Source organism: Loxodonta africana, chromosome 4 (assembly GCF_030014295.1).
Source record: "Loxodonta africana isolate mLoxAfr1 chromosome 4, mLoxAfr1.hap2, whole genome shotgun sequence".
NCBI lineage: Eukaryota > Metazoa > Chordata > Mammalia > Proboscidea > Elephantidae > Loxodonta > Loxodonta africana.
Window position 1 is genome coordinate 90033099 of NC_087345.1, and position 72089 is coordinate 90105187.

General features: G+C 44.0%; 1 protein-coding gene and 1 long non-coding RNA gene across 5 annotated transcripts; both read right to left on the reverse strand.

Annotated features, from left to right (window-relative positions):
- Positions 1–3767: 3767 nt before the first annotated feature.
- Positions 3768–48377, reverse strand: ACVR1B (activin A receptor type 1B). 4 transcript variants are annotated; one of them, XM_023556567.2, is made up of 10 exons: positions 48258–48377; positions 26116–26355; positions 25048–25296; positions 21637–21867; positions 20299–20400; positions 18030–18209; positions 14479–14635; positions 9911–10035; positions 6833–6963; positions 3768–5061 (listed from the first exon to the last, which is right to left on the reverse strand). In XM_023556567.2, exons 1-10 carry the CDS (start codon positions 48346–48348, stop codon positions 4936–4938), a joined length of 1632 nt encoding a protein of 543 aa, XP_023412335.1. In that variant the 5' UTR covers positions 48349–48377; the 3' UTR covers positions 3768–4935. The 4 variants fall into 4 exon arrangements, with proteins under 4 accessions (XP_023412335.1, XP_064140272.1, XP_010595039.1 ...); XM_064284202.1 differs by lacking the exon at positions 20299–20400 and adding an exon at positions 47313–47388 and having other exon boundaries at positions 18030–18197; positions 48258–48335; XM_010596737.3 differs by lacking the exon at positions 20299–20400 and having other exon boundaries at positions 18030–18197.
- On the reverse strand, positions 34835–48251 carry LOC135231207 (uncharacterized). Its single transcript, XR_010321847.1, has 2 exons — positions 41834–48251; positions 34835–38286 (listed from the first exon to the last, which is right to left on the reverse strand). It is a non-coding gene; the product is annotated as an uncharacterized LOC135231207 (long non-coding RNA).
- Positions 48378–72089: the final 23712 nt, after the last annotated feature.

Below are 72089 nucleotides of genomic sequence, written 5' to 3' on the forward strand. Positions count from 1 at the left end.
CAGCTGCCCATATACAGGACGAAGAAGGTAGAATCACGTAACTTACCTCTAGATGTTTGCTTAAAAGGAGCCCTGGTGGCACAGCGGTTAAGTGCTTGGCTGCTAACCAAAAGGTGGGTGGTTTGAACCCACCAGCTGCTCCGTGGGAGAAAGATGTGACAGTCAACTTCCGTGACGATTACAGCCTTGGAAGCTCTATGGGCCAGTTCCTTCCTACAGTCGCTGTGAATCAGAATTAACTCAAGTAGGTGTTTGCTTTAGAAGTTTGGCACGTATCCCAGTAACCCGGTTTTACTCAGCCCAAGGGATGAGATGCAACCCTGGAATGTGCCCTGCAGGTACCACAAGCACCGTCTGTGGATTCTTGTTCTAGTTTGTGCTGTCAGTATCTGGGTGGAATGTTATGTTCCCCTTTTGGCCTTAGGCTCCAGCTTGGGTTTGAAGACAGCAGCTGGCATGGGTGAAGAACATGGACCGTGGAAGTAGGATGATGTAGTGACTAAGTGCTGTCTGTGGTCAGACGTCCTGGTCGCAAGGACTTTCCTACCCATTGTAAACTACGTAATCTTGAGCGATTAACTTGACTTCTCTAATCCTGTTTCCTAATCCATAAAGAGAGGTCAATAATGCCTACCTCATACAGTTGCTGTGAGGATTAACTCAGTTAATATATGTAAAGCAAATTTTGGCACGTTGCTTAGCACATAGTTAGTATTTGCTATTATTAACTGAAAAACTCCAAGCTTTGCCGGAAGATTCATGATGAACATGATGTCTACCTCCAAATATTTTAAGAGATCTTATATGGAAGGAGAATAGCTGCTATGAATAACCTGTGGATAGAAGTCACATGGAGATTGCTCAGTTACACACAATGAAGAGCTTTCTACTGAGCAGAACAGCCTGTGGATCAAAGTTGTGGTCCTGAGTGTTACAACATGAGGTCATACAACTGCTGGGCAAAGATGCTGCAGGGGGGTAGAGTGCCTCATGGATGGTGTAGATGGCCTTTTGGGTCCCATCTAAACTTGAGATTGTATGATTTTAGGTCTTGCTATTTTGGGTCCCCTCAGCCTAGAGATAGAAGACATTCACACCCACCCACACGATGAAACACACCAGAGTAACGAATGAAGATTCCCATCTCAAAGTCACCTGTTGTTGGTAGGTACCCTTGAGTTGATTTCCATTCACGGTGACCCCAGGTGACAGAACAAAACCACCCCATAGGATTTTCTAGGCGGTAATCTTTAAGGGAGCAGATCGCCAAGTCTTTCTCCAGTGGAGCTGCTGGGTGGATTCGAACTGCCAACCTTTCAGTTAGCAGCCGAGTGCTTAACCCTATCTACTGTTGTTTAGGTGTGGTCAAGTTGGTTCTGACTCATACGCAACAGAAAGAACACTGCCTGGTCCTGTGCCATCCTCACAACTGTTGCTCCGTTTGAGCCCATTGTTGTAGCCACTGTATCAATCCATCTCACTGAGGGCCTTCCTCCTACCTAAAAAACCTAGGCATCCCAAAATCCACATTCATACTCCAACTTAGGAAGAGGTAGCAAAAACTAGGGAGAGCTCTTAGATTGCCTTCGAGACTAGCTGGTACATGACTAACTGGGATCAAGACCCTCTTTTGTACAGAGAAAATTGCTAGAAGACAAAGACAAATACAAAGCCCAAATGTGTTGTGTCTTTGCTCCCTTTTACATGCCAGGCCCTACATCTCCATGAAACACACACACGAGTCTCAGGAAGCCCCACAAAAGTTCAGGTCAGCACCACTTCCGAATGTGACCTGCTGCAACGGGAGTTACCATCAGACCCTGACAAGCTGGAGGGCAGATACACTGCCTTAGAACATCTGCACCATTCCCAACTTGCCCGACAAAACCTAGGTAGTCATTCGACATATGTTAAGACACATGGCACCAGAAAAACTGTGAATAAAACTTTTAATAATGTACAGCAGAAATTGGACAGGCTCATTCTTATATTAAAACAAAAGATTTCCTATATTACAATTTATTTACATTTGCATACTGAAGAGGTAAAGTGTCTAAGTGGCTATTTTACAGTCTTTTCTAATAAAATGTACAAAAACAAACAGAAGTACCGAGAATGCCGTTCGGGGGCCTTGATGGCGACAGAAGAACGGGCTTGGACTTGGTCTGTGAATCCAGAATCCACAGGTGCAGGTAAGCCCTATGGATCAGGATTAGCCTCGGGGCCAAAAACACGGCTTTAGTTTCTCCCCAACTCTTGCTTGGTGTTAAGAGTACATGGGGTGATGGGCGTCCCAAAAAACTGCTCAGTCTTCCCCAGAGGTGGAGGAGCTGGACGCAGGTGTGGTGAGCACAGAGGGCTACCTGGGGAGCAGGCTAGTGGCTTGGGAGTCGCTGGGTCGACAAGTTGGCAGATCCCAGAGGCTAGTCGTGACCGGGGGCAGAAGGGCAGAAATTCCACCATCACCTATAATCCACCAAGGTTCTGCTGCAGGGCGGACAGGTGGGGCCCAGCAGGGGTGGGGAAAGAACCCCTGGTGACAATTAGTATTCAAGGAAAATTAGTGGCCAGTAAATTGGCCTAAAGGGTTTGGGGAGGATCTCCTTTAATGCAAGGAAAGCAGCAACACATCAGGAAAATAAATAGAAAGGACAGGAGCACTGGGGAGACCGAGGTCCACAGGGAGAGGGCTCTTGCCTCCTCCACAGGCTTTGGCAGAGACTCGCTGGGCTGGAGAGGCAGGATGCTCTGAGGCTGCATACATAATGAGCCTCCCCAGGGGGCAGGGAGGGGGCTCAGAATGAATGCAATGATTTGGTGTCTCAATGGGGCTCAGAACCCCAGGACCCACTGCCCCACCAGCAGTCCCTTTGGGGGAGGGGGGCAGCCTTTCTCCTGTATTCATAATTACAGGCTCAAAAGGCTCTCAGAACCAGCTATGAAACCCTCTGGTCTCAAAACAGGCACCCAGTTCCTTGAATCAGCTCCCTCTTCAGTGCTCCAAGAGTAGGACCAAGCCTGTCTTGATCACAGACGTATTCCCAGTGCCTAGTACAGTGCCTGGCACCCAACAGACACTCAAACATTTATTGAGAAAATGCCTGGAGAAAAAGGCACAACCAACTGGACGATACACAGAAGACTAGGGCCCTAGATCAAAAAACCACTCATGGGACTGGGTAAGGGATGGGTGGAGCAGAGTGCAAGAGACTAACCCCCGAGGGCAAAGAGGAAATCTCACTGCTGAGTGGGGACAGGCTCAGGTACAAGGACAAACATTTCCAGTGTGTGATTGAGCTGTGTGCGTTTGATTGGAGATTTTTTTTTTTTTTTGTGGTTGTTTTTGTAGGGATTTCTTTAAAAACAGACAGACTGAGAGGTAATCATCGCATAGAGATGGTTTTCCTTTTACAAAACTTAACAATATTAAAAAAAGCTAAAATCCAGACCCTCCCAATTAAAAAAAAAAAAAAGCAAACCACTCCAGTTAAAAGTTATGGCTTCCAAATTATTATATACCTAAGATACGCTGACCAGATCACCACCCACAACCGTGCTTCCAGACTTCATTAAATACTATACTCAGGTTAAATACATCAGCTCACGCTGCTCCCTCCTTGATAGGGCCCCTGAAGTGGATGCAAATCTCACATTTTCCCTCCACCCTGATGAGATAATCCAGTAAAGTAAGACCCATGCAGATGCCTCCCACCCCCCCAGAACCCCTCCCGCTACTCTTCGCCCCCCTTCCCCCTCCCCACCCCAAACCCACCACCACCAAAAATATACACTGCTGTTTCCAGAATCTGGGATATGAAAGACAGATGTGACATTCCAATTTGAGTCCCGAGATCTGGGCTTCAAATTCCTCGGCCCTTCCTTGATGCTGATGGGTATGATGCCCTTGGGCTGCCTCCTTTCCCATGGATGTCGCTAACCATAACACCCAAGATTCTCCTGCCAAGATTCTTTCCCTGCCCATCCCACCCCCTCCCCTCACATTCTGACCCAAAAGCCCTCTGCCACGGGCAACTGGGCCAGCTTTGGTTCCAGTCTGAAATGGAGAAGAGCTGTGTTGATACAGGGGTGGGCAGAGCAGCCTATGGGAAAGCAGTCCCACCGCGGCACAGGGGCTCTGGAGGAGGGGGAACGGGGGACCTCCAGGAAGGGCACCAGAGAACTAGATGCTGCTCACTACTGAACACAGGCACCAGCACGCAGAGACGGCAGGACAACCACACCTCAGACCTGCACATGCACAGAAAGCTTAAGCAGGTAAGTGCGCACCTACAGACACACACACACACCCACACACACACACAAACGTAAGGGTGTGGCACAGACCAGGCACAACAGGGGACGCACCTCGGCACATGCACACACAGCTGGACAGACAGGCGGCAGATTCGGTCTCCACTGGCAATCCCTCCAGATGTCCTTGCGAGGGAGGAGGGGAGCACTTGGCTCAGAGCTGCCTGCGAGAGGGGCTGCACTTCTGGCCCCCTGGGGCCGCTTCAGTGTGCTGTGGGTTGGTCCCTGAAGGAAAACCCTCAGTGCTGCTTAGCACTGGCAACAATTTAGCTCCTTCCGCCTCCCAGGCCACCCCTTTCATCGGCTCCCGACCATATGCCAGGTGCACCAGGGTTTGTGGGACTTCCCACTACAACCAGTTCGAGTCGTGGCATTGAGTTCTCCACACAATTCGCTCTTAGAGTCTCCATGCCATTAGGAGGTAAATAAAAAGGTTGTCTGTGTCTCAAACCCAACATGGGAGTGAGCAAGTCTCCCGGGCTCTGTCCCTCTTGTGGGCCAGGGGTCTTGGCCACGGAGGGCTGGGCAGAAACGAGAGGTAGGCCTCCATCGTACGCTCAACATGGCAGCTCTCTGTGTAGTTCTCGCTGCCTGGGGTTGCGTGTAGGGGGAAGGGGAGCAGGGTTAGATCTTCACATCTTCCTGCACGCTGAGCTGTGAGAGGGTCTTCTTAATGCGCAGAGCAGTCAGGCGGGCTGCGCCGTTGGCATACCAACACTCCCGCATCATCTTCCCCATCACCCGTAGTGCCTGCAAGACACCAAAGGACATCAACTGACCTGCCCTGGAAACAGCCTTTCTGACTGCTAAGCTCTTGCTCATTTCCCTGCCACTGTTTCCTCAGTCCAAAGTCTGTCAGAATTTCCCCTCACTCCCTCTCTGATCTTAGGGAAATGCTTTGTAAGCTTTCTTCTCCCCTTGACGCTTCCTTCCTTAAGGGATAGGTTGTACAGGTGAGAGGAAAAAGCTGCAGCCTGGAAAGTGGAGATCCTTCTCTGACCAAAGACAGTCAGCCATTCTCCATCATCCAGAAAATCTTGAAAAAAACACCCCCAGCAACATGTGATCTGAAAATCATCCCTTCAGGTTTGAGAATCCACTTTGTGATTGTTCAGGATTTATGTTAAAAAAAAAAAAAAAAAAAAGACATGGTTCCCATATAGAAATGGGGGTGGTGAAGGAAGAGGAAAGGACCTCCTTAAAAGCAATTCTGTCAGAGGCAGAGAACTATGCTGCCATTTCCCAGCAACACAGAAGACCACTATGGTTGGGCCGAGAGGTGAATCAGGAAGTCACCTATGGACTACTATTTGTTACTGAGGGCTATGAATTCCCCTGATTGCTAAGGGCCAAAATTAGTTTTCAGCAGTGGAATCCATCTTCCTAAGCAGAACCCCAACATATAAAACAGAAAATTGCAGACAGCACTGACTGGGGCGTTGAGGGGGGAAAGAGGCAGCTAAAGACCAGCTTTCTTCAGCCTCACCCTCATCCTCTGAAGAAAACCCTCACCCATGGGTTCCCAGAAACATTTTGAAAAATGCTGCCCTATTTTGCAATGGAAGGAGCCCTGGTGGCACAGTGGTCATGTGCAAACCAAAAGGTCAGTGGTTTGAAGCCAAAAGCTGCTCCACGGGAGAAAGAAGTAGCAGTCTGCTTCCAAAGACATTACAGCCTTGGAAACTCTGTGGGGCGGTTCTACTCTATCCTATAGGGTTGCTATGAGTTGGAAGCGGCTTGACAGTAATGGGTTTATTACGCAATGGGAAGTCATCACTGTCAATGGAGTAGCTTTGTCCTTAAATCACAAACGCCCTCTAGTGGTATACTCTTTAGAAACAGTCATTGTGTAAAAGGAGGCACACGTGCAGATAGCTAGGCAAACTCTGCCCCCCACCCCAGAAGCCTCTTAAGACCCCAGAATTCCATGTTTATTAGGAATCTGTCATAACTTGGTCTTCATTTCAATTATTTCCACTAAATATTGTCCCCTCCCCACTTCATCTGCCATCTTTCCCCAATTCAAATTCTCCATCCTAATCCCAACCCCTTCACATGTCATCCTCCTCCCTTCATCTGAAATATTAGAAAGGCCACTTCCCTCACAGACATGTCCCCTGGCTAAGTCCTGTCCCTTCATTCTTCTAAACCCTAAGAGCTTCCTTTATGGATATTTCTTTTCAACTATTCTATAGAGCTCAGCTCACACCTGCAGCTCCCAGGTTATTTTTGTAGTTAGACAAGGTCTACCAGCTCCCGGTTCAGTTTTTGTTTCTGTCTCTTGGTGTCCGCCTCCCTTAACTATGTCCTGGGGATGAAGCCTTTTTCTTCTACTAGGCTGTCAACTCCAAAGGGCATGCTACAGTACCCAGGACAAGGGACTGTGGTCCCAAAGGGCTCAGTACAGAATAGCACAAGTCTACTGACCCACTCAGGGGGTATCCATGGGGACTGGCTACCTTTTCGAAGGTAGAAAAATCAGGCAGATGGAAAAGCTGCAGGAGGCAGGGAAGCTTCCTACCTCATAACTTTGCCACCAGTTAGGGATGTTGGGACGTAGCTTCTGGTCACATACAACCTTTCGCATTTCCTCAATGGAAGGGTCAGAGGGCACTAGGTCATAATATGGCAGCTGATATTCTTCATGGACTCCTGGGAGGAAAGAAATTATCAATCTGAGTTATCTACGGAAGGAAAAGGTTACTCAAAAGCCAATGACAACACCCACATTGTGGTCTGTAAACACCATTTCCCACTAACACAATCTAGGGCTCCAGGGAGAAGTTGGTCAATTCCTGGTATGAGACAAGAAATACACATTAGCGAGGAACGTCTTTTTTTAATACTAAAAGCAAGGAAATTATCAAAGACTACTGGGGTCACATCAAAATCAACGTGAAAAGCTCCCAACTGGCCAGAGATGAGAACATTTAAGCAAATATTTTTAAATCTGTCAGTTCATAATGATACTCGAAAAGAAAAACCTGTTGTTACCTTGGGAAGATGCTAGGGAACAAACTCATTTGGAAAAATGGTAAACAAATATAAAGAATCAAGTATTTATCCTGCCTTTCCTATTCAAATTATACAGCTTGGTAAACCAAATACATAATTAGGGGAAGTTTCTCCTTAAAGAAGAAATTCAGCTAATACATGATTGATAGAATCGGGATATCGGCATCTTTCAACTTCTAATGACTGTGGATTTGGACAACGATCACTAATGGCTGCTAACAACAGAGACAGCCAGACATCCCTTGTGATAGAAGTATAGAATAACATCTATGAAGAATTTTTGCCAAAAACATCAATTATGGTTCTAGCTGCTAGATCTAATTAATAGGAACATGTTAAGTCTACGAGGAGGCAATCAGCAAATTCTAAACCGGAAAACTTTGTAGCAAATTCTAAACCGGAAAACTTTGCAGGACAAATGACCTGGATTCTCCATAAATAAACTGCAGAAGAGAAAAAAAAAAAAAAAAGGGACGGGGAACCTGAAGATTATAAGAGACTTGAGAGACGTCATCAACTAACTGCAATAGATGGATCTCATTTGGGCCCTGATTTGAACTGTTTTAAAAAAATTAGGAGATGACTGGGAAAATCTCAGCACTGCCTGAATATCAAATAGTGTTAAGAAATTAATGGTAATCTTTTAAAGTGTGATAACAATGTGGCATCTTAAGTTCTTATCTTTTAGAGTTACAAATGAAAATATTTTCCATGGTAAAAAAAATTAATTAAAAAAAAAAAATCAATGAAACTTTGTTTTTTCCAGGAAAAACTCCCCCTGCCCTGAGATAATGGGACAGAATTTTAAACAAAGACTTTGACTTGGTAATTATTTAAAGGGTAGTTAAGAGCTTAAGCTCAGCTTGCCGAGTTTGAATCTTTACTAGCTGTGTGACCTTGGACAAAGTACTTAAGCCTCTCTGTGACTCATTTTCTTCAACTGCAAATGGTGATAATGGTACCTACGTCATAGGCTTATAGTAAAGATCACATAAGTTGAAGTACTGAATAATAATAATTATTATCCACCACTCATCTACCAGTCTGTAGTAGGGTGGTGACTTGCACGCTGCTGTGATACCTGCGTGGGCCGAGATAAATGGCTGAGGGTAGGGTTACACTAGAAAAGTAGTTTCCTGAACTGGCTCAAGTGGCAGGGTACTGGGAAGTCAGGGAGCTCTTTTTTTTTTAAATTTTTACTGAGCTTCAAGTGAACGTTTACAAATCAAGTCGGTCTGTCACATATAAGTTTATATACACCTTACTCCATACTCCCACTTGCTCTCCCCCTAATGATTCAGCCCTTCCAGTCCCTCCTTTAGTGACAATTTTGCCAGCTTCCAACCCTCTCTACCCTCCCATCCCCCCTCCACACAGGAGATGCCAACACAGTCTCCAGTGTCCACCTGATACAAGTAGCTCACTCTTTATCAGCATCTCTCTCCTACCCACTGTCCAGTCCCTTCCATGTCTGATGAATTGTCTTCGGGGATGGTTCCCGTCCTGTGCCAACAGAAGGTTTGGGGACCATGACCGCCGGGATTCCTCTAATCTCAGTCAGACCATTAAGTCTGGTCTTTTTGTGAGAATTTGGGGTCTGCATCCCACCGTTCTCCTGCTCCCTCAGGGGTTCCCTGTTGTGCTCCCTGTCAGGGCAGTCATCGGTTGTGGCCGGGCACCATCTAGTTCTTCTGGTCTCAGGATGATGTAAGTCTCTGGTTCCTGTGGCCCTTTCTGTCTCTTGGGCTCATAGTTATGGTGTGACCTTGGTGTTCTTCATTCTCCTTTGATCCAGGTGGGTTGAGACCAATTGATGCATCTTAGATGGCCGCTTGTTAGCATTTAAGACCCCAGACGCCGCATTTCAAAGTGGGATGCAGAATGTTTTCATAATAGAATTATTTTGCTAATTGACTTAGAAGTCCCCTTAAGCCATAGTCCCCAAACCCCCACCCTTGCTCCACTGGGAAGTCAGGGAGCTCTTTGTGGAGCATACCATAAGATGTTGATATGCTAAGCTGATGGTAAAAAATGTTTTCTGCTAAATCTGATATTACCTGTTACTGGCTTCTGACAGGGATAAGTACCAAAGGTTTAGGAAAAAATTATGGGAGGAGAAACTCATTTTGAGAAAATTCTATGCATTAGTAAGCTTTCTACTGCAACTTGAGAAACCGCCACTACTATTTTAGCAGTGAAACGCCAGGGTTCTGCAGAACACGGCTTACAAGCCAGTGTGTTAGAATATACTGCCTCCGATGTAAAGGAGATCCTACACTGATCCTCTGCTATGTGCACCAAGGGCACCCCTCACCTCTTTGGGCCAACAAAGACAATGTGTTTAAGAAAAAAAGCCAAAATGAGCCTCCAGAGTGGTTACCATGAGGTAAAGCACTGCTTGATGGCAACCACTCAACAAGCTGGTTCAAAGAGTAAACATATCCTAAGGCACAGCTGCCTCCAAGGTTTCGTATCTTTGATGAGAACCGTGTATGATTCGGGCTCTGGCACCAGGCATCCTGACCAGCTGTATAAAGAAAAGGACAGGGAGGTAGGGGAAAGAGAAGGCAAAACTGAAAGCTACCTCCAGAATTGCATCTTCGAGCAATTTCCCAATATACAAGCCCGAGAGCATAGATATCAGCACATTTAAAGGAGTCAAAGTGTTTCATGTTTATGGTTTCATCAAGTACTTCAGGGGCCATGTATCTGCAACAACAGAGGAAACATCATCAGGCATAAAAACATGTATATGTGACAATATCTCTTTTAAATCCAAGTATTGATTGAGGAGCCTTCTAGAACATGAGAATAAATATTACCAGCCTCAACTACAGAACGTCACTCTAAGAAAGTCCCTTGGGGAGGAGGAAGTGATTATTTCTCTTTATTGCGTACTTCCATATGTTTTGGATTCAAATCTAAATACTTCAGCATAGATTTGGCAACACTAGGCTACTCTTCTTTGTATCTCTATTTTTTTTTAACCATCAGGATTTACTGATTTCAAACATGTTTTGATTTCTTGGCAGAGGTACTTACACTGTGGCTCACACAGCAAACCAAAAAAACAAACCAGTTGCCATCAAGTTGATTCCGACTCATAGAGACCCTATGGGACAGGGTAGAACTGCCCCAGAGGGTTTCCAAGAAGCACGTGGTGGATTCAAACTGCCGGCCTTTTGGTTAGCAGCTGAACTCTTAACCACTATGCCACCTGGGTTTCTAGGTCATATGGCAGTAACGTACATATTATCTGGTTACTACTGGGGTCTTTTTGTGGCGCACTGGTGGTGCGGTAGTTAAGAGCTCGGCTGCTAACCAGAAGGACGACAATTCAAATCCACAAGCTGCTCCTTGGCAACGCTATGGGGCAGTTCTACTCTGTCCTATAGGGTCGCTGTGAGTCAGAATTGACCTAATGGCAATGGGTATACTGGGGTCTTACTCCATTCACTGTAGCCACAGGGGTATGTTGAGCTTAAATTTCATCCTCAGCTTCTTTTGTTATCTTATCTGATTGCAGCAATTGTAAAAATTAAGTAGTCATCAAAGTCACTCTTATTTAATCACTACCACCTGAACCACACTACAGCAAATCAAGAGATCACCTCAGGCCCCACACTTTGGGGACTGGGTAGCTGCAATGATTGTCAAAAGGAAGGAAAAAAGCAGTAATACAATTTAGTGAAATTCACTGAGATTGAACAGGTAAACAGATCCCCTCTTCCATCCTATTAAAAGGCAGTCTCTACTTCACAAACGTATGAAAATTAACTAAAAATGGATCAGTGACCTAAAAATAAGAACCAAAAGAGTAAAACTCTTACAAGAAAACAGGGGTAAAGCTTCAGGACCTTGTTTTTCACAATAGATTCTTTGATACGATATCAAAAGCATGAGGAATAAAACAAAAAATAGATAAACTGGACTTCACCACCAATATTAAAAACTTGTCTTGTTTGCTTTTGCTTTTAAAAAATTTTTTTATTCTGGTGAAACATATAGAGCAAAACATTTGCCATTTCATCCATTTTTACCTGGGTAACTCAGTGACATTCACATTCATCATGCTGTGAAAACATGACCCCTGCCCATCTGCAATTTCTTCACCGTCCTTAACAAAGAGACTCAGTGCCCCTCAGGCAGTATTTCCCAGCTTCCCCCTCCCACCCACCCTGGTGGCCATCAATAACCTCTGGCCTCTGTGCATTGACCTATTCTAGGTATTTCACGTAAGTGAGATCATACAGTATTTGTCCTGGTTTGCCTGACTTATTTCACTCAGCATAATGTTTTCAAGGTTCATCCATGTCATAGCACGATCAGAACTTCATTTCTCTTTATGGCTGAGTAATATTCCATTATATGTATATGTCACGTTTTTATTTATCCACTCATCTGCTGACGAACACACAGGCTGTTTCTACCTTTTGGCTATAGTGAATAATGCTGCAAAGAACACTGGTGTACAAGTACCTGTTTGCGTACCTGTTTTCACTTCTTACGGATGTATACCTAGGAGTGAAATTAAAAAATTTTGTACATCAAAGGACTTTATCAAGAAAGCGAAGAGACGACTTACAGAATGAAAGAAAATATTTGGTAATCACATATCTGATAAGGGTTTAATATCCAGAATATATGAAGAACGCCTACAACTCAACAACAAAAACACAATCCAATTAAAACATGGGCAAAAAACCTGAACAGACATTTCTCCACGGAAGATTTAGAAATGGCCAATAGTCGCATAAAAACGCATTCAGGTCATTAGTCACTGGGGACATGGAAATAAAAACCACAATAAGATACGATCCACACCCGCTAGGATGGCTATTATCAGAAAAACGGAAAATAACAAGTGTTGATGAAGGTATGGAGGAACTGGGAACCTCGTGCACCGCTGGTGGACGTGTAGAACCGTGCAGACACTCTGGAAAACAGTTTCGCGGTGTATCCAAAAGTTAAACACAGAAATTACCTTATGGCCCAGCAATTCCACTCCTAGGTATACACACAAAAGAAGTGAAAACAGGGACTCAAACAGATTCTTGAACACCAATGCTCACTGCACTATTATTCACAGTAGCCAAAAGGTGGAAACAACCCAAGTGACCATCAACAGATGAATGGATAAATAAAATGTGGTATATACATACAATGGAATATTACTCAGCCTTAAACAGAAATGAAATTCTAATACATGCTGCGACACAGATGAACCTTGAAACATTGTTAGTTGCTCTCAAGTCTGCTCTGACTCATAGCAACCTTACATATAACAAAACATTATGCTGAGTGAAATAAGTCAAATACAGAAACACGAATATTGTATGATTGCACTTATATATCTAGAATAGGCAAATGCAGAGACCAAAGGTTATTAGTGGCTACCAGTGGTGGTAGGGAAGGACAAATAGGAGTTATTGCTTAAGGGGTACTAAGTTTCTGTCTGTGGTGATGAAAAACTTTTGGAACTGGTAACTTTGGTGAAGGGTAAGGCAGAGTCGGCACAACTTGTCCAAGGCAAGGTCATGGAAGCTCCATAGACACATCCAAACTCCCTGAGGAACTGATTACCGGACTGAGGGCTGTGGGGACCATGATCTCGGGGAACACCTAGCTCAACTGGCATAACACAGTTTATAAAGAAAATTTCTACATTCTACTTTGGTGAGTAGCATCTGGGGTCTTAAAAGGTTGTGAACAGCAATCTAAGATACTCCACTGGTCTCACCCCATCAGTAGCAAGGGGGAATGAAGAAAACCAAAGACACAAGGGAAAGATTAGTCCAAAGGACTAATGGACCACATCTCCCACAGTCTCCACCAGGCTGAGTCCAGTATAACTAGATGGTGCCCAGCTACCACCACAGACTCCTCTGACAAGGAATCACGATAAAGGGTCCCGGACAGAAATGGAGAAAAATGTAGAAAAAATTCTAACTCACAAAAAAAGACCACACTTACTGGCCTGACAGAGACTGGAGAAACCCTAGGAGTATGGCCCTGAGGTTCACCCTTTAGCCAAAGATTATCAAAAAACCAAACCCAGTGCCGTCGAGTCGATTCCGACTCATAGCCACCCTATAGGACAGAGTAGAACTGCCCCCCAGTTTCCAAGGAGTGCCTGGCAGACTCAAACTGCCGACCCTTTGGTTAGCAGCCGTAGCACTTAACCACTACGCCAAAGATTAGACAGGCCCATAAAACAAAACGAGACTGAAGAGGCAGATCAGCCCATGGGCAAGGACTAGAAGGCAGGAGGGGACAGGAAAGCTGGTAATAGGGAACTCAAGGTCAAGAATGGAGAATATTGACATGTTGTGGAGTTGGTAACCAATGTCACAAAACAATACGTACATGAATTATTTTAATGAAAAGCTAGTTTGTTCTGTATCCCTTCACCTAAAGTACAACAATAAAAAATCTTTTTTGGAACTACATAGTGGTGATGTTAAATGTAATTCATGTCACTGAATTGCACACTTAAAAATTGTTAAAAAGGTAAATTTTTTATCATATATATTTTACCACAAAAAAAAAGAAGGCAGTCCTATTTCCAACTCAGGAAGTCAATCCTGCATCACAACTCTTCCTTCTTACTTCACTTCTGTAGGAAGTGGGCAGCAGGCCCATAATGCTTAAAGAAGCCCCAATCTCCTCCTAAGGTTACTTCTGCTCTAGTTCAGCACACCTGCTCTCCAAGCCTCAAGTAGAGCTCACTTCCCGTTTCCTCAGGGGTCTCTGCACAACCCACCCCTTCAGGCTGCAGTATTTCCCCTCTTCCCCCAGCCAAGCCGCGTGCCTACCCCCCTTCCAAATCCTGCCTCGGATTCTCTGTCTGCACCAAGTATTACCACCCTAGCCCTGGCTCTAGTTCCTCCATTCTCTCTGCTGCCCTCGCCACCACCGCCAACTATGTGTACAGCTCTACGGAGCTGTGCTTGTACCACTTGTGTCAATTACATGTAACCTGTGCAGTGTTCCAGCCTGGAAGGCAGGTGTTCAACTTGACTTTAACTGTCTGAGAGCAAGGACCACATCTCCTCTTTCTGAGCTTCCTTCTCCTGTCCACATGGCAAAGGGCATACATGGGAGACTCAGTACAAGCTACTGAAAAAGGGCAGAGGCCTGGGGCCTTCCTACCGTTTGGTTCCCACCCTCTGATTTGGAGCAATGTCAATGGTGTCCGTGACTGCATCATGACGAACAGCCAGGCCCAGGTCTGCGATGGCACACATGCCATTCTTCTTTACCAGGATGTTCTTTGACTTCAAGTCTCGATGAGCAATTCCAGGCTTCCCTGGCAGTGGGGAGAAAAGAATCTTTAAAAAAAGCTAGTATAATGGTTAAAAGCCCAGACTGTGTAGGTTCAAGCCTAGGCTTTGCCATCCACCAACCCAGCAACCCTGGACAAGCAACCTAACCCATCTGTATCTCTGTATTCCCATCCACAAAATGAGAATAACAATAATACTTACTTCATGGAATGCTATGAGGGTTAACGCATTGATATAAGTGAATAAAGAACCTAGAAGGGCAGGTATGTTAGCTGATATTACTACTACCACTACTAGCCTTCCCTGAACTAATATGCCCAGGTATAGAACTACCGAAGAATTCATAGAAAAGCCTGCGGTGTTGGCTAGGTTCTCAGAATCCAACAGGCCCAAAGAGGAGGACTGATAATATCACTGCATGGGCTATGAACAGAATCAAACTTTAACACCTGTTGTTGTTGTTAGCTGCCTTCAAGTCCGCTCCGACCCGTAGCGACCCTATGCACAACAGAACGATAACACTGCCCGGTCCTGCGCCATCCTTACAATCGTTGTTATGCTTGAGCTCGTTGTTGCAGCCACTGTGTCAATCCACCTCGTCGAGGGTCTTCCTCTTTTCTGCTGACCCTGTACTCTGTCAAGCATGATGTCCTTCTCCAGGGACTCATCCCTCCTGACAAAATGTCCAAAGTATGTAAGACGCAGTCTCACCATCCTTACCTCTAAGGAGCATTCCGGACGCACTTCTTCCAAGACAGATTTGTTCGTTATTTTGGCAGTCTGTGGTATATTCAATATTCCTCGCCAACACCACAATTCAAGGGCGTCAACTCTTCTTCGGTCTTCCTTATTCATTGTCCAGCTTTCACGTACATATGATGTGATTGAAAATACCATGGCTTGGGTCAGGCATACCTTAGTCTTCAGGGTGACATCTTTGCTTTTCAACACTTTGAAGAGGTCCTTTGCAGCAGATTTGCCCAATGCAATGTGTTTTTTGATTTCTTGACTGCTGCTTCCATGGCTGTTGATTGTGGATCCAAGTAAAATGAAATCTTTGACAACTTCAGTCTTCTCTCCGTTTATCATGATGTTGCTCATTGGTCCAGTTGTGAGGATTTTTGTTTTCTTTATGTTGAGGTGTAATCCATACTAAAGGCTGTGGTCTTTGATCTTCTTTAGTAAGTGCTTCAAGTCCTCTTTACTTGCAGCAAGCGAGGTTGTGTCATCTGCATAACGCAGGTTGTTAATGAGTCTTCCTCCAATCCTGATGCCCCGTTCTTCTTCACGTAGTCCAGCTTCTCGGATTATTTGTTCAGCATACAGATTAAATAGGTATGGTGAAAGAATACAACCCTGACGCACACCTTTCCTGACTTTAAACCAATCAGTACCCCCTTGTTCTGTCCGAACAACTGCCTCTTGATCTATGTAAAGGTTCCTCATGAGCACAATTAAGTGTTCCGGAATTCCCATTCTTCGCAGTGTTCTCCATAGTTTATGATCCACACAGTTGAGTGCCTTTGCATAGTCAATAAAACACAGGTAAACATCCTTCTGGTATTCTCTGCTTTCAGCCAGGATCCATCTGACATCAGTGATGATATCCCTGGTTCCACATCCTCTTCTGAATCCAGCCTGAATTTCTGGCAGTTCCCTGTCGATATACTGCTGCAGCCGTTTTTGAATGGTCTTCAGCAAAATTTTGCCTGTGTGTGATATTAATATTGTTCTATAATTTCCACATTCAGTTGGATCATCTTTCTTGGGAATAGGCATAAATATGGATCTCTTCCAGTCAGTTGGCCAGGAAGCTCTCTTCCATATTTCTTGGCATAGACGAGTGAGCACCTCCAGCGCTGCATCTGTTTGTTGAAACATCTCAATTGATATTCCATCAATTCCTGGAGCCTTGTTTTTCGCCAGTGCCTTCAGAGCAGCTTGGACTTCTTCCTTCAATACCATGGGTTCCTCATCATATGCCACCTCTTGAAATGGTTGAATATTGACTAATTCTTTTTGGTATAATGACTCTGTGTATTCCTTCCATCTTCTTTTGATGCTTCCTGCGTCGTCTAATATTTTCCCCATGGAATCCTTCACTATTGCAACTCGAGGCTTGAATTTTTTCTTCAGTTCTTTCAGCTTCAGAAATGCCAAGCGTGTTCTTTCCTTTTGGTTTTCCATCTCCAGCTCTTTGCACGTCATTTTAATACTTTGTCTTCTCGAGAGGCCCTTTGAAATCTTCTGTTCAGTTCCTTTACTTCATCAATTCTTCCTTTTGCTTTAGCTGCTCGACGCTTAAGAGCAAGTCTCAGAGTCTCCTCTGACATCTGTCTTGGTCTTTTCTTTCTTTCCTGTCTTTTCAGTGACCTCTTGCTTTCTTCATGGATGATGCCCTTGATGTCATGCCACAACTCGTCTGGTGTTCAATCCGTCAAATCTATTCTTCAGATGGTCTCGAAATTCAGGTGGGATATACTCAAGGTCATATTTTCGCTCTCGTGGACCTGCTCTGATTTTATTCAGTTTCAGCTTGAATTTGCATATGAGCAATTGATGGTCTCTTCGACAGTCGGCCCCTGGCCTTGTTCCGACTGATGATATTGAGCTTTCCCATCGTCTCTTTCCACAGATGTAGTCAATTTGATTTCTGTGTGTTCCATCTGGCGAGGTCCATGTGTATAGTTGCCGTTTATATTGGTGAAAGAAGGTATTTGCAATGAAGAAGTCGTTGGTCTTGCAAAATTTTATCATTCAATCTCTGGCATTGTTTCTATCACCAAGGCCATATTTTCCAACTACTGGTCCTTCTTTGTTTCCAAATTTTGCATTCCAGTCGCCAGTAATTATCAACGCACTTTAACACCTACCACGGTGAAAAGATCAAGGATCTCCCCAAAAAGCTGATATCATATTCAATAGCAGGAAAGCTCGAGGTCTTTTTGTTCCAAGATAACCTTCCTAAACTAGTAAAGCCCAGTGTCTAATCCACCAAGCTGTCTTAAACCCAGCTACTCCCACCAATGAATGTGTGAAATTACTAATACGATGGTCCATGCATTAGTCTGTTTGACCTTCTCAGTTCCATCCTTTTATACGCATACTGTGGGCTTCCTTAGTAAACACTAGCTTCCCAATGAACTACTATGTCAGGCTACCGAATGACAAATAATGCAACATTTACCTTACGCAGTCCCCTAAGGAATCCTAAAATAGAGGTGAAAAGGACCCCCCTTCCTGTACCTCTTGTTTTTGCTCAAGTAAAGTACAAACCTCTCTCCTTTAGATTACACAGCTGTTCCTGAGGTCTAGCCCCAGCTTTTTCAGTAAAAAGGAATTCTGGAAACTAAATCAGGATGACACAGGCTTTTAAAGTCTACCCAACTCCACTGCTGCTTGGCTGGGTCCACTCACCTTGCGTACCCACAATCTCCATGTGCAGGTGTGCCAGCCCACTAGCAGCAGACAAGGCCAGCTTGATCATCCCCTCGATTGTCACTGTGTACCGGTTAAGATAATCAAACAGGGAGCCGTGCTCATGATAGTCAGAGACAAGCCACAGCTGTGTCCAGGTGCCGTTATCTGCAGAGAAAAAAAGAATCCAAACCCATTGCCGTTGCATCAATGCCAATTCATAGCGACACTATAGAACAGAGTAGAACTGCCCCAACAGGGTTTCTAAGGCCGTAAATTTTTTCACGGAAGCAGACTGCCACATCTTTCTCCTGCAGAGCAGCTGGTGGTATCTGCAGAGAACCACACATGAATTCCAGAAAAGGCATAACTAGCAGCAAAAAGGAAGCATGTATGTACACCACGAAACCCAGCCAGACTCCTGAATTTGCATTTCTCACCTCCACACCTCCTGGTGTCACCCTCTGTGCCCGTTTCATCTACAGGTGTCTACTTTTGGGCTCTAGTAAGGACGGAGGAAGAGCATTTTTTTCCTTTGGGCTGCTCCCTTATTTCCTATAGGTGGACTTCAGGGCTCTACACAGTGCTACATTTTTAAAGCAAATTTGAAAATGTGAGGTATCCAGGAGAAGAGGAAGCATATGCTTATGGCAAGTTAACAGGTATCATGTATTTAGTGGTGCAACGCTGCTTCTGATCTTGAAAAGACAAGCTCATCAACACTTTAGCAACCATAACTGGCTGCAACCACCACTACCACCACCAAGAGGAAGGTGACTCAGCTCCTCCTCTGTGCTCCAATGACACTGTGAATGCCAGGGCTTCGAACCTGTTTGTTCTGGTTAGAACCCCTGCCAAGAATTTGCATATCCACCCCAACAAAACCCATTGCCATTGAGTCAATTCCGACTCATAGTGACCCTACAGGACAGAGCAGAGCTGCCCCATAGGGTTTCCAAGGAACAGCGGGTGGATTCGAACTGCCAACTTTTTGGTTAGCGGCTGAACTCTTCCCCACCCCCTCCTTTTTTAATTGAACTTTAGATGAAGGTTTACCGAACAAACTAGTTTCTCATCAAACAGTACACACATTGTTGTATGACATCGGTTAACAACCCCACGACATGTCAACACTCTCCCTTCTCAACCCTGGGTTCCCTGTTACCAGTTGTCCTGTTCCCTCCCACCTTCCAGTCCCTGCCCAAGGGCTGGTGTGCCCCTTTAGTCTTGTTTTGTCCCACGGGACTGTTCAATCTTTGTCTGAAGGGTGAACCTCAGGAGTGGCCTCATTACTGAGCTGAAAGGCTGGCGGGGGGCGGGGGGCGCTGAACTCTTAACTACTGAGCCACCAGGGCTCCATTTCCACCCCAGATCTACTGAATCAGAATCTACAGTTTGACAAGATCTCCAGGTGATTCTTATGTATAATAAAGTTTGCTCTACCAGAGGTTCTCAGAACTGGTCCCTAGCCAGGGAACTTGTTAGAAATGCAAATTCTCAGCAGGGGTCAGAACCAGACCAAACAGGCTCAAGTCTGGTGAACACAGCCTAACCACACACCTGTCTCATTTGTAATGTTCCTTTTTAAGTCTATTGCTCTATTCTGTGAGAGCAGAAAGATGCCCTTTATGCACCATCGTATCCCAGGCCAAAAAATGTTTTTCAGTATATGAATAGCACACTTCCAAGCAGTCCACAGAGAGGTCATCTTATTCTCGGGACAGCAATGGAAGGTGGCCAGTATACAATTCTCTTTTTTATACATGGTGGGGTGGACGCAGTAGGCAGGGAGAAAGAGGAGGGCAGAGGGATGTAGAGAAAAATAAAGGAAAACCAAAAGCAGATAATCTAATTAGGCTATGCTGCTGTCAATAGGAAGACTGGAAACTGGATTGAGACCTCCCAAATTCCAAGCTGGCACTAGCTCCAGGACACCATACTATATATCATGTTAAAAAGGCAAGAACAGAATAAGATTTTTCTCCTTCCCTGGCCCTAATGTGGATTTCAACAGCCAGATCCTGACTCACACAGCTGCCAGGATCAATAAAGGGAGTGGCTCCCGGGGAAGCAGGGCTCCCGGCTTCTCTTCTTGCAAACATGGCCCACCCAGCCACAGTCCTCAAGCTCTAACCAGCCCTTACGTCTTGAGGACCCTGCAAATGAGTTAAAAGGGAAAACACCTTTTTGATCCTTTAAAATATATGTTAGATTTAAATTTTTCAAAAGGTGATACTGTTTTAAAAAGGAACAGCTTGCTCAGAGGAAGTAAAATGTTCTCTTCCCCTTCGTGTGAGTCCAAGACTCTGCAGCTTAGGGGCAGCTGGGGCCATTACAAAGACCCATAGCAATGTGAGGAATGAGCAGCCTGCTGCTCTTTTAGGGAAGAACAATAAATACTTAGCACCTTCTGTAGGCTTTGTAGACGTCAACTTTAAATCTCTGTGCCATGGAGGCAAACCACATCACAAATGCCAGAGAGACCCTGCTAAATGTAAACCCAGTTACCTCATGGTCCTTTCTGCACGCCTGGTGCACTACCTGTCCAGGTGTCTGTCTTCCCCTCTTATTGGGAGCTCTGTGAAGGGAGGGCCTGGGTCTTCTTCTTACACATGAAATCAAGTGGCTGGCAGAGTTCCTGGCCCACAGCAGTCAATGAATGTTGTTGAATTAATGAGTGAAATTTCAATTACTCCCTACCATCTTCCAAAAGAAAGTACACATTTCTCAGAAAGGCCCTTCATAGACGGGCCTTTGCCAACATCTCCACCATGTCTTTGGCCATAACACAGCCATCCTGAGTTACCCACAGGTTCCCAGACACATTTCACCTTTGCACGTGGTCTGGACTGCCCTCTCCGCTGGCATTTTTCTTCCTGGCCAACTTGTGCTCACTGCCTGCAGCTGGCTGTTACTTTACTTGTCCCTTTGCTAGTAAGTGAGATTCTCAAAAATAGGGACGCACCTGGGTACACAAGAGAGAACCAAACACTAAAGGGGGAGAAAAAGGAGGAGACAGGGACCTCTAGTACAGGCCAGGCCAAGGCCAAAAGTTGAGCTAGAAGACCACCAGATATTCCTTCTGTGGGAGACCAGCCATTCTTCCTGCATGCCTGTTCCAATAGAAAAGTCACATGTATACGGTTCTGGTCGTGCCACAGAACATGGGCTACATGTTTTTCTGCCTACCGGAGCTGCCCTTTCCTGGCAGGGGTTGAGAACATAATTCCTCGTTGTAGTAATCTGCAAAATAAACTCACTGGACCCTCTGCAGAGACCACGCTGTGGGTGGATTTGGGTGAGTGCCAAGGAAGGAAGATTGAGCAAGCAGGGTGAAGGGGTTTATCTTGTTTATCTGCTTAATAACTGCTTGTTTATCTGTTTAGTCAACTGGGCTTCTGTTTAAACTTTTGCCGGAATAAAGGGTTTTACATCTTATGAAAGGTTTGAAAACTACAATCTTATTCAGATTATCTTTCTATTACGGATAATAACTATAAAGGCAAATGGAGCTGTGCGGGCACACAGCTGTTCCATTTCCTAGCAGCCATCCATCTTGGAATGCCACTGGTGTTGGGACACCCTGCATCCAAACCCAGCCCTTTACCTTTATTGTCAGCAGCAATAAATCCAAGAATGTTTTCATGGCGTAGCATGACTGTCTGGTATATCTCTGCTTCACGGAACCAAGACCGTTCTTCACGAGAAGAGAAAATTTTCACAGCCACGTCACCACCCCTCCAGCGGCCACGCCAGACTTCCCCAAACCGGCCCTTGCCAATTATCTCCTGTAAAACGATGGTTCGAGCCACTGTGCGCTGGACAAAAAGAGGTAACCCTGTGGACCAAAGAACGGAAAGAAACCTGTCATTGTAAATTTACTGAACTTGGCAACTCCCACGGCTCACTGCTACACTGGAAAGGCCTGTTTCACTGTCTCCATTCTACAACGGCACATTAACCACAGGGAGCTGCAGCTGCCCCCGCACCACAACCAGGTCACCTACACAAGGCTGAACCAGGGGGCCACTGGGAGTGAACACGGAAAGGAAGCACAGATGGTTAGCTGTTCCTCATCTAAGCATGTTCTCCTCTCAGTATGGATAAGGGCTAAATGTCAACGTTTGACCAGATTTACCAACTCTGCAGCCAGCCACCCGTGAGCCAATCTTCCCACAACTGCTTTATTCTGATGGAAGAGGAAAGGTGGCACAGAAGGTGGAAGTGGGCGCTTGTGTAGTGGGAGCTGCCTTCTGACCGCTCTGCTCACTACCCACTAGAGGGCAGTGCTGTGTGGCCCATGAAGGCAGAACCATGGTTGTCTTAGGCTGAAAGAGATCCCCAGTCAGGGCGTAACAGGTTCCTACCTCTCAAAGGCGATTCTGAACTCCAGATGTAGAACACTGACTACCCATGCTTACCCTAAGATTAATTTTACTGTCTTCACAGGACATATTTATTGCCTCATATGACCCATTCGGAAACCCTGGTGGTGTAGTGGTTAAGTGCTACTACGGCTGCTAACCAAAGAGTCGGCAGTTCAAATCCGCCAGGTGCTCCTTGGAAACTCTATAGGGGCAGTTCTACTCTGACCTATAGAGTCGCTATGAGTCGGAATCGACTCGACGGCAATGGGTTCGGTTTGGTTTTATGACCCATTCATGTCTCCCTATCTACCCAATCACCCTTAGCATCATGACTGACTCTTCGTTTTCTCTTTTTCCCTCTTCCTGACCAAATAGATAAGCAAATCTATTATTAATCCCTAAGTCTTGTGAATGTGAACTACCATTTACTGTATGCTTATTATGCATCAGGCACTATGCTAACATCTTTACATAAATTATCTGATTTCCTCATAATCACCTATAAGGTGGATACTGTTATTACCCCCATTTTACAGGTGAGAAAACTAAGGCTCAAAGAAGAAGGTTACGTAACGTATTCAAATTCATACAAGCAGTAAATGGCAGAGCAGGAATTAAAATCTAGGACTGCCTGACTCCAAAGTCTATGCTTTTAACTACAACAGTATAGCTCCACCAAAATGGTTCTTAAATTAGACCCCATCTCTCCATCCCCACTGCACCTGTCCTAGTTCAGGCCCTTCTTTTTAAAAGATTTCGAACTGGTGTCCCTGCCTCCCCCCTCACCTTGCTCCTGCCCTGCACCCACACAGCCCTGCCTCACCCGACTCTCCCTAGAGAGGAGGTTGGTAAATAAAGGAATCCGTCTTCTACACCGCTGCCAGAATTCCTTTCGAAGGAAAATACAAACATTCGTTTCCCCATATAAAAACTTTAAGTAGATCCCTCTTACCTATGAGATAAAGTATGGCACTCAATGTCCTTTACCCCCCACCAGCCTGCCTTTCTCTAGCCTCCACTGTGAGCATGCCATGCTAATCTCCTTATCATTCCCTAAACATACCTTGTGAACTTTTGTGCCTTTTTGTCCTTTTACTCAAGGTGCTCTCCTTGCCCTGGAATGTTCCTTGCCCTATTACCTCTCTTAAAAAATTCCAACTCATTCTTTAAGACTCCTTTAAATGTATCTTCCTCTGTGAGATTCTTCCCAAGAACCCCTGTCTCTTCTATCCAATCCTGGGTCAGCCCTTTTTTCATCTTTGTTTACCCTTTATCACCTGGAGGGACTCAACATCTATTTGTTAAAATGAATTAAAAGTCACATAAGTAGCATGGACTTATTACTTTAAAAACCACATTATTAAAAATACAACACCCTGGGAGTTCTGCATATTCTGAATTAAGAATAAACTAAATCACCCAGAGAGTAGTAGTTATCAGCCATTTCTCTCCAGGTGATTAAATAGCCAGCACGATCCTTCCCTCGCCTCAGCCAGTTCTGATCTTAAAAAGACTCGAAAACCAGTGCTATCCTCCTCTATCAGCAAATCAGGTCAGTCAGCCAGGTGGTTCTAACCACTGTTCTACCTCTTTCAGCAGAGAACAAGCCACGTATTTTCTCTCTTTCTAAAAATATGCAGCTTTTAAATATATCCATCATTTTGGCACTCTCTACTGCAGAGTTTAATAAAGGCAAAACCACTGAAATTCAGGAGATGTCACAGCTCAAAGTATTCCTTGTGTTCAAGGAGGAACGTCTGGCCATGACTGACAGCATAATTTCCCTGCAGAACAACAGTCTTGTCACATGGTAAGGAAACATACATAAAACGCACACAACATTCTCATAAATAAGATCTTGCATGTGTTGGCTAGAACGGGAACAGTGACCTTTAGAGATAATTTTTTTCCCCCAAGAAAGGAATACCACTGTCACTAATTGTTTATCTTCAAGAAAAGACTCTTTCACAGTCATGCTCACAACTAAAAGCTAACTGATCCACACCCTGAGACCTGAAAAACCTCAATCCCCTTTATCCTAAATTCTGGTCTCATGGCAAAGGTCTGGTATTCAGTTCAATTCCCTCATCTAAGGAAGACCGGGTTAACAACAGACAGTACAGGAAATGGTACTGAGAAACCAAACTGCCTCTATTTTAACCCCCACCAAAAAACCCTTGGGCAACTGGTACGAGTCAATGATTCACCAAATCCCAGCTCTAAGCTTTACTCGGTGTCCTTAAAGTCCCCTGGTGGTTGCCCGGAGATCAATGATTAGCTGTCACCACCTCACAGGAATCCGGCACACTCCTGTTTCTCAAAAGGCGCCCTTAAATTGAGCACTCCACTGCTCAGGTGGAACCGGCTGAATTTTAATAGATGTGCAGTTACAAGACTCCAAGAGAGGCAGGGTTTCTGGAACGGGGAGTTTTGCACTTGACCTTTGGAATCCCAGGGAAAGATTGTCTGTGAACCCATAATCTTATCTTATTACACGTCAGACTCCAAAAGAAAGGAAATTATGAAATCAAATGACTCAGTGCTAGTAGAAACAAATGCAGGGCCCCCAGCCATCTTCATAAACACACTGTCCTGCTGGGAAACAGTGCTGAAGGCCAACAACAGACACAACGCCCTGAAGAACTCAGTACCTGAGCCAGACCCTGATGTGGAGAGATCGTAGACGAGATCCTGGAGCGTCTTGTCTTTGGAGAGACACATCTCACACGAGGGATCCTCCATGTCTAGCCTCTGGCGGTTGTGATAGACCCGCTGATGGTAGTTAATGACAAGGAAAACGATGATGATGATGAGAAACAGGAGGAACACGGGGCCAGCAATGATGCCTACCAGCTCCACGGGGCCCCACATGGAAGGGTGCTCGGGCTCCTTGAGGTGACCTGGACAAGGGGGGAGGGAAGGACGAGTGAAAACGAGGGGAAGTTGTGGTTTTATTTACCCCCAGCACCTCCCACAAAGTGAAAAAGCCCCTTTCCATCTCAGTGTGTTCAGGGAGCCCTTGATCTCTTTGCTCTTACTGGGCAGTTTGTCTGTCTGGATGCTCTCAAATGCCAAACTTCTGTAGTTACGGTGTCCCTTTCAACCGTCACACCCACAACCCACTTTGTGATTTCACAGTACTATTGCCACCTCAACTCCCTAAAAAGATGCCAGTTTCAACAACAGCTCCTCTATGGTCTGCCCTAAGTCTCTCCCCTCCTCCTTTATCTCCTCCCCAGTAATACCTTCTAAACCTTTAAACTCACCTGGTGGCAGGCTTGCAAAGAGGCAGTATCTAATATTTCTCAGCCTTGATCACCATCCTTCTCCTTCTAGCCTCTCTCCACATTATACAGCCATTCTCACCATAGCAGTCCCTTCCCAGCTCTGGGGCCATCTCTTTGGGGTCAGGCCCACAGTCTCTTACGGTGATCCCTGCCTGCCTGGCTCTTCCACTCTTCACCAGCTGCCTAGGGCTGCTTAGCCCTATCCAGAACCTAGCTTTCACCTCTGGGACTAACTTGAAACATCTGTCTCACTCATCCCCCAATCTGCAAACCTAACTTGAGAGGAACCCCAGTCCTTATCACCTTGGGAAACATCAAAAAGGTACCTTTATCCATCATTAAGCACAAGGACTGGGGAAGAATAAAGAATGAATTGACAGGGGTGCCCTACCTCCAAGACGAGCCAATAGTCCAACAAGGGTGTCCACTCACCACTGGGCACCCTCAGGTCAATCTTGTTGCAGAAGTCAGTATAGCAGCAGTGAGTGTTACGCAGATCTTCTGAGCTCAGGCAGTAGAAGGGCTTCCCAGCGGGGACCAGCTCCACCTTGGGGATGCAGGTGCGCACATGGTGCTCCATCCCATCCAGGTTGAAAATGGAAACCATGCAGGCCCCATCTGTTTCACATGTGTAGTTGGCCTGTAGGCAGCTGGTGCACGCGCACAGCAGAGCTGCAGAAAATTTGGGAGTACACATTGGTGGTGGGGTCTCATCCTAGGTGCTTTTCTAAACTTGGAAATATGATTCCTTAGTATACTCGATATTCCAAAATAAGGGGTTTTTATAGAGATGGGGCCAGAATGGAGAAATCTTCAATTGAGGCACAACCTTTTCACCTGTTTATTCAGATCACGAACAAGGCTTTCTAGGCTCTGGGCTTTCTCCTCTAAGTGCTCTACTGTATGCCTATGAGAGAAGTTACCTTCTGACCTTTGCCTCAGACTTATTAGAAATGATTACATGGCTGGGAAAGAAGTTTTCCTTCAAATTCCGAGGCTTGCTGATGAGAAGAAGGTGCTTCCCTTTAGAGGATATAGGACACCCCCCCCAATTCCTTTCAAAAACCACCTTTGAAGGCATCAACTCCCCTAGTCTCTCTCCCGGGCGCCGGACATGCCCAAGGGGTCCTGAGTGGAGTGTGCATGCTCTCACACGTGAAGGCCTTTGAGGGTCGTTAGTCTGTGTCGGGACCCCTCTCTTGAGACTGTGGGCCCGCGTACTTCCATGGCAGCACTTAAAGCACAGTGCCCAGCACAGCGAAAGGACAGTCCTTTCGAGGTCTCCATCCAAAGCTGGGGGCCGAGTTGGGACGGACTTCTCTCTAAGCATCCTGTCTATGAAGTGTTCCTAGATGTAGCATCACCCCATAAAAAACACTAAAAAAAGCCACAGACCAGAACCCAAACAGAGTGGTTTCAAATACTCTCCAGAAGAAAGGAAAGGGAAATTCGCTCATTGAGTAACTACTAAATGCTAGGAGCTTCACATGCGGTCTCCTTGATTCACGAAGAAAACAGCGACAACTTGTACACATTATTTCTGACTATATGCTTGGAGGAGAAAGATGAGGGGAGAAAAAGATAACTAAAGCAGACATGAATAACTTTTTCTATACAATCTTGCACCAGCTTCGCTAATTTTTTATTCCTTTCTTCTCTCCCCTGGTACCATCTAACCCCAAAGAGAATAGTATTAGTGCCTACTTCATAAAGTTAATGTGAGGAATAAAGAAGATGACACACACACACAAAAAAAGTGCTTGATAAATTTAAGCTACTCTAAAAGGCCCCTGGATATCATTGCAAAAAAAAAAAAACAAAATACATGTACACACACTTATATGTATGTATATACATATATATCTTTAAAATATATATAGTTAAAATACAAATGCATTTTAAAAAATATGTATTTTTCCAAATAGGCAGTATATGCAATCATCTCTGGGACTAATGGATTTTGCTGGTTGTGTATTATACGTAAGTGTGTACCGTTGACAGGAAATTACTGTAAATGAATTTGGCGCCTCTAAAAGCCAGGTCAGCAGCCCTGGAATCTGAAATCCTTTATTTATCCCTCTAACAAGAATAGCACAGACAGCAGCAGTTGGTTCTTCCCAATACTGTCTCCAATGAGCCTAACCTAGCCCTGACCTCTTGGGATGGGCAGGAGCGTGGCTCTGGCCACTGGAACACTTAGGCTGGGCCTCACAGGACTGACTGAAGCAGTCACCCATCAGGGGATGGAGATGGTGGGGCCCACCCAAGCCCCAGATTGGACACTCAGTGAATACTACCTGTATACTACGCAGGAACATGTTTAACTAAGGCCCCCAGAGAACAGACACTTATGACAAGTCCCATGAAAAATTACCGTGTCATAGCTTACTCCTTTAAGCAGTAAACAGTCTATCTTCGTCTCTTACTCTAATACACTGGAAGGCATCTCTTGGCCTTTCAAATCCCAAGACAGATTCTAAATATTGCAATGTCTAACCCCTCCCTCCTCAGGCTTTCTACAAAGGAGACAAGCCCTTGCTCTTCCCACCCCAGGAGACGAAGAAGAGCACACTGCAGGTACTCTGACAGCGGAGATGGTCACCACGTGCCCTACCATATTTTTCAGTGTCTGATCAGATCCCATTCTTTTGAGAGAACTTTCGAAACAGGTGGCTAACTGCTGAAGGGCTTAGGTAGTGGATTTTTTAAAGGTTCAAAGTTTAAAGTAGGCACCCTTTAGATGAAGATCCAAGTCATCAAAGCAATTTAAAAAGTAAATTCTTCCTAAATTTCTATTTCAACTCTTTTAAGCACAAGAAAGACTAAGGAATCTCCTAATTTTGCCTCCCAAATACCTTCATCTGTTCCTTTTATTATTGTTGCTAACTTAATTTTACTTCTGCAACTCTCAAAATACTCGATCTTTTATGCACACTGGAGTCCTGACTGGGATCTAAGAACGCTAATTCCTGTCCCTTTTTGGGTCAGTGGAGCCCTGGTGGCACAATGGTTAAAAAGCTAAGGCTGCTAACCAAAAGGCTAGCAGTTCGAATCCACCAGTCACTCCTTGGAAACTCTATGAGGCAGTTCTACTCTGTTCTACAGAGTTGCTATGAGTCAGAATCCACTCAGTGGCAGCGAGTTTGGTTTTGGTGTCAGTGAGACATCCAGGCACAAAAGGGTGCTCCCTGTGGAGAGCACACCGATCAATATGTGTGTTGTGATGTCCAGCAAAGAGAACAGCATTTGGTCTACTCTGGAAAGCAAGAAAAGGCAATTAACTTCAAGAGAGGACTATTCCAACCGCCGTGAGACACACAGCCACCTTTTTAAAAAGAGCTCACTTCAGAGCCCATCAATTAGGCGGCAGGACAGACAGGAGTCTCTCTGGTTCCAGATATTTATTCTCCTTTGGTTGGTTCACGGCCTTTTTCACAGTGATTCATTCTGGAGAATGAACACACCCACACGTGGCTCATTATTTTTGGGAAGTACTTAAACAATCTTGGTGTAAGACAGGAAAGAACAAAAGTGGTGAAATCCATGCTAGACAGGACGAAGAACGGAACTGGGAGTTGGGCCATGTGGGTTTGTGATAAGCAACTGACCTCTCTGGGCCTCCATTGCCCAACCAGAAAACATCATTTATCTTACAGAGATGGTGTGAAGATTAGCCAAACATGGGCTGAGTGCTATGGGTCCTCTGAAAAAGGCTCTCTCTACAGATACCTGCGTATATCTATATATTTTACAGAATGAGGGAAAAGCTGAGAAAAAAAATTTTTTTAAGATAACCATTACTACTGCTCCACACCACTGAAAAGGCTTGAGTCACTATCACCAGGAGCCCAGTGGGGCATCATGGCAGGGGCAGATCACAAAGACCTGAGGTTCAAATATCAATCACAAAGACCTGAGGTTCAAAAATAATATCTAATATTAACCATGTTCAAATATAACCTTAAGTTATTAATCTAATAACTTAAGGTTCAAATATCAGCTCTAATATAACCTTAAGTTATTAATCTTCCTGCACCTCAGTTTCCTAATCTGTAAAATGGGACTGTTAATAAATAATTACTTCACAGGACTATGTAACTACACAAAATAACATATTAAACAATAACATAGCAGACAATAGGTACTCAATAAATGTTAAATTCCTTCTGTCAATGTAAAACCTAAACAATAATAATAATAAAACCCGAGTAAACAATCTCTTTAACCATTCCTTAAGGAAGTGGCAAATTACAGCAAAAAGCCACAGCGTGAGTCTCAGCTCTGCCAGTAACTAGCTGCCTGATTTGGGCAAGTCATTTACCCTCTCTGAACCTCACTTTCCTCATGACTAACCAGAATGAAGGGACTGAACCAGCTGACCTCTGGTATCCTTTCCAGCTCTACATTTGAACAGTTTCATTTTTAAATTCACAGCATTTGGATCACTGAGAAATTCTGCTTTAAGTTTTATATACCTTTTCCTGAATGCTAAAGGCAGACATTTTGGCTAGTCTTTTGTTAATATTCATTTTTCATTGAAACAAAGTAAGTGATAATGAAATTATAAATACATGTGAATTTACTGTAAATTTAGTACATGTACATAAATCACAAGCCTAAATTCAATTCTCTTTGGAAAGCTAAATCTGGACTAATGCTAAGAGCCCCTTATAATCTGTTTCACAGTGACTCATCAGGTTAAATCAGTCTACATACGTGTACATAAGCAATACATAACTCAGACTCTCCTTACTCCACCACAAAGAGGTAGGTAGTAGGAATAATACAATTTGTGAAACCAAATCACAGAAGAGTAATGAAATCACTCTACATATAAACAAGTTAGAAAGTGACAAGAATGAAAGCCCTACCAGCATAGACTTTGGTTATTAGCATGTTTGTTAGTCAAACCTGAGCTAAAGACAAAACCACCTTGGCAGGATTTGAACGTGGTTACAATGTATGATTAGAAGGTGGTTTGTGGTAGGATGTAAATGCAAATTTGATTCATGAGAGAAGTCGTGTTTTTGAAAAAAACTTATTACAAGTCCCAACTTGGGCAGAACCTGTCTAGCCGCACCGTATAAAGGCACCCACCCAACACAGCTGGGTCTCAAGATGCATGACCTACCTGTAGACAAGGGGACTTCTTACCCTCTGTCACATACTGGGAGGAAACTCAGTGATGCCAGGGCTTACCTGGGAGTTCCCAAGAATCGGCATACAGGGTTAGTCTCACAGCCACTCACTCAGCCCAACACTGCCTCAGACCACGTCACCAGGGGAAGGACGTGGGAGAGCACAGTATGCCAGGAACGACCTCAAAAGGCAAGAGGCACGCTTCAAAACATCCATGTTTGTCCTAACAGATAAAGGTCCATGAATGTACCTAAATTTTTTTGAAGCTATAATATTTATGACTTTTAGCTTATATTAATTACTCATTGAGGACAAGAAGTTTCATGAATTTAGTACTAGTTATGAAACACTGCACTCTTTAGGTACCCTAAACTTGCTTCTTTAGATTTCACTGGACAACCTTCTAGTTCACCAAACCCCAAGATCTGGTGACCAAATGCACCTGTGCTGCCCTTACTCTTCACGATTTTATGACTTGATTTTAAGCTGCCTCTCAGCCTTCATTCTTCCAGCATCCATGAGACAGGCCAAACCTGTGATTATTTAATTATCCTTCCCTGGGCCCTATTCAGACCCCCTACAGCTTCCTTAGGGTAGAAGAGAAACCACAACTCCACGCAACTCTGATCTGGGGATCAGAGGCACCGGTATTATTAGGATACGATGTCCCCAGTTTTGGTTCCAGTAAGAAGACACTGTGCATAGACAGCTATGTTGTGTTATCTTATCAAGTTTTCACGTTCATTCTCTCATGTGATCCCCACAGGAACTCAGAGAGGTGAGGCAAATGGGCCAGGTGTAGCTGCCCCACTTCCAGGAGGATAAAGCCCCAGGGAGGTTAAGGGGCTTACAGATGGCAAACTAGTAAACAATGGAGCCATGCCTCCAGTTCAGTCTCTGGATCCCAAGCCCAGTGTTTTTTCCACAACATCACACAGTTTCTGTAACATCCTTTCCGACAGCATTCAGCACTCCTAGCCTTCAGGGCAACAACTGCACTAGGAACATCTTCAGGGACTAGACCCACCATTCTGCACTCTTGCCTGCACCACATCAGATTCACTGTACTGGTCTTCTGTCCACTCAAAGAGCCTCACCAAGCCTTCCTGTAGTTTATTTCCATGGATTTATTGTATTACCATCTAAGATGACCACATCACTGGCAACAGCAAGGTTTCACCATGGACTCCTGATTTCACATTGACCCCACAACTGGTACTACAGAATTGGCCCTTTAAGCACTACTTTTTTTTTTAATTACGGTAAAAATATATACAACAAAACATTTGCAATTTCAACATTTTTTACACGTACAGTTCTGTGATGTTAATTACATTCATCGCGTTCGCGTTGTGCAACCATCACCACTATCTGTATCCAAATTTTTCCATCACCCTTAACAGAAACTCAGTGCCCCTTAAGCTTTTTTTTTTAATTTTTATTGTGCTTTAAGTGAAATTTTACAAATCAAGTCAGTCTCTCATATGAAAATTTATATACACCTTGCTATATACTCCTAGTTGCTCTCCCCCAATGAGACAGCACACTCCTTCTCTCCACCCTCTATATCCATGTCCATTCATCTTCTTTCCCCCTCTGCCTTCTCATTCTATTTCTTTTTTTTTTTTTAAAGACAGTTCTTTACACAATGTAAGCTTCTTTGATGCCTTTGCAACTTTAAAATAACCACCTTGTATGGACTTTATTAAAGGTCTTTTCAAAGTCCAGATTGTCTCTTCGTTCCTTTCTCTCTCTCCATATATATATATATAAACCAAACCCATTGCTGTCGAGTCGATTCTGACTCACAGTGACCCTCTATAGGGTTTCCAAGGAGTGGCTGGTGAATTTGAACTGCTGACCTTTTTGATTAGCAGCCAAATGCTTAACCACTGTGCCACCAGGGCTCATATATACATATATATATATATATATATATACATACACATATACATACACACATGTACATACACACATATACACTCACATAGATTTAAAAACTTCCAAATTATTAGACTGCCTGGGCTTTAGTGAAGCCATACTGCCACTTCTCCCTTGCCCCAGTGGGTAACGTTCCGTGGCCCTAACTTTTATTACAGATCTCACCACAGCAACTAGGATCTGCCTGGAGATCTCTACCTAAAGGAATAAAAGGCTAATCTAACCTCTACTGGCTGAGGTGTCATTTAATGAAACAGACAATGCCCCATTCATCTTTGCATCTCCTGGGCTGAATTCTAGAGGCCCACACTAAAATTTGTCCCCAAAATAGCCATGTACAATGATAACCTTAAAGTCTGTCAAGATAGGAGGAAAAGAATATTGTTTCAGTTACTATGGCTGCACAACAAATTACCCTAAAACTTAGTGGCGTAAAACAGCCATTTGTTATGCACATGGATTCTGTGGGTCAGGAATTTGGACAAGGCACAGTGGAGACAAACAAAAAACAAACAAACCCGTTGCCGTCGAGTCGATTCTGACTCATACTGACCCTATAGCACAGAGTAGAACTGACCCACAGGGTTATCAAGGAGTAGCTGGTGGATTCGAACTACCAACTTTTTGGTTAGCAGCTGAGGTCTTAACCACTGCGCCACCAGGGCTCCACAGTGGAGACAACTTGTCTTTAATCCATAATATCTAGGATTTCAGCTGGAAGACTTGAAGGCTGAGGGCTGGAATCATCCGAATGCTCATTCAATTCACACATCTGGCGGCTGATGCTGGCTGCTGGCTAGGGGTCTTGGACCTCTGCAAGTAGTCCCTTTGTGAGGGCTAGTTTAGACTTCCTCACAACATGATGGCTGACTTCCCCAGAGCAAGGTCCCAGGCAGAAACTATATCCTTTTTATAGCCTAGCCTTAGAAGTCACATAGCATCACTTCAACCATATTCTATAGGATGAAGCAGTCAAGCCCCTACCCAAATTCAAGGGGAGGGAACATAGACTCCAACTGTGGGTAAGAGGAGAGTCAAAGTCACATTGTAAGAAGGGCATGTGGGATGAGAGATATTGCTGCTGTCATTTAGGAAAATAAAATCTGTCACAAAAATCTACTTCTTTAATCAGGTCTAAAACATCCTGCACATTTATCACTATTTAAATTCAGAATGAACTAACGTTTATTGCTTACCAATTATGAACACAGCATTGGTGTTAATTCTTTAACCACCATAAAAGATACCTAACATCTACAGCCTGTCTACTTCAAACGAATTTGGGGATGTGTATTTCTATAGTATGCTCCTCAATACAAATGGAGGAAATAATTCTTTTGGTTTCTCTGCTGTCTATCACTGACAGTATCTTTACAGAGACATAATTACATAGTGATTAACAGCCTGGACTCTGAGGTCGGACAGCCTAGATTTGACTCCTGGCTTCATTACTTGCTAGCTGGGTAGCACTGGGCAAGTTTCCGAAGTGTACCAGCCTCAGCTGCCCAATTATACAATGGGGATAACAACAGGACCTACTTCTGAGAGTTGCTCTGAGGAATAAGATAGGGCAAAGAGCTCTTAGCACAGTGCTTGTACAGTTAAGTGTTAATTAAATGTTAGCTATTCCTACTGTGATCAAGCATTGATTCTCTAGAAGCTTCTCCTCCCCTTTGATGTTTTTATTTTAATCTTTTATTACTGGCTTTAAGATCATCTGTAAGTCATATTTTAAATTGCCCTGCTTCCCACAATATCATTCTCACACCTAAAATAACTAACAATAGCCTTAGTATCATCAAATGTTCTGTACTGTCTCAAAAAAAATTTTTTAACAGATGTATTGTTCAAATCTGGATCCAAGTAAGTCCTTTCACTATACTTGACTGACATATTTCTTAAACCTCTTTTAATCCATAGGTTCCCCTCCCTCTGTTTTTTTGTTTCTTTTTTCCCTCTGCAAACTTTTTTGTTAAAGGAACCAGGTCGTTTGCCCTATAGTTTCCCATATTCCAGATTTTGTTGATTAACTCCCCATGGTATCATTTAACATGTTCTTCTCTTCTCTGTGTTTTATATAAACTAATAGTTAGATCTAGAGCATTTATCTGATTCAGGTTTATTTTTTTTTTGGCTAGAATATTCATAGCTGCTGAGTACTTTCCTCACAAAGCACATGATACCCAGCTGTCTCTTTCTGTGATATTAGGTCTCACTCTTATTTCTTTAAGAGAAGTCTTCTTCTACGTTTCCAGGTCCTGTGTAGGTACTTCATCCTCCTCCACCTTAAAGACTTCCAACATCTACAACTTGTCTACTTCGAAAGAATTGGGGGATATGTATTTCCACAGGTACATAGCTTTAGGCACATACACATTTTTAAATAGTCCAGGAGTGATCAAGCATTTCCTTTTCCAGATGACTTGCAATTACTTCCTTTATTAATTTCACTGAATACTCTGGATCAGATTTCATGGATTTCCTTGGTAGTTCTAAGACCTCCTATCCTATGAATGGGCTCTTAACCAACATTACTAAGTCTTGTTCATGTCTGAAAAGTTAGTCTCCAGTCACTGCTGTCTGACCCAATTCTGTGGCTTCTCCAATCTCATTATCAGGTGGTCTGCTTCATATCTTTGCTAGCCCAATTATATCCAATAAGGACAAGATCTCACTAAGAGATCCGTGGTACCATCTTTATCTAGTAAAGCTTCTACACTACATTGTGCTTTACATGCAGGCCCATCTATCCAAGAGAATCTGTAGTCCAACATCTCCAAACCTACTGCTTGCTCTCCTTCCACCAATTCTCTGAGACCAAGTCAAAGAGATCAACGCCCTCACTTGCTAATAAGCTTTCTAATTTCAACATGTCAATTTTGGTGATTCTACTTGTTAGGGAGGTCCAATCACTGCATATACTACTTACGCTACTATGCATATTGTATACCAGGCTTGGTATATACCAGAAGCAGCAGTTAAGAAGTCAAACGACACATTGCACTGGATAAATCTGCTGCAAAAGACCTCTTTAAAGTGTTGTAAAGCAAAGATGTCACCTTCAAGACTAAGGTGCACCTGACCCAAACCATGGTGTTTTCAATCACCTTATAGGCATGTGAAAGCTGGACGATGAATAAAGAAGACTGAAAAAGATTGGCAACACCTTTGAATTGTGGTGCTGGAGAAGAATACTGAACATACCATGGACTGCCAAAAGAACAGACAAGTCTATCTTGGAAGAAGTACAACCAGAACACTCCTTAGAAGCCAGGAAGGATGGCGCGACTACGTCTCACATACTTTGCACATGTTATCAAGAGGCACTGGTCCCTGGAGAAGGACATCATGCTTGGTAAAGCAGAGGGTCACCCACAACGAGATGGACTGACACAGTGGCTACAAAAATGGGCTACAGCATAACAACGATTTGTGACGATGGCGCCAGACTCGGCAGTGTTTCGTTCTATCGCACATAGTGTTGCTGTGAGTCGGAACTGACTCGACAGCACCTAATAACAACAACACCATGCCAGGCTTTGGTTTTTTTAAATAAACTTTATCTTTACCAGACTTTTTTTCTGCTTACAAAAGTAATCCACGTTTCCTTGTTAAAAATTTTTTTCAAACACCACAGAAATATATAATATAGAGGTTGAAAGTCCCCTTAATTCCTGGCCTGGAGATAGTTACTGTTAGATGTCTGACATATATTCATCCAGGGTTTCATAGGTGCACAAATATATTTATAACAGGATTTTTTGCAACTATACATATGTTACCAAAAAAGCTGAGAACCCAAATTGTCCACCAACATGAGATGAATTAAATGATATACCATTTATAATATGATACGGAGTCTCTGAGTGGCGCAAATGGTTATGCACTTAGCTACTAACCAAAAAGTTGGTGGTTTGAACCCATTCAGAGGAATCTTAGAAGAAATGGCCTGGGGATGTGCTTCTGAAAGGTCACAGCCATGAAAACCCCATGGAGCTCAGTTGTACTCTGCAATACACGGGGTCACCGTGGGTCAGAGTCAACCTGAGGGCAACCGGATGAGAAGATACGCATTCAGCCTTTACCCAAAGCAATCTACAGATTCAAAGTAATCCTTATCAAAATACCAATGGCCTTTTATGCAGAAATGGAAAAGCTTGATCTTAAAATTTTTTTTTAATCCTATAATCTATATGGAATTGCAAGGAACATCAAATAACGAAAACCATCTTCCAAAAGAACCAAGTTGGAGGACTACCCAATTTTAAAACTTACTGCAAAGCTACAAAAATCAAAACTGTAGTACTGGTATAAGGGTAGACATATAAATGGAATAGAAGTGAAAGTCCAGAAATAAGCCATACATCTACGATAACTGATTTTTGACAAGAGTGCCGAGGCTACTCAGGGAAAAATAAGTCTCTTCAGCAAATGGTGCTGGGTCAAATAAATATTCACATGCAAAAGAATGAAGTTGGATTCTTACCTCACACCATATACAAAAATTAAGATGGATCAAAGACCTAAATATGAGAGCTAAAAGTTATACAACTCTTAAAAGAAAACACAGCGGTAAATCTTCTTGACCTTAGATTTGGCAATGGTTCTTAGACGTGTATAAGCAACAAAAGAAAAAATAAATAAACTGGACTTCGTCAAAATAAAAAAAAACTTTTGTGTGTCAAAGAACATTAACAAGAGAGTGAAACTATTTGCAAATAGGTCTAGTACCCAGAATTAGTTAAAAAAAACTCTTACAACTCAACAACAAAAAGACAAACACCGAATTTAAAAATTGGGCAGAGGGCTTGATTAGACGTTTCTCCAACGAAGATATCCAAATGGCCAAAAAGGACATGAAAAGATGCTCAACATCATAGTCATTAGGGAAACGCAAATTAAAACCACAACGAGATGCTACTCACAACCACTAGGATGGCCATTAAAAAAAAACAAAATACCAAATGTTGGAAGTGTTGGCAAGGATATGGAAAACTGGAACCCTCACACATTGCTGGTGGGAATGTAAAATGTTGCAGCCACTGTGGAAAACACTTTGGTGATTCTCCGATAAACTAAACAGAGTTATGATCTGACCCAGAAATTCCACTCCTAGGTATACTCCAAAGTATTGAAAAGGGACTCTAACAGATACTTACACATGGATGCTCATGACAGTATGTTTCACTACAGCCAAAAGGTGGAAACAACTCAAATGTTCATCAACTGATGAATGGATAAACAAAGTGTGGTATATCCATACAAGAAAATACTTCTCAGCCATAAAAAGGAATGAAGCACTGATACATGCTACAACGTGGATGGACCTGGAAAACATCATGCTAAGTGAAAGAAGCCAGCCCGTCACACAAGGCCACATATTGTATGATTCCATTTATATGAAACACCCCGAACAGGTAAATCCAGAGACAGAAAAGTGCTTACCAGGGACTGGCAGGAGGAGGGAATGGGGAGTGACTGTTTAATGGGCACAGGGTTTCCTTTTGGGATGATGAAAAAGTTCTGGAACGAGATAACAGTGATGGTTGCACAACATTGCAGAGGTACTTACTGCCACTGAATTGTACACTTTGAAATGGTTTATTTTATACGCATTCTACCTCAATTAAAAAAAAAACCACTGAGCCATGTTATAACATAAAAAAAAGTCTAAGATCTATTGTTAATGCAAAGAGAATTTGTAAAACATGTATAATTTTAATTACAAACAAAAAACTAGCACATGCGTAGGGAAAAAAGCTAAAGGTATAGTGTTCTTCAAATTTGTGTTCTTCCTGGAGCCCTAGGTTCTCTCCAAGATGTCCAGGAACCCCTGAACTCCACAGGGGGGGAGCCAGTGTCCTTTTCTTCCCAATTTTCTCACTGGTACCGAGCAGAATGCATGACAAACAGAAGGCACGCAAATAAATCTTAGTCTAACAATTTATGGGAGGGGGGGCTCCGCTAGAGTCCTTCAGCTTTTATGTGTTTTATACACATTCCTACATCTTTACTTTAAAAAGGCTCCTACTGCCTTTAAAAAAGGAAAAAAAAAAAGTTGTTCAATAACTATTGATCTAGACAACTGCCAAAGTGTTTGTAAAAATCCTGAATCAGGTTCAAGAGCTTGGCTGCTAACGAAAGTGTTGGCAGTTCGAATCCACCAGCTGCTTCTTGTTCTACTCTGTCCTATAGGGTCGCTATGAGTCAGAATTGACTCAACAGCAACTTGTTTGGTGTTTTTTTTTTTTATTGTACTACTAGTACCAAGGGACCCCTGGTGGTATGTGATTAAAGCGCTTGGCTGCTAACCAAACAGTTGATGGTTCAAACCCATCAGCTGCTCCACAGGAGAAACATAGGGCAGCCTGCTTCCATAAAGATTACAGCCTTCTAAACCCTATAGGGCACTCCTACCCTGTATAGGGTCACTGTGAGTCAGAATCGACCTGATGGCAATGGGTTTTAAGTACTGTACCAAGGTCCTTGGGTGACGCAAACGGTGTGTGCTCAGCTGCTAACTGAAAGGCTGGAGGTTCAAACCCACCCAGTGACCCCAGGGAAGAAAGTTCCGGTGACTGGCTTCCACAACACTTACAGCCCAGACTCAACAGCAGTGGGTTTGGTGCGTGTGTTTTGTGTGTCTTCTCTTCTGGGTACTGTATCAGCAATCAGAGTAGACAGACCTTACAGCACTGAAGTAAGGCAATCAGATACTAACGGTAGAAAAGACCCAAGTTTTTTTTTACCTTTCACAACCATAAATATCAGCTTTGAAAAATACATTAAAACAATAACAAAAAAGCTCTCAAGTACTCAAGAGCCTATAATAAAGTCAAATTTTACATGTCTATTTGTTGGTATCTAAACAAATAAACACAAACAAAAAAGCACTGGCAAAAAGCACTTATGAAAAAATATAACTGACTTAATAAAGGCAGCTATTTATATGCAGGGGGGAACCCCACAGATTTAACAATAAGACACTTGATAAGCTTGGTATTTAATTCCGACCTGGGAAAAGGTCTCTGAAAGGGGTTTGCATAAGAGGAAGGTGTTTGAAAAGCCAGCTCCACACTTATATCCATTCTACAAACTGCCTTTCTGACATCCTACTTGGAGACAAACCCAGCCCGAGAGAGCTGTTTAAACAAGTTCAACTTTAAGCCTCAGGTCTAGAGAATGAAAGCTTTGTTCTCACTCAAAAGAGATGTTTGATGTTTATGCTAAGGAGTCCTGTCACTGCAACTTAATTTACGGCTGGCTGTAAATACCTGAACATCTAGCAAGGGCCCACCTGCTGCCCGGGGGAAGGTCAAGGTAAAACTGAAAGGGCATCATTAGGAGGGAGGGTGTTCAACGTTCCTAGGAGCTCAAAGAACAGATCTGGCTGCTGTATTTAGCCTATCCACCGGTAACGTGGAATTTCTCCTTCACTTACAGAAACCATTCTGTTTTCCTTCCTTGTTGTATGCATAACCAGACATACTTCTGGCTCATTAGGGCAAGGGAGAATATTTATCGCTGGTACTTGAAGTGTTTTCTTCCTGACCTATTTACTATGCTATAGATGAGTGGAGAGGAGACAGTGTATGTCACAGTTTTGAGTGAGAAGACGGCTAGGAATGATTCTCTTAGGCAACTGGGACAATGAAGGAGAAGAAATCAGGCAAGGCTGAGAAAAAAACAAATGAGGTTGAGATCAAGTTCATTTGGCTGAAATAAAATGGGTAGGTGGTAGGATAGAGAGAGATGAAAGAAGCGAGGTAGAGAGAGATTATGATGTCCACGGTAACTCACAAATGTTTACAGCATTTTTGAGTAACTGGAATAAAAACTACACATACAAGGAGATTATAAAATTACAGCAGGACAGAATTGGAATTATTTCCCCAGGACTTTGGTGAGGGAATGAAAAAGAAATAAATGAATTCAATTAAACAAATTTATTAAGTTCTTAAAGTATGCAAGGCTCTGTGACAGACCAAAGTCATATAAAAAAGAACAAGCCAGTTCCTGGCACCTACTTTTTGGGGGTAGAGGGTGGGAGAATGAGAGCAGCAAATAACTAAAGAACACTGTGGATCTCCATACTACCAATACGGTCCAAGGAGAAAGGCAGAGAGGATGGAATTATGGATCGGGGGGGTGCAGGCGGACAAAGAAGGTCCTGCCTTGGAGGATGCTGGATTCAGCTAGGAAGGGGTTGGGTGGCGGGGAGGGGAGGGCATTCCAGAGAGAAGGAACAGCAAAGACAAAGGGCTATGAAAAATACAAGGCAAGATATGAGGCAGTAAGGAGAACTAGGACCACATTAGACTGACCAGCTAGGATAAGGGTTCTGGAGTAGATCTTACAAGCCACATGAAAGTGCTGGAACCATCAGATGGAGAAGTTGTGTTTTTCAAAGTTAAATCCAGCAGTAAAGCCTAGGACAGGTGGTAGGCTAGAGGCAGAGAGACTGGTTAGAAGCTTATTTTAACAGTAATCATAGTATATTGTACAGTACTTAGAGCACCTGCTTTGGAGGCAGCTAGACCTTGGGCCTACTGCTTAACCTGTCTATGCCCCAGTTTTCTCATCTGTAAAGTGAGGAAAACAATGCCTCAGAGAAAAACAGTAAGGGAGGAAATGATACAACACAAGTGCTTAGCATAATGTCTGGATAAAGTGAGCACTCAGTAAATTAGATGTCTTTATTTACTACGCCATCCCAATGAATGAGAAGGGTCTTAACTCTTCACACTTTTGTGGTAGTAAGCAGAAGGAAAGTCAGTTTGTGTGTAAACTTCTACAGGGCAAGGACAGTATCCCTCTGAACACTCAGCTTGGTGCTAGGCACATCCCGGAGATTAGAAAAGAACACCAATTTAATGTGGCTTACACTTATCTACTACAAGTGCAGAACGTAATATACAAGTACACACCAAGACAATATAGAAGAATCTGGGGCAAGGTAGGTTCTCCACAAATATTCCTCAATTACCAGATTCCTCAACTCAAACATCCCAACCATCTAAAAAACTTATCTCCAAAGAACCCACAATTCCCTCCCCCTCCAAATACTCACAAATATATAGGAAGAGGTTTTGGGCTGTAGATGGAAGTCACATGTGGTCAAGGACTTCTTTTTATACCCGATGTCCACTGATGGGATGGCTGGGTATCAGGTCTCAAGTACCCTCATGCAGATAGGGGGATATTTCTCATTATCCCCTTTCTCCTGTTTTATTTCTCTTCACATCACCATCTGATTCTATATGTACAAACACATATACACACACATACATGGACTTTTTTTTTTTCCTCCTTTTTTAAACAACACCTATTATCTCACGGTTTCTATAGGTCGGAAGTCTAGGCCCAGCATGACTAGATTCTCTACTCAGGGTCTTGCCAGGCTGAAATCAAGGTGTCAGTTGAGGCTATGTCTCATCTGGGGCCTAGGCCCTTTCCTAAGCTCACTGGTTGTTGGAAAAATCCATTTCCTTGCAGTTGTAGCACCGAGGTCCCCATTTCCCTCCTAGCTGTCATCCAGGGACCACTCTCAGCTCATAGAGGCTGCCCACAGTTCACTGCCACACGGCCCCCACAAGCAATTTGCAACATGGATGTTTGCTTTCTTCAAAGCCCTCTGGAGAGCATATCTTTTTTTCTTCTGTAACCAGCTAAGAAAACTCTCTGCTTTTAAAGGGCTCATTTGATCAGGTCGTTCCCACCCTCATAATTTCCCAAAATCCCTTCATAGCAGTACCTAGACTGGTGTTTGAATAGCTGGGAGAAGGTGTGTATCCACCAAGGGCCAGGAACCTTGGGGGGCCAGAGGACAGACTGTGGTTGGCGGAATCCCCTTATATTTTATTTATGTGTTTACTATCTCACCTGTCAGAAAGTTAAGCTTCACAAGGGCAAAAATTTTCTGTCTCTTTTTGTTCACTACTGTATCCCTAGCACCTACAACCCTGCTTGGCACATGGCAGGCACTCAATAAATATGTGTTAAAGGATTCTTTAGATCACCATAGCAGGCACTCAATATATACACGTCTATTTTTTATTTATATATATTTTTTAATTTATTTAGAGGCTGGAAATGAGACTTCTAACTGTATATATTAAAATTCTGGTTCAGGGAAACCATTTGGAGGTCCTTGGAATTCCACATGATACAATTTTATTGTGCCACGACTACCTGTATGACTAACATATTATCCCCATTTTACAGATGAAACAATGAAGTCGAGAGAGATGTGATATGGCAGCTCCAGACACACTGTAGCATATCACTCTATTTTATTTTATTTTCTTCAAAGCACTAATTTTTTTGTTTACGTATTTACTTACTCTCAGTCTAAGCTGTCCCAATTATAAAGTCTGCTACAGGAGGGATTCAGGAATTTTCATCTATCTTGTTCTGTTATTGCCCCATGCCTAGAATTGTTCCAGGAGCCCTGGTGGCATAATGGTTAAACACTCAGCTGAGCTGCTAACCAAAAGATCACTGGTTCAAACCCACCAGCAGCTCTGTGGGAGAAATGAAGGCAATCTGCCCTGATCTGCTCTCATAAAGATTAAAAAAAAAACAGCCAAAACCATTGCCAAGTCGATTCTGACTCATAGCAACCCTACAGAATAGAGCAGAACTGCTCACAGGGATTCCAAGGCTATAAATCTTTACAAAAACAGACTGCTACATCGTTCTCCCATGTAGTGGCTGGTAGGTTTGAACCGCTGACCTTTAGGTTAGCAGCTGAGCGCTTTAACCACTGGGCCACAAGAGCTCCTTCCCATAAAGATTACAGCCCAGGAAACCCTATGGGGCAGTTCTACTCCATCACATGGGGTCAGTATAAAAGGCACACAACTGTTTCAGGCACACAACCAACCAAAGGACTAAAGAAATCTCTTACAGGTAACTATGTAAATGTTAGTGGCGATCTGATACTTTAAAGGGAAAGGCAGTTACTTTCTTTATATTAAATTCAAAACATTTAGCAAGACAAATGCAGGCTTATGACCCGGAAGAGAGAAGAAAGCCAAAAAAAACACCAGGGGTGCCTAAGTAGCACTGCCTTTCCCTGAAACCCAGGGCAAGAGCAGGTAACACTGCCTGGGATGGAAACTTCACAGCTAAACCCAACTCTGGCAACTCTACCAAGTAAAGGAAAGAAAGACATGCTCTGGAAGAGTATATTTGCTTGGTGCTCCATTTATCCATGGTGGAGAAGTGAACAGGCGGAGAAGAGACAAGAGCTGAAACCGTGCCTCTGAAGCCCAAGCTCTGCTCAAACCGTGCGTGACAGAGAAACTGAGGGGACCAAAACCGAGAGCAGGTATTTGAACCTGATTGCTGCGTAGTGCCTGAAGAACAAGGGAAATATAAATTAGACTGCAGGGGAACTGTCCAGTCTGAGGAGCTAATTACTTAAAAGGGTTCAGCATTCCTACCTAGTCCAGGCAAAACTGATGCACTATGGATGCCTGCAGCACTTCCACCATCAGAGGGTTATTGGGAAAGAGAACTCCAGGATTTTCTTTTTGTGAATACAAAGAGGAAAAACGAGATAAGATCCTCTTACATCAACTCTTACTATAACAGACAAATAACACAAGAATTCAAGACAAAGAGGTAAGATTCCAGAACTAGGGTTCATGGCTGTCCTGAGCAAAAACTGAACAGTCAACAATAAAGATTTCAAAAATTAAAACAAGAGGCACTTCAGTATTCTAATATAACCTTCAGAATTAAAGAAGATCTAAGGAGCTGAGAACTGAGAATCCCATCCCACCTCAACACCCTGTACTCCTGAGTTATTATGAGAACAGGCTGCAACGCAGTTCAACTCCTGTTCCAAAATGCAACAAGCAGCTTCAACAGGACATGCTGAAAGAAGTGGCACGGCTCGTCGTCTCCTCGGTTTACTGATTCATATTTTGGTAGCAAGGTTACAATTAGCTCACCGGTGGAGAATAAACCTATTTATAACATAGCAGTCCACCTGAAAGACACAATCATCTAAAAAGGTTTTTGGAAGAAAATGAAGTGCAGCTTCTTCCTGTACTGAGTGCAGATCCCCAGGGCCCTTTCAGATGAAGTCCTCAGTCCAACCTTCCTGCACTCACAGTCATCATCCTGGCCACCTCTCAGCCTCCATGTTCTTATGTAACATTTACATAGTGCCATAAACATACCCAGAGTTGCGTAAGAACTAAAACACTGCCAAACCAATAAAGCCTAGAGCAGGTCACTCCCTCCACGCTGTCTTTGATTAGCACAGGTATGCTGTCAGCTCTACAGATGTAAGGGCCTGTCAAAGACCAAAATTAACTTCAGGAAATCTGAAATGGGTCAACAAAAATGCACAAATAAGAAATTAACCACACTGTGACATGTGGCGTTCCTATCAATCACAGAGTATGTTATTCTGCCCCAGAAGATAAAAAGTAACCCAACATTGCTTATTCACTGAAGTCAGAAACTGTGTCTAAAAATACCTCCCAGCCAACTGGCTATCAGTAAGTCAGACTCACAAATGTCCCAATAAGGATGGCGCGGCACATTTCCTTACTTTATGGAGGAAAAACTGAGGCAGAGTCACAGAAAGGTTACTTGTTCAAGGACGACCTGTAAAGGGAGCGAAGTTCTGAGGTGACAAACCAACCTCCTCCCTCCATCTGGCTCTAACCTTTAACCAGAGGAGCCATTTTAATATGTTTTAATCATATCTGTTCCAGAAGCTGTTTTAACACAACTAATCAGAGTCTCTTTTTCACTACAAGAGTTCACGTCACTGTACTTCAAACACGTGTCCACTGAACAAAATGACAAGGCTTGGCCTGGAATGAGATTTTTAGTTTGTTCAGAGAAATTCGAAAGGTTCCTATCAGGACTTCAAATGTCTCTCTTACTGCTTTTGTCTTGAAGAATGAATGTCACGTTCCTGTCCTGCTTATTTTACATTTTAAAATACTAACATGAAAATTCCAAAGCTAGGCCTTAAAACATGGTACACCTATCAAATGGATGCTGTTTCTAGCCTGAAACTCATTCTCCTTATCAGTGGCCTTTTACTAAGTCCAAGTTAACTTATTAATTAATAGAAACACCTATCCCTTCCTGCCCTCATATCAAGTCCAAGTACCATGGCTCAGAGCTGCCTGGCTCTGCCACTCCTTCAGCCCACATAGGGCAAGACTATAGGAAACGCAGGGGAGGGAAAAAAAAAAAAATCAACTTCTTGTTATCCCACAGCCTCTATTTTCCCAGAACTGACGTTTTACTTTAAGCCTTTTGCAACAGTGGTCTCCGTAGCATGAACTATTGGCAACTAGATGTGTCCCGGAAAAAACTGTAGTGTCTGGCCAAGAAGTTTAAAGGCCTTCGAGAATGTTTTCTGGACACACAACCTAATTTCCAATTTACCAAAAAAAGAAACTAACTCTCTATTATGCCCACCCATCCTCAACCCAACAAACATCCATTTTTAGAAGGTTACAAAAAATGAACTCTGCCCGTTCAGAACCAGTTGGATTATCAATTAAACATTTTTAACCAGGTTCACAACAAGAAGGGCCCCACAAAGACTACACCAAATCAGCAGGGAAATCGTTGTTAAAAATCTTGTATATATTAGAGGTTAAAAATGCCTATGGAAGTAATTTAAAGATTTATTCATACACATATAAAATGACAAACCTGAAGGCTGAGTCTCCTTATTTACTAGCCCACTAGAAAAATAACATTATGTTATGTATTCCAAAAACATGGCCCATAATAAGGCCCGGCAAGCATCCTTATTCACCAAGACCATTATCTCACCACAAATGTCAGGCTCCATTCATACACCTTCACTATGTTTATCAGACCACACAGCACAGTTACCCATGCCACAGAGCAGCGAGACCAAAGAACACACACGAGGTGCTTAGCAGAAACGTGAACAAAGACCCCACTGCACAGGCTACACCACCAGGAGCAAAAATCAAAGCCAGAGATAACGAACTTGTTTTTGAGACTCCAAAGCAGGATTCTGTCTTTTTCTGATTGTCTGGTTTATTAAGGAGGCCTGAACCCACCTGAGAATCATTATTTTTAGTGGGGAGGACAGCCACTTGATCTTCCACTGCTGAAAGGTTAGGGGCTGCTGAGAAGTCAAAGCAGCAGCCTTCATACATAGGGAGCAAATACAACCCTGACTGTCTCTCCCAGATCCATCTGCAGGTCAATAATCACTTCAATAGAAATGCCAAATATAACCTTCATCCACTACCCCAATGCCAAAACATACTTGAGACAACTCTCCTAAATTAAACATTTTAGGATTTCTCTGCTCTTCTCAGCCCTCAAAGCCTCATAAACAACACACCGACTGTCTGTCGAGTGTCCCACAGAAAGGTAACCACCTCTATACTGGGAAGGGTGGCGGTGGTATCAAGGGAGCAGAAGGTTTTGGGGGATGGAAGATAAGGAAGGGGTGTGTGAGGGTAGGGGAGTGCGTGGGGAGGGGGGCTGGGAAGAGGGATTGTGTGGGAAGGTAAATAAGTACTGACCAAGGACCAGGAAGATGTTCCAGTGGTGGGATCTTTAAATAATCTTGGGGGTTGGAGACAGGTTCTAGAATTTCACCTGAAAGGCATCCACAAGGTAATTAACTGAATGGGGCCCCTGGGGTGGGCAGGAGGAGCGAATAAGGAAAGCAAATACACCTAGATTCAGATTAACCGTTCTGGAACTAGACTTCAGAGGGTTAGAGGGATTCCGAAACCAAGCTCCAAAAAGGGTTTAGGGGCCTGTTCATCCCACTTCCTCCAAATAGCTTCTACTGGGCATAACGAAACGGAGGCAGGGGGCTTAGCCCCCACTGAACTCAAGGGACCAAACGAAGGGGAAATGTGGCTCCTTTTCTCAGAACGTTGTTAGGGAGGAGGGGAAAGGAGGGGAAGAGCCACCCCAAGTGCTGGATCTGAGGGAAAGGTTAGAGACCCCTCCCCCTATAATCTGCGGTGCGCAAGGACCCTCAACGTCAGGATACCTCGGAGTACCAAAGATCCCATCGCCCGAAGTCCACAATCTTGCCGGGAGAAAAGGCGCCCCCAAGAGCATCTGGAGAGAGGGAATAAAGCCCTCCGCCCCTGGGCACGCTGAGGTGCAGAAACCATGGCTCTCCAAGTATTGGGGACGGAAGCCCGGACTCCCCTCTATGGAACATGGTGAGGCTGGGAGCGTGACCCCCGAGAGCTCCCCGAATCCAGTTCCGCCTGAAAGGGGGTTCGGGCCCCCAGGGGCCTGGCGTGAGCGCGGGACCGGCTGGGCAGCCGCGCCTTGGAGGTCGGGGGAAGCTGACTGAGGGTCACCCCGACTCCTCGGGGACCCCCGCCCGGCCATATTGTGCCCGTGGGGAGGGGGCGCGCTGTAGCCCAGGGGCCGCGGCTGGAGGCCTCGCCCTCGCCGGGTCCTCTCCATACCGGTCCCCACCCCCCTGGCCCGGGACTCACCCTGGATCCCCCTGGGCCCGGACCCGCCGCTGCCCGCGAGCAGGAGGACAACAAGAGGCAAGAAGGAGGAGGCTCCGGCCGACTCCGCCATAGTAACCGCCGCCGCCGCAGCCCAGCAGCGCCCAGCGCGCGCGCGCGCCCCCGGCGCCTCCCCTCCTCCCGCGAACCCGCTCCCGCCTCCTCTCCTCCGCCCCGCGCCGGCACGTGCGCTCCCGGCGGAGCCGGCGCCGTGGCCGCCGCGCGCGCCCCCGAAGGGCGGGGCCGGAGTGCGCGCGGGCGCCCGCCTTAAAGGGGAGGGTCCCTGTTAAGGGAGTGGGAGGGGGCCGCGCCTCGGCCAACCTCAACGACCCGCGTAGCGTGGGGAGCCGAGCCGGCTTCGCGGGACCAGTGGCCTCCTCCCTCTCCTGCACCCCACACGACGCATAATCGTTTGATCAGCACCGCTCCCCCCTCGTCAAATATTCCACGAGTTCAGCGCATGCTTCCGTCTCCCCCATCCGTACTGCCTAGCGTCAAGCCCCCATCACGTCCCAGCGGGATCATCGCAACGGTCTCCTAACTGCTCTCCCTGCCCGGCCTTGCCCCCGCAATCCACTTCACACTCGGCAACCTGTGGGATTGAATCATGGCATGCTGCTTTTCAAAACATGCCAAGGTGTTTTAATGATAATCAGCCTTGGAGAGGTTACCACTCTTATTCTACTGGTAGGTTGAACCCTTCTGGTAGTTTGTATTTGGCATTATGTATTCATATCCATTTACCCACTATTATCCCCTATCTGTCTTAAAGAAATAATAAGAGACGAGGACAAGTATTGATTAAAAATGTTAACAGGTGATATTTATCATTGTGAAAAGCTGGAAACAAACTAAATAGGCAATAATAAAAGACTTGAAAAATTGTGGCCCATTCATACGATGGAACATTATTTAGTAATTAAAAATCATGTTTACAAAGATTATGTCATGACATGAGAAAGTGTTCATGAGATAATGTTAAGTGAAAAACAAAATATGAAACTACAGTATTATTCTAATTTTGTTAATAATATATATTTGAATGAAAAAAAAGACTTGAAGGAAATTACCAAATATCAGTAGTTATTACTGAAAATAATTTTTTACTTCTTTAGATATTCCAGTAGTTTCTAAATATTTTACACTAACAAGTGTTATTTAGAAGAATGCTTATGAAAAGTAAACTGAGTCATCTGTATCTTTTTGAAGAATCCACTTTCATTAGCTGGAGAAAGAGCTTGAAATCATGAAAAGGGCAGACTCTTTGGAGTCAGAGAATTCTGGATCTGAATTCTGTTTTCTTGGCTGTGAAATCTTGGGCAAGTTTTTTTTTTTTTTAACTTCTCTAAGCAGTTTCAAGGAGCTATGGTGTGGAAGTGGTTAAGTACTTGGCTGCTAACCAAAAGGTCAGCAGTTCAAATCTACTAACTGCTCTGAAGAAGAAAGATGTGGCAGTTTGCTTCCATAAAGATTACAGCCTTGGAAACCCTATGGAGCAGTCCTACTCTGCTCTACAGGTCACTCTCTAGGGTCACTAAGAGTTGGAATCAGCTTGATGGCAACGAGTTTTTTTAAGCACAGTTTCATCGTCTAAGGTCTAGGGGTGGAGAGGATAACTAAAGAGTGGGAGAAAAAGTTTCTCAAATATATGCCTCACCTTGAAAGTTGTCACCATCCTAAAGCATCAGGAAAAACAAGACTGCAGACACATTACATTCTTCAGATACCCCTCACATGCAGAGACACAGTCTATAAGTTGCTCAGTGTAGCTGGATGAGTAAACACCTTATTTTTATTCTGCTACACCTCATCCTCCCCAAATGGGCATCCTCCTCCAGTCTATCTAACTGGTCTCCCAAACACCCACCATGAGGGCTTCAGGCTGTGGTGGGGACACAGCTAGGTCACCAAACCCTGTGGTTGAGTAGGGAAAGCTGACCCCTCAGGAGCACATCTCTGTGGGCCAAGGTGGAGGGGGCTATCTTTCCCTATGCCTTGCTAAGTACTGCTACATGGCTGTAAGGCCGAGGGTCCCATTGGAGATCTGTGGCAGCTTGACTCCTAGACAGCAAGCTCAGACAGATTCCTAAAGGCTACAGCCCAGGGAACCAGATTGCTGGATCCACAGACCAAAGGCCACCCTCATCAGCTCACTTGGTAGCATTTGACTTTGGACAAGATATTTTACCTCTTTAAACCTCAATTCACTCATCCGTAAAATAGAGCTAATAATAGTTTGTCATGGATTGAATTGTATCCCTCCAAAATATGTATCAATTTGGTTGTGCCATGATTTATGTGTTTGTCTTCCATTTTGTGATCGTAATTTTATGTTAAACAGGATTAGGATGGGATTGTAACACACTTACTAAGGTCACATCCCTGATCCAATGTAAAGGGAGTTTACCTGGGGTGTGACCTGCACCACCTTTTATCTTACAAGAGATAAAAGGAAAGCGAAGCAAGCAGAAAGTGGGGGACCTCATACCACCAAGACAGCAGTGCTGGGAGCAGAGTGCGTTCTTTGGGCCCCGGGTCCCTGCGAGGAGAAGCTCCTAGTTGGGGGAGGCGAGTTGATGAGAAAGTCAGCAGCGAGAGAAAGCCTTCCCCTGGAGCTGATACCCTGAATTTGGACTTGTAGCCTACTTTACTGTGAAGAAATTTCTCTTTGTTAAAGCCATCCACTTGTGATATTTCTGTTATAGCAGCACTAGATAACTAAGACATAGTTCTATCTCATAGAGATGTTGTGAAGATTAGGATATTGTATGTAAACAAAAAAACCCATTGCCGTGGAGTTGATTCCAACTCCTAGTGAACCTATAGGATAGAGTAGAACTGCCCCATAGAGTTTCCAGGGAACACCTGGTAGATTCAAACTGCCGACCTTTTGGTTAGCAGCCGGCCTTTTGGTTAGCAGAAAAACCGTAGCCCTTAATAATTACGCCACCAGGGTTTCCATTGTATGTAAAGCTCTTAGTAAAACCCCTAAGACATAGGAAGCAATATAGAAAGAATAGCTATTATTATTATTACAAGTTGATGCTCACTACAATCCTAAGAAGTGGTTGCACCATGTCAGAGTGTGTCCAATTTATAGGTGAGGTTACTGAGATCTAGAGAAGGTAAGCAACTTGCCCAAGCTCATGTAAAATTAATGTTGAAGTCATAGTCCTGTATGTCCTGTACTTTCTTCAATGCTATAGCAGCTTGTGCTTTTCCAGGAACTGGTCTTCAGGAGCCAGCTGAAGGTGGGAAATTAGACCTGCTGGGGCAGGGTGGGGGTAGTTACATCCATCACGCTCCATTCTTGAGAGTTTGGGGCATCTCTTCAAGTCAGAGCTTTCCTAGGTAATGTGTCTACCTTCCCTTTTAGGTCCATGCTGGGTGGGGACAGACTGCCTAACTGATACCTGTGCTCTTTTTGCTTCCTCCTGCAGCCTTACATAAGGATGCCTCCTTCAGCTGTCCTTACTACCCCTGAAGGCCTCAGCAAAGTATCTGTATCCATAAGCCTCCATAGTCTTAGGACTGGACCCCCAACACAGGCTATGAACTACTTTTTCCCCACCTGCTCTGTCTGTTTGTCATGAGATTACCCAGAGCTACCAGGAGTCACTTCTCCAGGAAAAGTCTTACTCCCCAGGCTCTTCTGACTAAACCACTTGGTGTTATAGTTGCCATCTTTTTCACAATGCCAAGATATCCTAGAGGATTCAGCATGGTTTGTCTTGGCAACCAGCAGGGTCATTAATCCCAAGATGGTGATGAATGAATCACCTTCATTCATCTATTCCACAAGCATTTACTGAGTACCTACTGTATATGAGGCACAACATATAAACATGGATAAGTCATGGTCCTTGCCCTCACGGAACTTACAGTCTAATAGAGAGGAACATGTAAAAAAAGAACAACAAAGTGTTATATATGCTATGACACAAATCGATAAAGGGTCAGTGGGAGCACTTAGGAGGGCATGGATGATTTGGCTCTGGAGGGACAAGTTGAGGAGTTGGGAAAGGTTTAGTGAAAAGGCCGTGCTACAGCTGACTCTTGTAAGATCAAAAAGTGTCCACCAGGTAGATAGGGTTGTGTGGGGCAGGGGATGGCAGGAGACTGTTCCTGGCAGAGGGAGCAATATGAGCTAGATACTGATGTGAAATTCCTTGGCATTACAGGGGACTGTGAGCTGCATGGCAGCACTCATTGAGGTTCAGATTGACAGGAGGTGGTGGTGGAGCTAAAAGGTAATGTGGGAGAGATAGGGAGAGCAAAAGAGTTCTTTCTACAGTACTCTTGGAAGGGCTCTAAGAAGGAGGCAAAATGATCACATTTATATTTTAGAAAGACCGCTTTGCTAAACCACATGAACTTAAACTTTATGCAGAGGATGAGTTGGAGGAAGGTAAGACCGGTGGTAAGGAACTGAAAAAGAGGCAATTACAGTAGCTTAGACAAACGGACGCCCTGACTGGAGGCAGCAGCAATGGAGGTAAGAAAGAGAATTGGATCCAAGAGATTTTAGAGAGGCAGAAACTAGAAGACTGATTAGACTTGGAGGGATGAGGAAAAGGGAAGGCTTCATATGATTCCAGGATAATCTGACTTGGGTGACTGGTGGCTCTATTCAGCAGAATAGGAAGAGCAGGTTTGGGAGAAAGATAAGCAATCCTTGGGGCGTACTGAGTTTGAGGGACCTTCTGTAGGTACCTAGAGCCTTGGGGATGTGGATTTGGAAGTCAGCAGTGTATCATAGTTGTTCAAACAGCTCAGGAGAGTGAGAGAATTCTGGAAGCACACCAATACCGACAGAAAAAGAAGGCAGAGAAGGAACAATCAGAAATGAGAATCTGGAGAGAATACAATCATGGAAACCAAGGCAAGAGAGGCTTTCAAGAAGTCAGTAGTTGTCTAATGTTGAGAAAGTCAAATAAAATGAGGAGCAAAGAGCTCCTTGGATTTGATAACTTGAAGTCCATTGGTGAAGATTACCTTAGCAGATTCAGTGGAGCATGGGCTAGAGGCCTAACTTCAGGAGACTGACAAGTGAATGAGAGGTGAAGGCTTAGAGAGATTGAGTGTGACCCAGCCTTTAAAATAAATTGATTATGATGGGAAGGAGAGAACTGGATTTCCTTCAGAATGGTGGACCAGCTTCCTGACTAAACCCTCTGATGAAAACAACTCAAAATGCTCAATAAACTAGCAAGAAAGTGAAGAATATTCACAAGCCAAAAACTAAGGAACAAAACGAGGAAAGCAGAGCATGAAAGCTGATAAACTTGAACTTCGGTTTTCACAGGTTAACAAAACATAGGGAACCGGAGACAAAGCTCAGGACTACCCAAGGTAAAGTGTATAATAAGACACCTCTGCACAAAGCTGTAACCCACAAAGGGTAATAGACTCCATCTAAGGATGAACTAGAAATAACTTGCTTCTCTGGGAGACTGCATGGAAAATTTCCTGACTTGAATTTGGCTCTGAGTAAGAACAGGGAAAACATCTTCTTTGGGAATTCATCTACGAGCCAGCTTTCCTGATTTGACTTTAATTCCAAATCATACTACCTGAGTGATCTGAAAAACTACATGCTGTTAATTTAGATGCATGTGGTCCCGGACTGGAAGTACCACCTGGTAGTACCTGAAGCAAAAACAGCAAATCCACTCTGGAGGAATCCACCTTCAACTGAGGCTACAAAGAATTCTCATGGACAAAATTTCAAGAACTATAATCTCCACAGTCAAAAATCCAAAACACACAAAAAAAATAGGGTTGTGAGAAAACAATAATCAACCTAGAATTTTATACTCATAGAAAATATCTTTAAAAAATGAAGGTTAACTGAAAAATATAAAAGTTATGTATGAATTCAGATGTATTTTACTAACTATTGGGAATTCACTAATAGAAGAGAAACAGTGTATAACTTCTAGGCTAAGAGGAGGAAAGTAGAATGAGAAAAAATAATTCAAAAGAAGGAAAGAAAAAGGATAATAGTAAAGTGGGAAAAATAGAAAGCACAAAGTAAGATGGTAAAAATAAACTCAACTATGTCAGTGATTACAATAAATGTAAATGGACTAAATAATCCAGTTTATAAAAATAAAGATTTTCATACTGGAAAAAAGAAAAGTGAATTGTTAGGAGAATACATAAGGTCAACTGTTTGTTTTGTTTGTTTAATGAGAAGAGAGAGACTACATAAAAATAAAAGGAGCCAAGGAGAGTATAAAGATACAGGAAGAAGGGGTAAGTGATGGAGCAAGAACCCAGGGTAGATGAGGAACACAGGATCAAGCTCCAGAGGTATAGGAATTAGCCTTGGATTGGAGGAGAATACTACCTTCTCAGAGGCTAAAGCAAGGAGATGAGTTTCAGTGAACAAAGAAATAAGTTTGTAGGCATGACAGGGTCATGTTGCAGTTATGGCCTTCTGTTTTGGTACCATACAGTCAGGGGGAAGTATGGCAGATGATGGTGGATGCACTTAAGGAGAGTGGTGAGAATTTGTAAAAGTCACTGTAGGGAGTGGGAGTAGTGTTCAGGCATGTAGAAAAGGAATGCTGGAGTGGCACTGGGGCCCAGCTGAGATTGCAGAACATAAATGTAAGGTCATAACAAGCCTCTTTGAAGGTACAATTTCTTCTGGAAATGCTTAACAGCCCAGAATGGGAGAAGAAAGGAAGATGTTTGGAAGTTGGAAGTGTCAAGAGGGGCGAGGGTGTAGGGGCTAGCAGAAGGATAAATGGGCCAAGGAGTTGAGGGAAGCAGAGGGAGGGCTGGTTAGGTAATGGAGAGACCTTGAATGTGATGTAGTTGATGATGAGAGGTTGATTGGAGGGACTGCTGTGGGTCTGAGAAGCCCAAAAGCCCTAGTAAGCTTCAGGGACCTGATGTGGCTAGCAGAGTGAAGTTTGTGCTCAGTGGTCCCATGGGATTGTGCTGAGCTCTGGTGTTCTCAAAGAGAACCTTCCCCAGGCTTTTCCCTCTCACTTTCCACTCCAGAGTCTATTGCATGATCTTAGAGGCAAGTGATCTTTCTTTTCTTTAACCCTCATACTGACCTCATTCTACCCTGGTTCCTCCTGGATAAACAGGCCCTGTACTCGTCAGCCTCAATGATTCATACTTCACTTTGTATCTGGGCATGCCCGGTAGCCAAGCAAGATTGCTCTCCTGGTCACTTTCCTGTTGTGGACCTCTGAGCTTTTGCCTGTCTGGCTGGCCCCATCTTCTCCATTTCCTTGGTGACCACCAAGCCCAGAGTCTAATCCACAGATCTCTAGTACTGCTAGTGCCACAACCTCCCTACCTCCTGGCCATCCTTCCTCCAGCCCACCAGGCACCCCGCTGCTAGACCTGTGTTCTGAGAAATCCTTGTCGTGTACCTTCTTGAAAATATACAGGCTCCCTATTCAAAGTCAAAATCATGGCATTCTAAACCTGGAGGGGATGTCAGAAACTATTTAGTCTGACTCCTGTACTTCATATATGAGGAAACTGAGGCCCAGAGAAGTTAAGTGACTTCTGGATCACAAATCTGTAGCTTCCCCCTGCCTCCTAAGTGACTGAGTTTACAGGGCCTGCCCCCAGGCCACAGATGATTGCACTACATGTGGACATCTGAACCAAGGGAAAGCAATGAATAGTCTAGCTGATCCATTCAGATTCTCTCTTGTAAGCATTTAACTAAGGAGGCACAGGAACTGAAGTACTTAGATGGTGGTGGGCTCTGGAGTCATAAAGCCTATAGACTAGTGCCTAGAAGCCACCTTGGGCCACGGGGTAGCAGAGTGAGCCTGGAGAAGAGAGTGGAGCAGAGATCAGAGGCAGGGAGCAACCAGAGACCCAGAGCGCGTGTACCAGTGTGAGCACAAGAGTTTACCTGAGGCAAATCATGCATGCAGGTGGGTGTGAGCACGCTACACACACACACCCACACACACACACACCCTCTAGCCTCACCCACTTGAACAGTAACATTGTTCCTGACACGTACCCAGCCCAGTGTTCTCTCGGATCGCGTGACATCTGGCTATATTTTCCACTACTGGGTTCTCTGAGATTCCCATTTATTTTTCCAGGAAATCCTCTTTTGAGTTCCACTGGTTTGAACGGGTGTTTGTCCTTGTAACCTATGATCCCCTGCTAGAACCCAGCTCAAAACCGGCTCAGGGACTGACTCCCCCAGGAAGCCTCCCCACCTCCTCTGGCAATCTCTCTTTGCATCAAAACATCCGTGGGTTTACATTCTGAAGCACACCATTTAGATTTCCCCCTCACACAGCAATGTACTGCCTTCAGGCTGCTTCAGGTGTGTTCATCTCCTCCTCCCAGACAGATCATAAACCCCACCAGGGCAGCAATCACTTCCATTTTCCTCCCAATATTCAGTGAACACTTGTTGATCGAATCTCCTGATTTTGGGGCCACGATTTCTCATTTTGCCATTTGAAGTTGAACTAGCCTTTTCAGTCTAGCAAATCCACACATCCATCCATCTTTTATTTATACTTGAAACATCTATTGAGTGTCTATGTGCCGGGCACTAAGGAACTGTGGTGACACAGTGGTTAAAGTGCTCTGCTGCTAACTGAAAGGTCGGTGGTTCGAACCCACCAGCTGCTCCATGGGAGAAAGATGTGGCAGTCTGCTTCCATAAAGATTACAGCCTTGGAAACCTCATGCGGCTGTTCTACTCTGTCCTATATGGTCGCTATGAGTCAAAATCAACCTGGCAACAACGGATTTGGTTTTTTGGTTTGGTGCCAGGCACTGTGCTAGGCCCTGGGAATGATTAAGATACAGTTCTTAGTTGAAGGAATTCACAGTCCAAGAGGGAAATCCAGATTCTCCTCGCCAAACAGTGTTCACACCAATACAGTCTTTGGTTTCGTGATTCTGGCTATAAACACACACACACAGATTCCAGATACACTATTAGCCCTGTCATGGCTTCAGACACACACACAGACTCCAGACACGATTATTAGCCATATTGTGTTGTCACGCGTACACCGAGATACAGACTGTATCTTGTTTTCTCCTCCTGTCCTCCGCCACCTTCCTTGCGTCCACGTGTCCACCCCTGTTTCCTGCCTGGCCTCGCACCACTCTGCTCAGGACTACGCTCTGGAGTCCTCACCTCCCCTCTACTCTTCCTCCTTTTTGATCTTCACTCTGTGGTACAGGAATTGACACTAGAGTCTGAGTGTGTGAGTATGCATGTGTGTGCCTTTATGCTATTTTAAGACCCCAGCACTTTGCAAAAACCTGGTGGAGAATCCTGCCAAAGCCAAACGATGGGGGAGGGGAGGCTGAGCAATTTGAGCCTGGGGCAAACTGGGCGTCTGGGTAGCCAGGTTAGCAGCCGCCAGCTGCAGAGCCTCAGCTCAAACCTATGCTGTTAACGGGCTGGTTTCCTGGCCCGGCCCGGCCGGGCCCAGCCTGATCCGTTCACCTTCTCTTTGCTGTGCCCAGCCCTAATTCCTCTTCATGAGTTGCTGAGGAGTTTGCACACCAGGCATCATGTAAAATTGTTGTGTTTCTGGAAACACACACACACACAGAGAAGCCTTGAAATTCTTCTTGGAACAGATCCAGGGATTTATTTATGAAATTCCCAGGGGGTGGGAGAGACAGAAGTCTGGACTTTGCAGACTGAGTGCTGTGCCGTCATCTCATCAACATAACCACCAGCTCTAGTGTGCACTTACTGAATGCCCACGGCGGCCCGGGCCAGGCTGGGGAGGGGGCATTCACAGGTGCTCAGTACTCAGGACAGCAGGGAGGCCCTCTCCCCACCCCCACCTCCACCAAAAGGAAAAGGCAAACATGGTCTTCACATAGTTTGGCTATAGTGCTCCACTATGACCTCCCTGCTCTTTTTCCCACCGTCCCTGCCCCCCCCCCCACTTCCTTGCTTCCTTCTCCCTGAGTCTGCAGCCTCTCTCCTCCTTCCTCAACCCTTCTTTGGAGTCCACGCTGTCCTGTAGATGCACATGTTGGTCCTCTAAAGAAAGGCTTCAAGGCTGGTTTTTAAAGAAGTGAGAGGTTGAGGGATGGCTGTAGTGTGCTAAACCTTCTACTCAACATTTTGCAGTGCGGGACCGAACAGTAGAGGGGCCTCCTGTACAGGCATGGCAGGACTCTGCTGGCTGGCTAGAGAAAGCTGGGGCATCGAAGCCACTAGAATGGTCTCCAAGCCCCCCTCCCAGGTCCTTATGCGGGTGCTTCAGAAAGGGAGCTAAATGGAAGCAGTCAGACTGATGGAGTTGTGGGGAGTACCTTAACTGCCCCAATGGCAGATTGTGTAGGAACACTCCGGGGCAAGACAAACCTCCAGGCCTCTGCCCTTGGAGAGGGAACTTGACAAGCAGGAGCCTTAGGTTGCTTCCCTGAACTCTATAGAGGTAGGGAGGGGTGGGTCTAAATGTATATTTAGCCCCCCCTCCACAGCCTGGTTCTGAGGGGGTGGGGCATAGGGTCAATATCTGTGGAATGATAGATCTTATGCAAATGTTGTGATTTTACTTCAAGACCTTAGAGGTAAGCTCTCAGCTAAAAAATTCAGCATTATCTGTCAGAGATGAGATAAAAAGATAGCTAGACGGAGGGTCACTGTACTTCAGGGATTGAGGAACTTTTTAAAAATCAAAGTCCGCCATCAAGAAAATCATTAAGAGGGCAGAGGGGGTCAGAAGCTGGCCAAATGGACACAGAAATAGAGAGTGGATGGAAGGAGTGTGCTGTCTCGTTAGAGGGAGAGCAACTAGGAGTAGACAGCAAGGTGTATATAAGTTTTTGTATGAGAGACTGACTTGATTTGTAGGCTTTCACTTAAAGCATAATAAAAATTTTTAAAAAAAATCTTCAAATCAGGGGACATGTACTTAAAAAAAAAAAAAAAAAACCATTCCTGTTGGGTCCATTCCAACCCATAGCGACCCTATAGGACAAACTAGAACTGCCCTGTAGGGTTTCCAAGGAGTGGCTGGTGGATTCAAACTGCTGACCTTTTGCTTAGCAGCTGAACTCTTAACCACTGTGCCACCAGGGTTCCAAATCAGGGGACGTGTAATTAAATACATGAAGTAAAAAAAGAACACTGGAAGAACAATAAGGAAGCGTCCTTCCCTACCCCAAGCAGCCTAATCTCTAGTCTCTGAAGTTCAGGCTCCCCACTCTTTTAGGAAAAAACCTAAAAAGTCCAGGTGGCCTCAGAGACCTCCGGAAGTTTCCCCCTCCCTTGGGAAGGTCCAGCCTGCTTACACAGAATGAGCTGGGTGGGAAGATGTGCCTTCTAGCAGCCCCTCCCAGGTGAGGCAAGCAGGTGTGGGCAGGCTCACCTGCCCAGAAAGCCTGTTGTGAGTAGGCGGGCCCATTCCTGACTTGGAGGAGAGCAGCCTCAGCTTGCAAGGGCATGTGTGTGTGTGCGCGCACGCGCGCTCACGCGCACGCACACGCGTGTGAGTTTGCACGTGCACACGTGTGGGGGGGGGAACAGTTGGTACAGAGTTAAAGGCAGAGAGACACACCCCACATACAGCCCAGAAACTCTCTTATGCAATCATAACTTGCCAGTCCAGACTTATGGTCAAATATACCCACGTGAAGATAGGAAGGCCCAGATCGATTTCCAGGCACCTTAGTAAAAGAAAGACCATGGGCTTTGGGGTCAGACAGATCTGAGCTCAAATTTCAGCTCTACTGTTTACTAAACTAGTTGCCGTCAAGTTGATTCTCACTCATGGCAACCCTATGAGTGTCAGAGCAGAACTGTGTTGTATAGAGTTTTCTAATGGCTGGTTTTTCAGAAGTAGATCACCAGGCCTTTCTTCTGAGGTGCCTCTGGGTTGACTCAAACCTCCAAACTTTCAGTTAGCTGTCGAAATATTAACCATTTGCACCACCCTGGGACTCTACTACTTACTAGCTGTGTGATTTAGGGCCATGTCGCTAACTTCTCTGAGCTTTGGCTTCCTTGTCTGTACTATATGAATAATAATTTTAATCTTGAAAAAATTTTATGAGGATAGAATAAAACTGCCCTTTATCAAGTGCCAAAGGCTGTGAGCTGAGAAGTATGGTTTCCTAGAGGTCACTTATGCAGGCACTGAAGTCAGACTGCCAATTTTTAACCTCATTGTGTCTCTGTCTCCTCGTCGTAAGCAGGGGTAATAATAGTACCTACCTCACAGGTTTGTTGTGAGGATCAAATGAGTAATACATATACCACCAAAACCAAACCCATTGCTGTCATTTCCGACTCGTAGATACACTTATAGTACAGAGTAGAATTGCACCATAGGGTTGGATCTGCCAACTTTTTAGTCAGCAGCCTGAGCTCTTAACCACTGCGCCACCACAGCTCCCAATACATATAAAAACCTGTTGCCATTGAATCAATTTCAACTCATAGCAACCCTAGAGGACAGAGTAGAACTGGAATCGACTTGACAGCAATGGCCAATACATATAAAGCACATTAGATGGTGCCTGGACATAGTAAGTGCTCAGATATTATTCTACAGATCACCAAGCACAGAACTAGAGCTCAGGGCATTGGTTCCTTTCTGCTCACACCTCTGTGGTCTTAGTCCCAGGACCCAGCCCCTCCGCAAAGCCCCAGTCCTAGCTTGCCCTGCCTGAAGCTTCTGGCCAGTTTTTCCTTACTTTGTAAAAGCTGGTTTTTCCCCAAGCTGCTCCTACCCAGGCGTGCTGTTGTCATGGAAACCTACAGGGGCCGCCTGGGTTTGAGGGAGGAAGGGGTTGTGGATTAAAACCAATAAATCCCACCACTGCTGTTGCAGACACTACTGGCCACTATTATAGCCCCCCCCAGAATAGATTCAGACAGTAGGGGCCCAGAGGGAGGATTTATGGGGCTCACTCTCGCCTCCCCCAACCCGACGCTAAGTGCTTTAGTGGACCCCTAAATGAAACCACCAGCTGGGTGGATGGAATCCCATGATTCAATACTCTCTGCCACTGTTTCTTTATCATCTTCCCGGAAACCAGAGCCCCGCTCTGAACATCATTGTTTCCTTGAGGGGCTGAACAAATGCATGGTTTAGAATGGGGATTTATAACTGATTTATGACTCCACTTTACCTTCAAGACAAACTATGCATGCCCAGAGTAGGTATAATTAGCTTCCCTTAACAGATAGGGAAACTGAGGCCTCAGAGTACCTCAGTGACTTCCCTGAGTCATTCAGTAAAATGTGGAACCAACACCTGGAACCCAAGTCTTTTGATCTTTGCCGTTACCTCGAAATGCCTGGGACGGTAGGGGAGCTTGCCCTGGAGTGGTATGATGGGGGGAAGGGGGAGGAAGGGGTTCATGAGGGGGTCTCTATAGCCCGGTGCCTACGATCTATCTTTTCTTTTGGAAGGTGATTCAAAGAGGGAAAAAAAAAAACACTCTCCTCTCCTCCCCCACTAAAATTCCACTTGTGAAAATTAAAGCAACCTCTGTTATTTTTTTTTTTTTGTAAGAGCAGACCACCACCACAGCAAGAGCTTTAAAGAATTTCATTAACTGGGACTCACGATTCCACCCGTAGAAAGTATTCCAAGAGTATCCATACATCTCTTGACCCTGCAATTCCAGTTGTAGGAATTCACCTTAAGGAAATACTGTGATCAGACATGTACAGGAAGATGTGACTTGAAAAATGTCACAGTTTCATCTGTATTAGTAAATTAGTGTATTAGTAAAATACCAGAAGCACATTCATGTTCAAAAACAGAGGATTTGTTTATGTAAGTGTATCTATACAAAGGGTTGTGGGAAAGTATGTAATAAAATGGAAAGATGTTTACAGTATACAGTTAAGGTGGGGAAAAGCAGCTTATAAAAAAAGTACAGAAAATCTAATATTTGTAAAAATAAACCATGTAAAATATAATCTAATACTTCTAAAAATTATGCATAAAAAGAGCTGGAATGATGTATAGCAAAATAGTTACAAAAGTTATTGTTGGGTAGTAAAATTACTGAGATTTTCTTGATTACCTGTATCATCAATATTGTCAAAGATGACTGCATATTACTTTTGTAATTAAAACAATCAATAAAGGCTAATTTAAGATAGTCTTACGCACAAAGACATATGTTGCAACAAGATCTATGATAGAAAAAATCAGAAAGCATGGGCAGTGCAAATGATTTGTGCCTGTCTACTAACCTGAAGGTTGGTGGTTCAAACCCACCCAGCAGTGCCATGGAAGAAAAGCCTGGCAATCTGCTTCTGTAAAGATTACAGCCAAGAAAGCCTTATACAGACAGTTCTACTCTATGACACATGCGATCACCATGAGTCAGAATCAACTCAAAGGCAACAGGTTTTTTTTTTTAATCCACAAAGACATATATTGCAGCATGATTTATGATAGAAAAAAAAAACAGGAAGAACATCTATATAGAGAAATGGTTAATAAATTTTATAATACACAGTATTAAACCTTATAAAGTCATGAAAATAGTTATAAAACCTATGTAGAAATATTAAAATGTTTATGATATGTTAAGTGAAAAAATACCAGACACAAAATGGAAAGGGCACCAGGAGTATAAATATGTAAAGTGTGTATGCAATGAACATACTTCAATTTGATGGGATTAGATTATATGTGATTATATGTAATTTTTCCCCTTTTTTCAAAATTGCCAACATATGATACTTTACTTTTTCAATAATGATAAAAACAACACTCGTGGGATGATACAGTGCTAAGTAAGCACTATGCCCTATTTCTAAAACTATTGTAGCTACAGAGAGTTCTGGGAGCCCTTTCTTGGTCTTCACCTCCTTCATCCGTTGAGTATTATTGTCATTATTTATTGAGCACCTACTATACATACATGTTTGTTGTTGTTCTTGTTAGGTGTTGTTGAGTCGATCCCACTCATAGCAACCCCACGTACAACAGAATGAAACACTGCCTGGTCCTGCGCCGTCCTCACAATCATTGCTATGCTTGAGCCCATTGTTGCAGCCACTGTGTCAGTCCATCTCTTTGCGGGTCTTCCTCTCCTTTGCTGACCCTCTGCTTTACCAAGCATGATGTCCTTCTCCAGAGACTGATCCCCCCTGATAACATGTCCAAAGTATGTGAGACATAGTCTTGCCATCCTCCTAAGGAGCATTCTGGTTGTACTTCTTCCAAGGCAAATTTGTTCATTCTTTTAGCAGTCTATGGTATATTCAATACTCTTTGCCAACACTACAATTCGAAGGCATCAATTCTTCTTTGGTTTTCCTTATTCATTGTCCAGCTTTCAAATGCATATGAGGCGATTGAAAACACCATGGCTTGGATCAGGCGCACCTTAGTCTTCAAGGTAACATTTAGCTCTTCAACACCTTAAGGAGGTCTTTTGCAGCAGATTTGCCCAGTGCAATGTGTCTTTTGACTTCTCGACTACTGTTTCCATGGGTGTTGATTGTGGATCCAAGTAAAATGAAATCCTTGACAACTTCAATCTTTTCTCTGTTTCTCATAATGTTGCTTATTGGTCCAGGTGTGAGGATTTCTGTTTTCTTTATGTTGAAGTATAATCCATACTGAAGGCTGTGGCCTCTGATCTTCATCAGTAAGTGCTTCAAGTCCTCTTCACTTTCAGCAAGTAAGGTTGTGTCATCAGCGTAACACAGGTTGCTAATGAGTCTTTCTCCAATCTTGATGTCCCGTTCTTCATAAAGTCCAGTTTCTTGAATTTTTTGTGCAGCACACAGATTGAATAGGTATGGTGAAAGGATACAACTTTGATGCACACCTTTCCTGACTTTAAACCACTCAGTATCCCCTTGTTTTATTTGAATAACTGCTTCTTGATCTATGTACAAGTTCCTCATGAGCACAATTAAGTGTTCTGGAATTCTCATTCTTTGCAATGTTATGATCCACACAGTCCAACCCCTTCGCATAGCCAATAAAACACCATTAAACATCTGTCTTAGGCTGGGTCCTCTAGAGAAGCAAAACCGGTGAAGCATATGAATATATATAGAGAGATTTATATCAAAGAAATGACTGACTCAATTGTAGAGGCTGGAACGTCCCAAGTCTGTGGATTGGGATAGAGGCTTCTCTCAATTCACATAGCTGCAGGGGTTGGCGAATCCATCATGGGTAGGTTGGACAGCAGGGCTCCCACTCTCAGGCTGTGAAGGTCAGCGAATTTCATTATCTGCAAGTAAGCTAATAGCTCAAGTCCCAAGACCCAGAAGTCAGATGGACAGGAGGCAGCTGCTGGATCCAGAGTGAGCAAAAAAGCCAGAGCATCTCCTTATGTTTGGATGCAGGCCATATCCCCAAGGAAACTCCCTTTCAACTGATTGATGACTCACAGCAGATTCAGTCATGGAAGAGATCACATACAAACACTGAGAATCACGGCCTACCCAAGTTGACACACAATCTTAACCATCACAGTCCACCCCTTGTCAACTTGGCACATATACACATCTCCTTAAACCGTACAGGATCTCTGAATAAAGACAATTATAGTCATACTTGTGCCTAACATGATACAAGTAACACGCATACAACCAAAAATGCACTAGCCCCGTTTACATCTTATATTTTATAAGTGAAGAAAATAAAAATATTTGATGCATGCATACAAAGCAGAAATACTCAACAATTACAGTCCTCATTTCTTCAACTTGTCATGTGGCCATAACTGGTATTTAGAACTATCTTCTTCCACCACCCATTCCATATTCCCTTTGCCCTCAGCAAGCACCTGAGCTGATTGTGGTCCTTTGCCTGTTGCAGTGACCCAAACCTTCATTTCTGAAGGGTCTGGGTCATTAGTATTCATGTCATAATTGGGTTGCTGTAGTTTTCCATTGACTTTAATTACAGGGCATGGTAGTACTAAGAGACACCCTAAGGGATCTTCTGCATTCCAGACATACTCTTCTTTACCACCATTATGTAATATTAGTCCAATTTCCTCTTGGTAATCAGGATCAATCACAGCAGCCAGCATGGTAACTCCCTTCTTTGCCAGTGGCATAAGGAGCCCAAACTGACCAGGTGGCATGCTTAGTGTCCAGTTCGATGGAATCAGTGACATGTCTCCAGGTGGGAGCATTCCTCCCTTTGGAACTAAGACCTCTAGACCTGTGGATCATAAGGTCGTGGGGACAGGAAGAAAAATCTTGTGAGTGGGTCACTAGGGGTAATAGTGAGTGGTGCCACTCCCAGTTCCACCCCTTGATTCCTGGGCCCATGAATCCTGGCTATGGGAGAAACAGTACCATATATTGGATGCTGGTTTAGAGCATATGCATTCTCCTGGAGAGCACTGCCCCAGCCCTGCAAGATATTACCACCTAGATGGTGCTGTGTGTCTTTAGAAGACCATTTCATTGTTCTATCAAGCCAGCAGCTTCAGGACGATAAGGAACATGATAAGACCAGTGAACTCTATGCGCATAGGCCCCCCGCCATACTTCATTTGCTGTGAAGTAAGTCCCTTGATCTGAGGCAATGTTGTGTGGGATACCATGACAGTGGATAAGGCACTCAGCAGTGGCTATGGCCAAGTCAGCCTTGGTAAGTGGAAGTCCATGTTGCCGAGCCCATGCATAACCTCTATCCCTGCCACCATGGCCACTTTGTTCATGAGCCCATTGAGCAATGACGGGAGTACCTAGGGAAAGATGATGACTGGTTTCCACAGAACGTGTCATTCTATCCACTTGATTGTTAAAATCATCCTCTGCAGAGGTCACTCTTTGGTGAGCATTCACATGAGACACAAATATATTCATTTCTTTGTCCCATTCAGAGATGTCTATCCACATACCCCTTCCCCATAAATCCTTGTCTCCAATTTTCCGATCGTGTTCCTTCCATGTCCGTGACCATCCAGCCAAACCATTGGCTACAGCCCACGAATCAGTATACAATCACACATCAGACCATTTCTCCTTCCAAGTAAAGTGAACAACCAGGTTCACTGCTCAGAGTTCTGTCCATTGAGAGCATTTCCCTTCATGACTGTCCTTCAGGGAGGTCCCAGAAAATGGCTGTAGTGCTGCCACTGTCCTCTTTCAAGTGGTGCCTGCATATCGCACAGAACCATCTGTAAACCAGGCACAGGTTTTCTATTCTTCAATCAACTAATTGATCATAAAGAACTCCCCGTGAGGCCATAGTTACAGACTGGGAGATGGAAGGCAATGTGACAGGAGTGGAGACCATGGGCATTTTTATGACTCTGTGGGTTAGACAACATCAAGTTCATGATGGGCAGTTCAGGCCACATGGTGACTTGGTGTCCCATGGTTAAGCGTTCAGTCTCTACTAAGGTCCAGTAACAAGCCAAAAGCTGTTTCTCAAAAGGAGAGTGATTATCTGCAGAGAATGGCAGGGCTTTGCTCCAAAATCCTAAGGGTCTGCTCTGTGATTCACCAATAGGGGCCTGCCAAAGACTCCAAACAGCATCTCTTTCTGCCACTGACACCTCAAGCACCATTGGATCAGCTGGATCATTTGACCCAAGTGGAAGAGTGGCTTGCACAGCCGCCTGAACCTGTTGTAGAGCCTTCTCTTGTTCTGGGACCCACTCAAAACTAGCAGCTTTTCAAGTCACTTGATAAATAGGCCAGAGTAGCACACTCAAATGAGGAACACGTTACCTCTAAAATCCAAAGAGGCCCACTAGAACTAGATGTTGTGCCTCCTTTTTAGTTGTAGGAGCACCTAGATGCAATAACGTATCCTTCACTTCAGAAGGAATATCTTGACATGCCTCACACCACTGGACCCCTATAAATTTCACTGAGATGGAAGATGCCTGAATTTTTGTGGGATTAATTTCCCACCCTCTAGCACACAAATGTTTTACCAATAATTCCAGAGTCATTGACACTTCTTCCTTACTAGGTCCAATCAGCATAAGGTCATCAATGTAATGGACCACTGTGACGTCTTCTGGAAGGGAAAGTGATCAAGATCCCTTCGGACTAAATAATGACATAGGGCTGGAAAGTTGATATAGCTCTGAGATAGGCAAGTGAAAGTGTATTGCTGGCCTTGCCAGCTGAAGGCAAACTGCTTCTGATGGTCCTTTGAAACAGTATGGAAAAAAAGGCATTAGCCAGATCAATAGCTGCATACCAGGTACCAGGCAACATATTAATTTGCTCAAGCAGTGAAACTACATCTGAAACAGCAGCTAAAATTGGAGTCACCACCTGGTTAAATTTTCAATAATCTACTGTCATTGTCCAAGATCCATCTGCTTTTTGCACAGACCAAATAGGCGAGTTGAGTGGGAATGTGATGGGAATCACCACTCCTGCATCCTTCAAGTCCTTGATGGTGACAGTAATTTCTGCAATCCCTCTAGGAATGTGGTATTGCTTTTCGTTTACTATTTTCCTAGGTAGGGGCAATTTAATGGCTTCCATTTGGCTTTTCCCATCATAATAGCCCTTACTGTATTTGTCAGAGATTCAATATGGGGGTTCTGCCAGTTGTTGAGTATACCTATTCCAATGATGCATTCTGGAGCTGGGGAAATCACTACAGGATGCATTCAGGGACACACTGGACCTACTATGAGATGGACATGAGCAAAAACTCCATTAGTAACTCTGACTGGTGGGCCACAGTGATGTTTTGGGTCTCCTGGAATTAGTGTCAGTTCAGAGCCAGTATCCAGTAATCCCCAAAATGTCTGATTATTTTCTTTTCCACGATGAACTGTCACTCTCGTAAAAGGCCATAGATCCCTTTGGGGAAGGCTGGGAAAAAGGTTAACGGTAAATATTTTTGGCAGCGTATTGGAGTCCTTCTTCAAGGGAACCCAGCCTTCCCTTCATTCAAGGGGTTGTGGGTCTTTAAACTTACTCAAATCTGGGAATTTATTGAGGGACCATGACGGTCTATTCTGGTGATTTGAGTTAGACTGCTGTTCACCTGACCTAGAATGCGTCCATTTGTACAGATCAAGTAAATATTTAGTAGATTTCCCACCTATTTCACTCCTAGGGACACCATGACTAAGTCGACAATGCCGTAAGTCCATAGGAGTCAGACTATTCTGATTACTGCTTTGACTCCACTGCCATTACTGTAACCATACACACCTTGTCTTTGTCAATTGAGTGTAGCCACTTGGCCCCTACTACCACAGGGTCCAATCAGCCCCATTGTAGTTAGGTGTCTTAATTCAGCTAGGGCAGTTCCCACTGTTGAATCTGATTTACATAAAATAGCAATCACAGCAGTCTTTAAGGATGCTGGAACTCCCTTCACAAATTTGTTCCTCACACTTGTGGTAAAAGGTGTGTCCTCTGGGTGCTCCTTGGGTGGGTCTGTGGGTTTAACTTGATAAATTCACTCTAGCATGCCAATTTCCCTAAACCTTTGAATACCTTCTTCTACGGTACACCAAAGCAGGTCTGGCACTTCAACTTAATTTAGTGTAGGCCACTTCGTAATCCATGCTTCAGCAACCCAACCAAATAAACTATTAGAATCCTTTCCTAACTTCTTCAGCTGAAACACTGAATGAAGAATCTGTGCTTAGTGGACCCATATCAATAAACTCAGACTGGTCCATCTTTATGTTCGTTGCACCATTATCCCATACTCTTAATAGCCATTCCCACACATATTTCCCAGGTTCTCTTTGTACATATTAGAAAAGTCAAGCAGTTGTTTTAGAGTGTAGCGTACCTCCTCCCAGGTAATACTATGTACTTCACCTTTTGGGGCTCACTGGGACTTAAGTCTAGTTATAGGTCTTGTTGTTGTTGTTGTTAGGTGCCCTTGAGTTGTTTCCAACTCAGCAACCCTATGCACAACAGAACTAAACACTGCCCTGTCCTAAGCCATCCTTATAGGTCTAGAAGCCAGAATTGGCAGTATGGAGTTGTTTTGAGAGCATTCAGCATTGTCCTGTAAAGCATCTGCCTCAGGTGATGCCCCAGGCAATGACTCAGGCAAAGGGTCTTTAAAGGCAGCTGGGATATGGCTAATATCATTAAATGGGAATGGGGAGGCTAATGGTTTTTCTGGGCAGGGGGGGTTTAGCAGACAAGCATGAAGTAATCTCTTCAGATGGAAATGGTTCTGCTGGCAGGAGTGATACAATGGAATTTAGGGGCTCAGTGTCTCCAGCTTCCTGATTATCTGCCCATATGTCCCCATACCAAGTTTCAGCATCCCATTTCTCCCCAATCAATACCCTTATTTTAACTTCAGACACCTCTCAAGGTTGGCAGATGAGCTGGCATTGTAATGCAGGCACTCTAACAATAAGGCTCTGGGTTTGGTTTTCGGGAATTTCAGCCTTGTTACTTCAAGAAATAAGGCTTTCTTTCAAAGCACAAGTGGAAGCACGAAGGTCATTTATGCGGCACTTAAGCTTTGACTCTGAAGCCCTGAGCACATCTCTTTCTTTCACCAGTTTTTCCAGTGAAAATAGGACCAACCAAACAGCTTCCTTATACTTCTCATTCTGACGTAACTGTAGAAAGATATCACACATGTGTTCACCCAGAGCCTCTCCTTTCACCAATACCTGATCTACTGGTGGTGATATTTGTGTAATTGTATCATGGATTAGCAGTGCCCTCTTTACTGCTGGAAGCAGAGTCATCCACATCTTTAAGACTAACCAGACTTGAGAACCAATCTAGAACAACTCTCAGTACCAAATGTCTTAGGCTGGGTTCTCTAGAGAAGCAAAACCAGTAAAGTGTATACATATAGAGAGAGAGATTTATATCAAGGAAACTGTTCACTTAATTGTAGAGGCTGGGAAGTCCCAGGTCTCTGGATCAGGATAGAGGCTTCTCTCGATTCACGTAGCTGCAGGAGCTGGTGAACCCAAGATGGGCAGGCCAGATAGCAGGGGTCCTGCTCTCAGGACGAATCCCAAGATCTGCAGATAAGCTGATAGCTCAAGTTCCAAGAGCTGGAGTTCAGACAGACAGGAGGCAGCCACAGGATTCAGAGGGAGCAAAAAAGCCAGAACATCTGCTTATATTTGGATACAGGCACACCCCCAAGGAAATTCCTTTTTAACTGCTTGGCTACTCACAGCAGATTCAATCGTGTTCACATATAAACACTGAGAATCAGGGCCCAGCCAAGGCAACACACAATCTTAACCATCACAACATCTTTCTGATATTCTCTGCTTTCAACCAGGATCCATCTGACATCAACAATGATACCCCTGGTTCCACTTTCTCTTCTGAATCCAGCTTGAATTTCTGGCAGTTCCCTGTAGATATAGTGCTGCAGCCGTTTTTGAATGATCTTCAGCAAAATTTTACTTGCATGTGATAGTAATGATATTGTTCGATAATTTCTGCATTCGATTGGACCTTTTTTGGGAATAGGCATAAATATGGATCTCCTCCAGTCTGTTGGCCAGGTAGCTGTCTTGCAAATTTCTTGGCATAGACAAGTGAGCACTTCCAGTGCTGCATCTGCTTATTGAAGCATCTCAACTGATATTCCGTAAATTCTTGGAGCCTTGTTGTTCACTAATGCCTTCAGCACAGCTTGGACTTCTTCTTTCAGTACCATCAGTTCCTGATCATATGCCACCTCCCGAAAGGGTTGAACATCAACCAATTCTTTTTGGAACAGTGACTCCGTGTATTCCTTCCTTCTTCTTTTGATGCTTCCAGCGTCATTTAATATCTTCTCTGTAGAATCCTTCACTATTGCAACTTGAGGCTTGAACTTTTTCTTCAGTTCTTTCAACTTGAGAAATGCTGAGAGTGCTCTTCTGTTTTGGTTTTCTATCTCCAGCTCTTTGCACATGTTGTTATAATACTTAACTTTGTCTTCTCAAGCTACCCTTTGAAATCTTCTGTTCAGCTCTTTTACTTCATCATTTCGCTTTGGCTACTCAATGGTCAAGATCAAGTTTCAGAGTCTCTTCTGATATTCATTTTGGCCTTTTCTTTCTTTCCTGTCTTTTTAATGACCTTTTGCTTTCTTCATGTATGATGTGCTTGATGTCATTCCACAACTCCTCTGGTCTCCAGTCATTAGTGTTCAACACATCAAATTTGTTCTTGAAATGGTCTCTAAATTCAGGTGGGATATACCCAAGGTTGTACTTTGGCTCTCCTGGACTTGTTCTAATTTTTTTCGGTTTCAACTCGAACTTACATATAAGCAGTTGATGATCTGTCCACCTCATCAGCCCCCAGCCTTGTTCTGACCATTGATATCGAGCTTTTCTATTGTCTGTTTCCACAAATGTAGTCAATTTGATTCCTGTGTATTCCATCTGGCTAGGTCCACGTGTATAGTCACAGTTTATGTTGGTGAAAAAAGGTATTTGCAATGAAGATATACATGTGCAGTATATGTGCACATACCTTATTTTTAATCTTTAGCATAACTGTATAAGATAGGTAAAAGATTTAGGATTTTGTTCGTTCAAAGTAATAGAAACCTAGTGTAGCTAATTTAAGCAAAAAAAAAATTTTTTTTTTCTTTTTTAAATTGAAGAAGCAGGGGTTTCTTACAGGCTCAGTGCAGCTAGCTTCAGTCTGTCACTGGAACCAAAAAAACTAGCTCATAGTGACCCTATAAGACAGAGTAGAACTGCCCCATAGGGTTTCTAAGCAGCTGCTGGTGGATTTGAACTGCCAACCTTTTGGTTAGCACTGGAACCAGAGAGGCAAATGTACAAGATCCTTTCTGTGTTTCCACCCTCTCTTCCTCTCTGGGCCTTTGCTTCATCTGTACATCTACTTCAGTTCTTCTATGCAGAAGCAATTTTCTGCATTTCCCACCCACACAG

Bases quoted from the DNA above. Each gene is read 5' to 3' on its own strand.
- ACVR1B (XM_023556567.2), bottom strand. From the start codon at position 48,348: ATGGCGGAGTCGGCCGGAGCCTCCTCCTTCTTGCCTCTTGTTGTCCTC. The intron at 6,964-9,910 runs GTAGCTTTCAGT...CTTTCCTCCCAG, and splicing joins TCGAAGATGCAATTCTGGAG to GAGTCCATGAAGAATATCAG. The intron at 5,062-6,832 runs GTAGGAAGCTTC...GGTGTCTTGCAG, and splicing joins ACTGGTGGCAAAGTTATGAG to GCACTACGGGTGATGGGGAA.